The 71,141-nt window shown below is 46.5% G+C and overlaps 2 protein-coding genes, 1 non-coding gene and 1 pseudogene across 4 annotated transcripts; all 4 read left to right on the top strand.

Annotated features, from left to right (window-relative positions):
* The first annotated feature begins 4,275 nt into the window (after positions 1 to 4,275).
* On the top strand, positions 4,276 to 10,496 carry LOC129147781 (carcinoembryonic antigen-related cell adhesion molecule 21-like). The gene is made up of 4 exons (XM_054711129.1): positions 4,276 to 4,339; positions 5,241 to 5,370; positions 5,458 to 5,594; positions 10,216 to 10,496. Exons 1-4 carry the CDS (start codon positions 4,276 to 4,278, stop codon positions 10,494 to 10,496), a joined length of 612 nt encoding a protein of 203 aa, XP_054567104.1.
* A 34,206-nt stretch (positions 10,497 to 44,702) lies between these two features.
* Positions 44,703 to 44,781, top strand: MIR9253 (microRNA mir-9253). Its single transcript, NR_128951.2, has one exon. It is a non-coding gene; the product is annotated as a microRNA mir-9253 (primary transcript).
* Positions 44,782 to 48,271: 3,490 nt separating this feature from the next.
* Positions 48,272 to 49,709, top strand: LOC103303233 (E3 ubiquitin-protein ligase RNF14-like; annotated as a pseudogene).
* A 6,868-nt stretch (positions 49,710 to 56,577) lies between these two features.
* Positions 56,578 to 67,620, top strand: LOC103303232 (carcinoembryonic antigen-related cell adhesion molecule 6-like). Of its 2 annotated transcripts, XM_054710027.1 has the most exons (10): positions 56,578 to 56,728; positions 57,879 to 58,238; positions 61,729 to 62,007; positions 62,415 to 62,669; positions 64,008 to 64,286; positions 65,249 to 65,369; positions 66,312 to 66,364; positions 66,697 to 66,728; positions 67,101 to 67,142; positions 67,384 to 67,620. In XM_054710027.1, exons 1-10 carry the CDS (start codon positions 56,665 to 56,667, stop codon positions 67,447 to 67,449), a joined length of 1,551 nt encoding a protein of 516 aa, XP_054566002.1. In that variant the 5' UTR covers positions 56,578 to 56,664; the 3' UTR covers positions 67,450 to 67,620. The 2 variants fall into 2 exon arrangements, with proteins under 2 accessions (XP_054566002.1, XP_027993181.2); XM_028137380.2 differs by lacking the exons at positions 65,249 to 65,369; positions 66,312 to 66,364; positions 66,697 to 66,728; positions 67,101 to 67,142; positions 67,384 to 67,620 and having other exon boundaries at positions 64,133 to 64,276.
* The last annotated feature ends 3,521 nt before the right edge of the window (positions 67,621 to 71,141 follow it).

The following is a 71,141-nucleotide window of genomic DNA, read 5'->3' as shown; positions in this document are numbered from 1 at the left end:
TCCACAGCCCACAAAACCCCACATTAGCGCTCCTCAAAGGGCTGGTCTGCACAAGACAGGGAGATTCTACCAGAAGGTCAAGCAACTCAGTGCTTTGGTTGAGAAAGACTTGCAATAAGAACATGTCAACAGAAATAAACAGGACACTGAGCTATGCGGTTGGTTTACTTTCTGTCCCAGGCTCTTTAGTGCCTTTCAGACCACCCTTTGATAGCAGATGCTCAGTAAACACTCATTAAATGGATGAGGGAAACCACACAATGGAAGCCTATCATCTGTGTGACACTTGCAATGGGAGCATGTTCCTTATCAACACGAAGGCATTGCTGTCAGCCTGGGAGAAGGCCAGCAAGTGCCTGGGGATGTCCCAGGTTTGGGTCTTTTTAAAAATATATATATTTTAATTTATTTCAGAGCGGGAGAGAGAGATAGAAACATCAATGATGAAAGAGAATCATTGATCGGCTGCCTCCTGCACACTCCTCACTGGGGATCAAGCCCGCAACCTGGGTATGTGCCCTGACCAGGATTCGAACCCAGGACCCTTCAGTCCAAAGGCTGATGCTCTATCCACTGAGCCAAACCGGCTAGGACCAGGGTTGGGTCTTTATCCTACTTACAACCAGGAGGGAGGACAGACCCTTGGGTAGATTACGGGTCACTCACAAGGTGGATATAGGGAACATTGTGATTTTAAGGGACTAAAGGAAGTCCAACCTCTCACTGTTAGCAGATCCCTGACCTGGCAGACACCTGGATCCTCCACCCCAGTAGAGTTACTACTAGGGGAGGAGGGTGCCCACCCTGAACTCAAAGGAATTAGGGGATAACTCCCTACACCCAAGGTCCCTGGATTGTGGTACACCTGCCTGTCATCTCTAAAGACATCTCATCAGCCCATGGTGTCCTGGGAGACTTCCTGTACAGGATGGGACAGGAAAACCCAGGATCTGTGGTTGCTTCCATCTCAGAGGGGCTGAGGGTTTCATGGGGGCCTCCCATTCCCTAACAAGAACCCACAGGCTTCCCTGATGAAGTCTCCACCTGAGCTACTCCACCTCCTAGCCATGCAGGGAGGCCTACAGCAGATGACGGACAGGGTCACAGATGACTTGGATGCAACACCCCAATGCTACGATGGATACACACAGGGAATTTGGGGGATCAGCCCTCCAAGTTCGAGACACTCTACTAAAAGCCTCAGAAGAGACCACACCAGGCTCTTCCTTTGAAATTTTTGGGGCAGAGAGGTCCTCCTGAAACAGCACATCCACCAGAGGGGACAGTTCTCATGACACTGGACTCATAATACTCTGGACAATGCCTGTCCTCTCACTGGGCTCACCCTGCTCTGGGATGGAGTCAGGAGACATGAAACCTACAGTGACTGGGCCCCGAATGACTGACCTTTCAGCTTGAAGGCCAGAGCCCACTTCTGCCCAGGTGTCAGGGTCATCTCCTACCCTCTGGTCAGCATCCCTGGTGCAGCACCTGACATTGGCTGCAGGTCTCCTTTTGCTCTCCAGAGGGCGACATTTAGACACACAGACAACACAGGGAATTCACACATGAACCTGGCTTTGCCTAAGGAGCTGGAGAAGGAGCCTGATTTCCATCCCTTGCCCCCACAGGCCCTTTTGGACCCCACCCTCATGCCTGCTCCATCCCACCTGCCACTTCTAGGGCCTGTGAATAAAAAGGGGAGCTATAAAATAAGCCTGACAAGCCCAGTGGGTGACATGGCAGGTCTGACAAGATCAGTGACCAAAAGTAACTGCACAGTGTGGTCTGATCACAAATGCCTAACTGGGCAGGTGATGGCAGGTCATCATGTCCCAGGCCTACAGCTTCTTTAGCAAAGGTCAGACTTTATTTACCTTAAGTGAGCCCTGTTCCCCATTCTATGCATCTTGGATGACATAGCGTTGACACATCAGAGTAATTTTTTCTTTGCAAGACAATTTGAAGGCACCAACTCTGGGACCAGCATACAAGACCACAGACTCCTTATGTTACCTGGTTCCTTGCATAACCTCTCTACATGCTGTAAATGTTAATTATCCTGGACCCACCAATGTAAAAAACAATATGTTCTCCCTTTTGCCTTTTGTGAATTCTAGGGATTTCCTCACTATACTTTCTCTAACCTCCTAATGGATTTCATGCAATTATTTTCACCTTCTCCTTTTATTATAATCCTATCTAATAAAGGTGAACTATGCAAATTGACTGTCTCATCGCAACTAAGATGGTGGCGCCCACAGCCAATAAGGAGGGAATATGCAAATCAATGCAACAAAGATGGCATCAGACAGGGCAGGATGCTTGTGTTCCGCCCTGCCCTGGCCACTCCTGGCCTCTGGGCAGCATGTGAAGATGGAATGCGGCAGCCAGGGCGAAGGTCCAGGTCTTGGTTGCCAGCAGCCAGGGGAAGGAAGGCCTATTCTTGCACAAATCTTCATGCATCAGGCCTCTAGTGTATAAAATAAGTTGCAAAATGGCCATTCTCTGCAGGATTTGAGACCCTGTTAACAAGCCTATGATCTCAGTGTGGCTCAAATGAATTCATAAAAATTCTCCACGGGTTTGGATGTTTCCTATTTTGACGGGGTCTAGGAGCTCCTGCTCTCTCAGCGGCTTTGTGCTGCTCCCCACCCCATGCCTGGCACCACCAATGGGCAAGGAGAGGGGACCACAAGTAAGTCTCCCAGGCAGAGGCCAGAGGCTGCCCCAACAATCATAGAGCACATGGACAGGCTCAGCCAACAGAAATAGAGAAGGAAGGTCTCCTTGAAACCATTCCCCACGTACCTGGGCGCCCACAGCACATGAACTCCCACCACGTACCTGGGCACCCACAGCACATGAACTCCCACCACCATCTTCTTCTCCCAAGACAAACAGGACACCATCCCCTTCACACTCAGGAACAGCAGGTCCTTCTGAGACATCCAGTCCTGAGTCTCTGTCCCTGGAAGCAAAGGCCAGGCTGGTGACAGCCTGAGATGAAGGAGGGATCCCTCTGCCATCACCACCCAGCTTGACACCCCCAGAGTCACCTCTGTGGCCTTTCTGCTGGGAGGAAAGCCAACCTTCCTGGCGCATTTGAGAACGCGGGGAAGACCTGGTGCCCAGCTGGGTTTCTGCGTCACAACCAGAAATAATCCCCAGTTTGGGGCCCGTGGGGCTCTCTGTGTGGTGCTGACAGACCCAAGGCCAAGACACAGCACAGGCCAATTCTGGGGTGAGGTGGTCTTCCTCCCAGGAGGACATGTGCCCCCATCAGCTTTGCTGTTGCAAGTGGGCTCCACAGGCCAGTAAGATCCACCTCCCCTGAGAGCTTGTCAGATGCAGAGTCTCTGGTCCACTGCACACCTGCTGAGTCAGAATCTGCATTTTAACAGGATGTGGAGATCCTCCCTATGCACAGGAGCGGGGGAGGGGAGTCCCACACCACATCATAGGGTCTCCCTCTGGCAGGGCATCCATGTTAGCTGAACAGCTGCTGAACAGCATTTATTGATTTTAGACTGAGAGGAGAGAGAGAGAGAGAGAGAGAGAGAGAGAGAGAGAGAGAGAGAGAGAGATTTGTTGCCCCAACCAGGGATCAAACTTGCAACCTAAGTATGTGTTGTGACCAGGAATCGAACCCACAACCTTTTTGGTGAATGGGACCATGTCAAGGCTGATGCAGCCTTTTTAAGATGTTAATTGGGCATCGCAGTCTTTACAAAGTTTCACAGGAGATCCAATGCACAGCAATGGTGACACCCCTGTGACAATTTTCCTGAGGTGGCCCCAGAACTCCTTCTCTGAGGAGAAAAGTCAAATGTAAAAGAGAGAGGGCTGTGGGGGAGGCTACTGTGCACCTGCCAGGGAGCCAGGGAGAGTGACCAGGAACACGGCATCAACTGGTGCTTTTCTGGATGCCATGTGCCTGTGTGTGCGAGTGTGTGTGTGTGTGTGTGTGTGTGTGTGTGTGTGTGTGTGTGTGTTCAAAGGCCTCAGCAATTCCCAGGGAACTGAAATATAGAGTAAAGGTAAACTGCAAGGAGGAGACGGGGTGACAGGAAAGAGGGGAGGGAGAGTGAGCTTCCTAAGCACAGACCCCACCCTGGCCCACGTGAGGAGGGAAGTAATCTCGCCCCAGGAGGAGGCTCAGCACATGGGGAGGAAAGACAGCAGATCCCACCCGTCCGGAGAGCAGTGCTTGTGAGCCTTACTGGAGCCCAAGCTCTTCCCACAGAGGGAGGGACAGAGAAGGCAGCAGTCACCATGGAGTCCCCTTCAGCCTCTGCTCACAGAGGGCTTGTCCCCTGGCAGGGGCTCCTGCTGGCCAGTAAGGAGGGGACAATTTCTGGGGGTGGGCGGGAGGATGGGGGACAGACTGGTTAAGATACCCTGGGGAGGACAGCCTCTGGGAGTCAAGGGAGGCTGATATTTGGACCTGAAGGGAAAGGGCAGGGGCGCAGAGTAGGATGGGGGAGGGAGTTCAACAACAACAACATCTCAGGATCTGGAAGCAGTGGAGGGCAGGAAAACCTCGATTGCTGTCCATTTCTTAAGTTGTTCCTTACTGAGGGTTGAATTTTGTAAACTGATTATAATAATAACAATTTATGTGAGGAGACACCAGAAAAACTTCACCAGGGGCGCTAAGCATTGTCTTTACCACCAACCTCAGGAATGGGCACATGCACACAAGGGGGTGCAGGACCCAAGGACCCATTCATTCACCCACAGGCACTTCAGCCTGCTGCAGGCCCTGGGGGTACAGCAGAGCAGACCAGCCCTTTCCCCCATGGAGCTCACCTTCTAGGGAGAGGATACACCAAGGAAAGATCTAGATGTGATGTCAGGTACCCACAAGTGCCATAAGGAGAACAGAACAGGGACAGGTCAGAAAGTGGAGACACCGGGCTTTTAGAGGAGGTGGTCACCACAGGTGTCTCCCAGGGACATTCTGAGGTCATCAGGGGTCTTAGGGCAGTGAGAAGGTGAGCCAGGCAGACACCTGGGGAAGAGTATTCAAAACAAACCTATAAAAATAACAGGTTCAGAGGTGCTGACGTATTGGTGGCCATGCTGCTGACCTTGGCCATGGGCGCCACACACACACTCACACACAGACAAAGGCAAAGAGATGAAGAGATGAAGAGACTTGCTCAGTATAAAGGGCCTCATCTTCCCATCCCAATACATAGATCCAAATATTGAATCACTTCTCTTTTCTCTTCTAGTCTCACTCTTAACCTTCTGGAGCCCGCCCACCACTGCACAGCTCTCTATTGTGCCGACCAATGCTGCCGAAGGGAAGGACGTGGTTCTGCGTATCCGCAACAAGCCTCCGGATGCTGTGGGCTTTCGGTGGTACAGGGGGGAAGGGGTGAGGTCCCATCGGAATATTGCATCTATTGTAAGGGAGTTAACAGTACAAGCATTGGGGCCTGCCTACAGCGGTCGAGAGAAAGTAAACAGTGATGGATCCATGCTGTTAAAGAGGGCCACACGGAGGGACACAGGATACTACACCGTAGTAGCCTTCCTTCGAAATTCAAAAAAAGAAATAGGATTTGGATGGCTCCGTGTATACCGTGAGTGATTGCTCTCTGACTTCTGGGTGTTTTGTGGGTGAATTTTACCTCACACACAGGACTGGAAGCACTGGACTCTCCTCCATCCCCCTCTGCCTCACATTCCAGGTTGGGTTTGGGCATTTGGTGCAGGACACACACAGTGGAGACAAACTTCCTAAGATCAGAGTTCCCTTCCAGGATTCCAGCCCTGCAGACATTGTCCACAGAGAGAAGGGCCAGTCTGATGGGAGAGACTCAGCAGAGGGAGACCAGTCTCAGTCTGGATCCCTGGGCCCCTCCCCATGACCATGACCCTGAGAAAGACCCTGCAGGACTCGGTCAGAGCCTGGCCTGAGGAGCTTCTTGGAATCCTCATAGAGAAACAGCTCAGGAAGCCCCTTCACAGGCCCTTCTCCTAGAGCTCCTGACTCCAAGGACCCTGGGGAGTGTGTGTCAGGTTGGGTTTGGGTTTGAGCTCCTGGGAAGGGCTGACTTGAGATCAATGGGTTCCTGAGTGTCCGAAGCACAAGGCTTCTGAGCTGGTCATCAGCCAGGGCTCAGCCCAAAAAGCTACATCTGGGCAGAAATGGAGTCTGGTCCTTTGCCTGAGGCTATGTGTGAAGAGCACAGCTAGATAAGGTCCCCGGGTCATTAGACGACTACTCTGGGGGACTTAGGAGAGCGAAGCGAAAGGTACGAAAGGTACGTATCCCCAAGGAGGAACAGAGGAGAAAAGATGATCCTGGCAGCTCCTCACCCACCAGGGACCAGCCCAGGGGATTCTCTCTTAGAGTTGATCAAGAAGAGATACCTCTTACTAGAGCATCTTTAGTTAGATACTGTGAATATTTCATGATTAATACACTGACAACCGGGCAGTCAAATATCTATCCTCCTTCACTGAAAAGAAACCGAGGCACAGGTAGACACAGTCACTAAAACAGAATCCCACAGACCATGAGCAGCTGATCAGAGTCAGCTGAGGTCTGTCTGCAGCCAGATCCCCGTCCTCTCCTCCTCCCCGGGGCCTATTAGGTGTCTGTGGATCGCTAGACCAACCATTGGTTCAGATCCTTTCTTCTTAGGCCAGGACTCCTAGCTCAAAGGGAGAGATTCTGGTCTGGGGAAGGAAAGGAAATGGAGAATAAATCTGTTTTTATGCTAAAACTGAATTACTTGCAGTAACAGTCAGAGTCAGTGCTGGGAACGCCCAGGCCTTCCCCTCAGGTGGCTGATCCACCCCTCCCTGCACTTCCTCCCTGCACTGAACTTGAAACCACTTATTTGTTTCCTGTGTGAAGGTGTCACTCCCACTGGATAGAAAGGAAAGGACTTTGCCGGCTCTCTCCTCACTCTACACCAGTTCAGGGACCATCATGTAACACTCTGTTTCTTTTGATGAATTAGGAAGAAATACCAGGGGTCCTCAAACTTTTTAAACAGGGGGCCAGTTCACTGTCCCTCAGACCGTTGGAGGGCCGGACTATAGTTTAAAAAAAACTATGAACAAATTCCTATGCAAACTGCACATATCTCATTTTGAAGTAAAAAAAAAAAAAAACGGCAAAAACACCCGCGTGTGGCCCGCGGGCCGTAGTTTGAGGACGCCTGAAATAAATGGTGATTGAATCAATGAATAAATAAATGATCCAAAATCTCTTCAGAAACTGGAACCTGGATGCAGAGTCCTTAAAATTCTGGCCACGAAGGACAAACCCCCTGTCCCTGCCCCATGTCTCGGATCCTTTGCTGCCCTTTAGAGGGATAGTCCTTCCAACAATTGGAGTATTAATAATAATTTTCACATATGGAAGATTTTAAATTATTTCCAAATTTATATTTCATAACCACCAAACACAAATGGTTCACAAGGGTCAGAATATCAGCAAGTCCATGCTACTCTATTGCCGTCCCTCACCCCTACTGTATCTGCCCTCAGCAGAGGGAGAATGACTTTAATGACCAAGCTTTGGCCTGTGCTCACTCTTTTCTACCTCATTCCTCGGACTCTGCTCGGTATGACTTACTGGCTCACTGGCTCATGTCATTCACTCTTACCTGGGAAGGCCTGCTCAACCTCTTGGCCCAGGGGCCTGAGTAGTCAACTGACCATGGGGTTGCTCCTGATCCCCATGTGTTATTTCTCCTCAAAGCCCAGGCTGTAGAATGTCCTGAAAATGGTGTTTCATAGAAACACACGTCAGCTGGACCGTGGAGGTATGTGCAGCTGGAAGGAATGGTCTCCTGTCAGCCAGGCAGTCAGCTGGTCTGTGAAAATCCAGAAGAAATCTGGGGTGGTCTCTGGCTCCCAGTCTTATGTCTTTCCATGACCAAACCCTGATACTTAACTGTCACCTGAGAAAGTCTGTGCTTTCTCCCATCCACAGAGCTGGAGGCCTTACATTCCCTGAGCACTCAGACCCTCGTGCATTTGTCTTGTAATACACAGATCTGCCATATTCTTTTAAGGACTCATGTAGGCTGAGAGGTGAGAGGTCTAGCTCTGATTGAAGAAGCCTTTGGGGGACTCAAAGGTACCACACATGGCCGTGTTCTCTCTGTCACCTGCACAGTCAGGTACCCACACCCAACATCACAGGCAACAACTCCAACCCTGAGAGTTTTATTTGCATTTTTGTGTGATAGTGATGTTGAGCATCTTTTCCTGTGTTTTGGTGGCCATTTGTGTATCTTCTCTGGAGAAATGTCTATTCAAGTGCTTTGCCTATTTTTAAATCAGGTTATTTGGTTCTGTTGTTGTTTTATTGTATGAGTTCTTTGTATATTCTAGATATTAACCCCTCATCTTACATATGATTTTCAAAATATTTTATCTCATTCCATAGGTCACCTTTCACTGTTTATTTTGTCCCTTGATGAACAAATGTTTTCATTTTGACAAAATCTAATTTATCTAATTTTTTTTGCCTGTGTTATTAGTGTCATGTTTAAGAAATCATTGCCAAATCCAATGTCATAATGCTTCCCCCTAAGAGTTTTATAATTTTAGATCTCACATTTAGGATTCCATCCATTTTGACTGAATTTTTGTGTCTGGTATAAGCAACAGTCCACTGCATTTGTTTTGCATGTGGATATGGCTATTCAACACCATTTGTTGAAAAGACTGTCCTCTCTTCATCCAAACCATTTGCTTGTGTCTTTTGGTGAATAGAAGTTTTTGTGCCACTGGCACACTATTTTAGTTACTTTAGCTCTGTAGTAAGCTTTCAAAGTAGAAAGTATGAAACCTCCAATTTCATTCTTCTTCTGTAAAATTGTTGCAACCACTTGGGGTCCACTGAAATTCCACTTGTATTCTAGGATGTATTTTTCTATTTCTACAAAAAAGTCAGTGGAGTTTTTATAAAGATTGTGTCAAATATGTAGATAAGTGGGAGTCTTCCAATCCATGGACATGGATGTCTTTTAATATATTTGTTTCTTCTTTACTTTCTTCCAGAAACATTTGGTAATGTTCAGTATATACATTTTCCTTTTTATTAAGTTTAATCCTAAGTATTCTATTCTTTCTGATGCTATTGTAAAGGGAACTGTTTTCTTAATCCGTTTTGGGATTGTACATTTTTGTTGCAAACAAGTAGAAATGATGCTGAGTGTTGATTTTTGTCTCCTGTAACTTTGCCTTATTTATTCTTTCTAACAAATTGTGTGTGCGCGCGCGTGTGTGTGTGCGCGCGCACGCATGCGTGTGCCTTAATCTTCAAGGTTTTCTACATGTAAGGTTATGTTGTCTTTCTTAAAAGATTATTTTCTTTTTTTTTTTTCAATTTGGATACCTCTTATTTTATCTTCCTGCCTATTTTTTCTGGCCAGGACTTCCATTACTATGTTGAAAATTGGGGAAAGTAGCATCTTGTCTTGTTCATGATCTTAGTAACATTTTCTAAGTATCTCCATGGAGTATTGTGTAAGCTGTGGGCTTTCATGCGTGGCCTTGACAATATCGAGAAGTTTCTTTATATTTCGACCATCTCTTGTTAATTTAATAACCACTTCTCTAGCAATTTTGTTCATGGTGCTATTCAATGTGCTGGCCAGGAAATAAAGTCCTGTTCAGACTGAGGAATCCTTTAGATGGAACTTCTTCCAATCCAAGGTCATGAAGACTTGGGCGGGCCATCTTTATTGCCTAATGAATTATTTAACAAGGGGTAAATGCTTTTTTTTAAAACTTTCTGTAAAGTTCCCTTGGCCCCAGAGATGGACAGATATGGTAAACCCACATTCTCCAACATACATGGAAGTTTACATGAAAAGTGGGACCTGATCATATTTAAAGTCAAAGTTTTAGGAAAAAAATCAATAAAAGCTCATGAAAGTTTTATCTTGATGATGAGGTTATTGGGCTGGAAAGGGTTTCATGTGCTGATACTAACAGAGATGTCTGTGGGAACAGGTCAGGGGTCACCCTGGTGTGATCTGGGGTCAGAGAGGAGGTGCAGTCTTCCTTTTAACACATTGTCACCTGATCAAAGACAGTGGTCCTTCTGCAGAGGCCAGGACTATCCTCTGGTGACCTTACACTGGGCAGTGAGAGCCTGAGAGGTCTGATTTATTTGCGTGGCTCCAGGCCCCTAGCTCACTCTCAATAGTCATATCCTCTGTGTCTCTACAGAGCCTGTCAGAGTGCCCACCCTCCTAGCCAGCAACACCACAGTCACGGAGCATAAGGATTCCGTGGTCCTGACCTGCTACACAAATGCAGTCTCCACCCAGTGGTTCTTCAATGGCATGAATCTGCGGCTGACGGAACGGATGAATCTGTCCTGGAAGAACAGAACCCTCACCATAGGCCCCGTCAGGAGGGAGGATGCTGGGAACTACCAGTGTGAAGTGTCCAACCCCATCAGTTCCGCTGAAAGTGCGCCGGTTGAGCTGGAAGTAAAATATAAGTGACCCTCCTCCTCTCCTATAAGTTACTAAACTCTGAATAATTTTTTGCACTCTTTAAATAGATTTGTTGTGAGGGTGGAAAGTCCTTATAAGACTTACATTGAGTCAATAAATACACAAAAATCAGAGCTGACTTTGTCATTATTTTTTATTAAGGTCACCTTCCACACCGGATCACACCTCTGATTTGTTTTAGTTGCACCATCTCCACAGTGGAAGTGACACTGAGTCCCTCAGAGGATGGTCAGTGGCTGTGTGATGACTGGTGGGAGTATGTGATGAGGTCACAGGAAGTTGAGCTCTGTCCCTCTTTCAGGGGGGCCAGTTGAGGGTCTGGAAACTGTTGTGGACAACAGAAATACACAGAAGGACACCCATGTTGGTAGCAACACTGATCTTTTTTTCTCCCTGTTTGACTTCTCCCCCCAAAATTTCTTAAGTTTTCTTGGGTATTTTTGTTTTAATGACAATAGACTTATTTGCATATGTTAAATGCGACTCTATTTTCCTTGTTAATAGTATATAATTGGAAATGTTGCTAATACAACCAAGGCTTTGGCTCAAATGTCCTAGTTCAGTGAGATAGACACAGAATTAGAAATGACCTCACCCTTTATGGAGCTAAGTTTGAAATGAAGAGAATTTTGGAATCTCTTGGAGAAAAGGGCTTCCCCCAATGCTAGAGAGTCTGCAAGTGAAGCATGAGGGTGAGGATTCCTAACCTCAAGAGGCTGTTAAAATTCCCATCTTAGGTTTCATAGAAACACCTGCATCAGAGCAAACTATTAGGTAAATGTCAGTTCCTCTGCACTTAGGTCACTAATCAGGCCAAATCCAGTGACATCAGCCATGATATAGGATCAAGAGTACTCTTCTTCCTTGGAGATGTCATTTCCTCAAAGGGAAGGTGACTGTAGAGAGAAATGTAAAGTCTTCATGGAAAGCACAGCCTTCTGGGAGATCAGATACTGACTGTGTTCAGGGTCTGTCAGCTGTTTTGCATCTGTTTATAAATGACTGGGAATTGCACCCCTTTATAAATTGCAGTAGCTGGTGGAGATGCAAACCAGGTCTTGTCTGAATGAAATTTAGTTGTGTTTCCTTCAACTCTGCAGAAAGCAGTTTTGTTATGACCCTGAGGCCTTAGTGTTCCCTCAGACAGGCTCTTCCTGACTACAGGTCTCTGATCTCTATTTTTTTTTAGAGCACTTCCTTTATAAATGTAAATTGCAACTTGCAGTTGCAGATTTTTTTCTGTGCCCCTTTTGAAATATACATAAGTCTCCTTAAAAACTTTTTGCCAGTGTCATGACCCAGAGAATATCTGTCTCAAGGGCCTGGCCTCATCCATTAAAATGTAATTCTCCTGGCGTCCCTGTGTCCCAGTCTCTGAGAAAGGTAAGAGTCTAACTTGGGTGAGGACCTTTACAACCTAGAGGTAACCTCCTGTCAGGATTTCATAAGAAGTTTTCTTTTTTGTGTGTGTAAAGCCAGTTAGCAAACACAGATGCCTATGATCCTGCTTTTGTTCTTAATTTTTTCCCCAGCATTTTGTTTCTGGGGTGATGAGTTCAGTCTCACAACCCTATTGCATGGTCTTTAATAGAGTCTGTCTTGCTTCTTTCAATTTGCCCAGTGCATGTTTTACTTTGAAATCACCTAATTAGCTGAATCAGTGTCCATCCTTCCCATATTTTCAAATTTCTTTATTTTTTTTTAATATATTTTAATGATTTTTTTTTTTTTTTTACAGAGAGGCAGGGAGAGGGATAGAGAGTTAGAAACATCGATGAGAGAGAAACATTAACCAGCTGCCTCCTGCACACCTCCTACTGGGGATGTGCCTGCAACCAAGGTACATGCCCTTGACCGGAATCGAACCTGGAACCTTTCAGTCTTCAGGCCAACGCTTTCTATCCACTGAGCCAAACCGGCTAGGGCCCAATTTCTTTAAAATACATATTCCCAGTTTTCCTGCCTTCCTCCTGACTGGGCATCCACAGCAGGAGACAACCTGACTGCCCAGATCCTTCTGGTGCCTCAGAGGGGCCATTATTTGAGAGGACGTGGCAGTGTGAACAGTGTTCTCATTCTACATGTGTTTTCACTGCGTGTTCAAAGAATAAGATCACAGAGGTTTTAAAAGATACTCTGTCGTGAAACTCAACAACTCCAGTAAACATGCAGTTCCCCAGTCACGTCCTCCACCCACAGGCCTGCACCGGCCGACCCTGTGTCCGGCCCTCTGTGACCTGGAGCTCAAGCCAGACATTTGTGTCCTCATTCTTTGATTTCTTTGTTGATTTTACAAACTCCACGTGCCTGTCCTTAGAGAGTCAACAACCAGAACCTGGGAAATGGAAACAAATCTCTCCTCTGGTTCTGTTTTCTTTCCTACTCCATGTGGCCTCTGGGGTATTTGGCTAAAATCCTTGGAGACCCAACCAGGGGTGAGTTGTAGGTAAGCAGAGCTGGGCAAGGAGGGGGGTTATGAAGGAATGGGTCTTCTCAGAATTAAAATAAGAAATTGTAAGGCCTGTGGCTTTGGGGGCTATTAGGCGTTATATGGGTTCAGTGGGACCTAGGGTACCATGCAAGAGGGCTCTTTTGTGGGGTCTCAGAACGGGGCTAAGAAATATGAGTGAGGGGCAGACCTACTTGTTGAGGTAGGAACCACTGGAGCTGGTGTGGTGGAGTGGGGTGCCATTCTCCAAGCCTTGGGTGGGCATCAGGAGTGAGACACAGGGTGGAGGGGAAAGGACAAAGTTTTTAAACACTCTGATTCGTGCTCTGACATTGGGACACGAGGGAACAACAGGTGTGTACAAGCTGGCAGGAAACATGGAACAGGAGACATGAAACAGGGAACACAGGGGAGAAGGGGATGAGCATCTTGTAGGGAGCAAGGAGTCTGGAGAGCGATGAGGGATTGTAGGAAGGGGACACCATGAATGCAGAACATGAGGACAGGGAGGTGAAAGATCTGAGTGAGGAAGGGAGTTAGACTAGAAAAGGGGCAGAAACGAAACAGAGCCTGGAGAAGGTGGGGAATGCAAGGCAGGCTTGGGGGTGAGTGTGGAAGGGGGGCATTGAGGGCTGGGATAAAGGTCAAATGAGTGGACCCTTTTCCTTCTTTGATGACTAGTCAGAGTGAACTTTCTGTGATTCAGGTGGGAGCTATGTGGCAGATCACAGGGCTGGAGTGCTAGGTGCCCATGGTCTTGGCCACCTGTCCTTGTCTAATCCAGGATATGTTACTTCCATATGTGATGGATGCTGCCCTCTCCGCCTGACCTTCTGTTGGTGGGTGTGATAGCACCCAAGTCATGATGAGCAGTTCTGCCTACTTGGTCACCTTACAGCCCACGTTCAGACTCTCCATCTCTCCTCAGGCCCAGAAGCCAGTCAGGAGCTCTTGTTCCATTGCTATAAGATATGGCCTTGCTCTAAACCCTACAAGTTTGCATGTGGTTTTCTTATTAGGTCTCACCAGAGGCTTCACAAAGCACCTTTCATTCTTCTAACATGGGTTAGATGGAGGTACAAGTGCAGTAACTTGTCCTTTACTCTGGAGGTACGTCCAGCGTGGCCCAGACTATTGGAGCCATAGAAGCCTCATAGATGTGGCAGATCCCTGAATGGTCGCAGATGTGGTGCCCCTACAGCTCATGCTTTACTTACACTGCTGATCACTGGAGCTGATCCTGGCCCTGCCGCCACTGTCATCACTGACGTCATTGTGTTAGAGCATCAACATCAGCGGGCATCCACTTCCACCCTTCAGAGCACACGTGTCTTACGGAGGCGTTTAGAAAACTTGCAGTTTTGTTCATCTTTAGCGGGAAAGCCTCTAGTTTTCACCCCTAAGAATGACATTAACTAGGTCTATTTTTTTTATGACTTGAGCTTGGCGTGGAATTGACTTGGTGAATGAACACATCCATTTGCCCTGGTAGTGAGGGACGGCTTCATGGTCTCCCAATCTATGCAAGTCACTTAGAAGGGACTGCAGTAAGTTTAATAATCTGCTTTCACCATCCTGAAATTTATAATGATTTTTGAACAAAGAGCCCTGCATTTTCACTTGACATTGACTTTTCCTGGTTCTGCTGGTAAGAGCAGCTGTGGGTGGAGAAGGACTTGACCCTATTGGGAGGTGCAATTTGTAATGTGACCACCAGAGGGCAGCACCACCCCAAGGTGACCTGGAGGGACTGAAGGGATGTGGAAGACTTTTTGGCTTTTTCTACTCTGTTTTTGTAATTAAGCGAGTCTATTGAGTAGGACCTCCCACCCCCACAGAAGGAAGTTCCTCCGTTTCTGATGTACCTGAGAGATTCAAATGTAAAGAAATCGGTTAGTTGGCTCAAATGTGAAAAGCATTAAACAGACACAATAAAGTCTACACTAAATATTGGTCTTCAGAAAAACACTGGAGAAACAGGATGGGAAGTGTGTGTGTGTGTGTGTGTGTGTGTGTGTGTGTGTGTGTGTGTGTGTGTTGAGGATGAGAAGGAAAGCAGCTGAGTCCTCATCTTCTAAGAGGGATGACCTTAGATTAGGCAATGCCTGAAAGGGAAAAACCAGTAAGTAACTTATTTAGAGAAAACTTTCGTTTCATTTGGGGAAGCCGTCATTTAGGGTCGATGTCCTCAGCATGCCCCAGACAGAGAAGCCAGACCTCCCTGTGATCACTTTAAACAGCGCACAGAGACACAGAGCTTATCACAGCAACGTCCAGTGCTGTCACAAATACAAGAAAGAACATCCAACAGCAGGGAGCCAGGAATTGGCTTTGCTCCCAGTACAAATATAAGACAAAGAATAACATTTTCATGTTCCAGCCCCAGTAGGAGTCAAAATCCCGTTGGGGTTGTACGTGATCACATCAAAACAAGCTGCCTCCTTTGGGCCTTGCACACTGATGGCGTTTTGAGAAGCCCAAAGTTCTTGGTTCTTGGTCCAAATGAAATGTGATGGGCACTGACATGTTCACCGGGTTTGTTTTGCTTTGTTTGTTTGTTTTATATCAGGAACATAGAATTTAAAAATTACAATCCCCGGTTCACGTATTTGGAAGCAGACTGAAGTTACAGCTTCCAGAATGATCTCCAAGGGCAGGACTGGGCATGTGCCTCCCTAAGAAAGCTGCTGCTAATTCCCTGAGGAAAACCTGGTACGTGGACACATTGTATTGGTCTCTGGTCACAGCCCCTCTGCAGTCTCAGTAGCAACAGCCCAGGACCGCCAGCTCCATGGCCCTGAGGGCTGAGAGAGGCACAACATGCACCTCACAAAACCACTTCCCTCTACCAGACTCACACACTGAATCTGCTGCCAGAGATTCCGGGAATTGCTGTCTTCAGCTGCTCAGTTTTTTGTGTTTCCAAGGGGTTTAGGACAAAGTGAGTTAACGCAATCTGGGGCATCTATCCTAGACATCATTGGGGCACCTCTGTTGTAACATGTACACAACTGAGATCTTTCGTTGTTGTTAATTCTCACCCGAGAATATATTTTCCATTCATTTTTTTTTCCAGAGAGAATGGAAAGGAAGGAGTGGGGGAGAGAGACCCATCAGTGTGAGAGAGACACATCAATTGGTTGCCTCCCACACATGCCCCGACCAGAGCCAGGCCTGGGATGGAACCTACAATTCAGGTATATGCCCTTGACCAGGAATTGACCTTCAGTGCTTGGGCCGATGCTCCAACCACAGGGCCACAAGCAAGATCGTTTTTCTCCTCACCTCCCAACCTGATCCTCCAGAGCCTTCCTCTTCTCAGTCAAGTTCATCTGTCACCTTCCAGGTGCTCAGGTTGAAAATATTGGCATTATTCTTTTTAAAAATGTTTTTATTGATTTTAGAGAGAGGGAGGGACAGAGAAACATCAATGTGAGAGACAGAAACTTTGATTGGTTGCCTCCCGCACACACTCAGACCGGAGAACAAACCCACAACCTATACATGTGCCCTGACCAAGAATTGAACCGGTGACCTATTGGTGCACAGAATGACACTCAGCCAACTGAGCTACACTGGCCAGGCCTATTATTCTTGATGCCTCTCTTACTCCCCCAGTATTCGCTAATCCATCAGCACACCTGCAGTCAGTCTACACAGTATAGATAGAACCCAGACACTCATATCCAAGCCACCATCACTCCTAAGTGGAATTATTATGTCTCCTATCTGATCTTCCTGCTGCCTCCTTGACCCACCTGATATCAATCTCCCCTGAGTAGGATCTATGAATTCCCGGAGATGAATTTTTTAAAACCCAAGTCAGGTCACTCTTTTTCTTCCCAAAGCCCTCCTGTCACTCATGCCTCAATCACACCAAAATCCAAAGTCATCACTGTAGGAAGAGGTTATAGGGTTAAGCCTCGGACTGACCTGCTGGCAAAGCCACAAACAAGTCCCAGCTTGGAGGGCACAGCCCTCTAAGCATAATTAAGCTTGATCCTGTAACTGCTCCCTAGCTCTTTCCTGGGTAGCTAGTGGGCTGTGGGAGGGGCAGCAAGTGCTGCCAAAATAAGTGAAACTTACAACAACATTGTAGATTACCTTGTTTGTCCCTGATTATAAATAAAGCACCAGCTTTGCAGTCTGAATCTGTTCTGCGGCCTCAGCCAGGCACAGAAGATCCACCTAGACCCAGCTTTTTCTCTTTGTCTATCATTTCTCCATCCTTCGCCACCTCCCTCAGGCTCGCTGAACCCTTGGCTGTGCTGGCGCGGCACACATCACCACAGCCCACAAGGTCCCACATTAGCGCTGCTCAAAGGGCTGGTCTGCACAAGACAGGGAGTTTCCTCCCGAAGGTCAAGCAACTCAGTGCTTTGGTTGAGAAAGTCTTGCAATGAAGAACATGCCAGCAGAAATAAATAGGACACTGAATGACGTGGTTGGTCTACTTTCTGTCCCAGGCTCTTTAGCTCCTTTTAGATCACCCTTTGATGTCAGAGCCCTAAAAATGTCTGGTCCCTGTCTACACTTCTCATGCCATTCTCTTCATCCCTGCTATTCTGGCCACAGTGGCTTCCTGACCTTTGAACATGGCAAGCATCCTCCGGCCCCAGGGTCTTTGCACTGGTCATTCCCTCTCTCTAAAATAATCTTTCTTTAAAGACCTACATGACCCCTTCCTCTCTCCAAGGTTTCACTCAGATGTCACATAGTCATGGAGGATTTCCCAGACCCATCTTAGAAGGTAACCCCCAACCCACCCACTCCCTCTCTCCTTCACCCCACTTTATAATCCTTTTAGAGGACTTATTGCCATCTGAAATACTGTTCATTTATTTTTTTTTTTATTGTTTCTCCCTCATCACTAGACTATCAGCTCCGTGAGGCCAGTGACTATCTGGTTCACTTTTGTGTCCTTACAACCATTATAATCCTGCGAAGAACATGTGCTCATTGTTCAAAAAAGGAATTAACTCTCCTGTGAATAATTGCATGCTGGGTAATGAGTAACATCCCTTCAGTTTCACTGACTATAAAATGTGAATAATTCCAGCCCTATCAACATGTAGGAATCATATAAGGATGAGTATCCTTCCTGATACCTATTGCTATGTAACAAAAGACCCCAAACTTAAAATCACTGCATGTCTGACATGATGAGGAACCTGAGAATGACAAACTCCAATCATAATGATAAATGGTCGATTTTTGCACAAGGTACTAAAAATCCAAAATCTTAGGTGAAATTCCCCAGAGAAGGGACACTGGGGTCCTTTTGGAAGGTCAGCCCTCCTGGCTTTTCATGCCTCTCTTCTCTCCATCTCTGGAATGACCCTAAGGGATATGCACTGTCCTCACTCTGGATTTCAGAGAGAAAACGGGCTTGTACTGGGGTTGTCACTTCACAAGGCACAGGTCTCGGTGGGACTATTCTGTCGTCCTCTGTACTTACCTACACACACCATGTAGATCAGACACATGGATCAGGGCTGCTTCTCTGAGACATGTGTTGTCTTATTCCTCTTGTGTCGTCACTGCAAGATTTTTACACTTCCCCAGGAAAGGACACTTTTATTAAAGTCAGGATCATTGACTGTACCTGGGACATGATCTGGGCATTTTGAAAGGCAAAGGTTTAAAGGCATATCGCACTCTTCAAAGGGCAATGTCTTTACAATTAATAAGTAGGCATGATCATTTCATTTCCTATAAGGACAAGCTCATTACTCTTAAAAAACTAAGCATTGCATTTTTCTTTTTGGTGTTTTTTTTTGTTTTGTTTTGTTTTGTTTGTTTGTTTGTTTTGTTTTGTTAATCCTCACCCAAGGATATTTTTTCATTCATTATTTAGGGAGAGAGGTATAGAGAGGGAAAGACAGAAGAGAGAGAGAAACATCGATGTGAGAGAAACACTATCGGTTGCCTCCTGTGAGCCCTGACCAGGGCTCTAGGGGCCTGCAACCAAGGTACATGTCCTTGACTGGAATCGAACCAAGGACCCTTCGGTCCCCAGGCCAACGCTCTATCCACTGAGCCAAACCAGCTAGGGCAGCATTGCATTATTCAATAGACATGATTATTTTATTATTTGAAAAAACATGTCATCTTACTTTAATATATGACTTTTTTAATTTTAAAGAGCAAAAGTATCATTTATCAGATATGGTTGACTATATTTTATAAAAATATTGTTTATATTAAAGATAACTCAATTGTGTTTAAAGCCAAGATGATTATGAAACAAAACCATGAACATTGCTTTATAATTTAGGAAGCATGAGAAACTTCATACCATGTACACATGAATGAACAAAGTGTAGTCAAGCTGACACCTGGGTGACCACCCAGCCAGGACACGGTGCATTGCCAGCATTCAGAAGCACCTCTGTGCACAGTCCTAGCCACAAACTCCTCCCCTGAACCCAGAAGGGACAATTTTCTGAATTTATGGTCATTTCCATTATTTGTTTATTTCAGTTTTCCCAACTACACTAAATCTAGAGACAGGGATTTAGGCTTTATCTTCTCAACTCCCAATAAGGCATATCATACTCCAAGAGCCAACTTATCTTGCATCTTTTACTCTCTATTAAGTTGTGTCAAACTCATTATAGCAATGGGCTTTTTTTTTCTTAACTTTATATTTTTAAATTTTTTATTTAACTTTCCCCCCTCCCTCCAAATGGCTGAGGAGTCTTCTGGCCTAACTCTAGGACTTTTGAGACTATAGACTTCCGAGAAGTCAGTGAGAGAGAGTGAGCAGAAGACTCCAGATGAGGGAAATTGTGAAACATGACTCACCTAGAGAAGATTGGCTGGTGTGGGATGGGGGGTCAGCAATGGAGAAAGAGAGATTCCCAATCCGGCATCCTCTTTGGCTGGTTCAGGAGGGCCCATAAGGGAGGAGGCCTAATTGAGGCTCGCTATCAAGTCACCAGTGTAGGATTTGGAGGTAAGCCCAGGTCCAGCTGCTGCTGTCTACTGGTCTCTGAGTAGCAAACTCAAGGTGACCGAAGCTGGGGCAATGGCTCCCCACCCCGTGGAACCACCTCGGGTTTCAGCACTAAATGTTAGGGTTGTTGAAGGAGGAAAGCACAAGGTAAGGGATTATAAATTTACTAGAGGCCTGGTGCACGAAATTCGTGCATGGGATGGGGGAGTCCCTCAGCCCAGCCTGCACCCTCTCACAATCTGGGACCCCTCAGGGGTCTGACTGCCACTTTAGGCCCGATCTTTGCAAGTGGACATCTGGCAATCAGACATCCCTCTTGTAATCTGGGACCCCTCACCACTAACTTCTCGCCTGCCTGCTTGCCCCTAACCACTCGCCTGCCTTCCTGCCTGCTCACTCCTAACCGCTCACCTGCCTGTCTGCTCACCCCTAATCACTCTACTGCCTACCTGCTCAGTACCCATCATAGCGACTGGTTGTTCCAGTCATTCCAGTTGTTCTACTGTAATGATTGCTTAGGCATATATATAGACTAGGGGCCCAGCACATGAAATTCATGTGTGGGTATGGTCCCTAGGCCTGGCCTGGATTCAGGGCCACCTTTCCCAGCTGCTGGCAGCTGGCCCATCCTCCCCCCATTGCCACCCACCCCCTGTTTCCCATTCACCATTGGGTGATTGGAGCCTGCCAGCTGGGGGAGGGACCAAGAGGTCAGCTGTTCCTGCCTGCTTGCTGGCTCCACCCCCACCACAGGTCACCCTCTGTGTGGGGGGCAACCAGCAAGGTGGGGGCCTTGGCCTGGCACCACCTGCATCCCCTTCCACCCACCCCTGGTTCCCCGTTTGTGATCAGGTGATGGGAGCCTGCCAGCCAGGGGAATGAACTGAGAGGTGGTAGTGCACCTCATAGTGACTGGTCGAGGGGTCATTTTGGTTGTTCCACCGTTAGGGTCAATTTGCATATCACCCTTTTATTTATAGGAATAGAGGCCTGATGCATGAAACTCATGCGCTGGTGGGGGTCCCTCAGTTCAGCCTGCACCCTCTCCAATCTGGGACCCCTAGGGGGAGGTCCGACTGCTGGTTTAGGCCCAATCCCCTCTCACAATCCGGGACTGCTGGCTCCTAACTGCTTGCCTGCCCGCCTGCCTGCCTGATCGCCACCTAACCCACTCTCCTGCCAGCCTGATTGATGCCTAACTGCTCCCCTGCTGGCCCAATCATCCTCAACTGCCCCCCCACCCCAACCACCAGCCTGATCTCTCCCCAAAATGCAGGGAATGCTCAGAGAGTTTGGACTCACACTTTATTCACCGCAGTGGTCTTAGAGAAAATGAATTGAAATTCTAAGCAGAGCTACAAGCAGAACTTACCTTTTTATCAAAGATCCAGCCCTATGTGTGTTTAGTGGCTATCTCACTGGTGGCCTTGAAAACAACACAGTTCTATCCAATTAAAAAAATGCACCTGGCATGGCATTTAGAGTATGGGCATATCTAGTCTCTGGCCTGCAAGGTCAGGCAGCTAAGTTTATCTTCCTCATTATTCAAACAGGCTAAAGCAGGCTAGAAAGCAAAGTAATTTTTTAGAATATGAAGCCATTTAAAAAGTAGCAGAGAATTCCAAACGGTAGTTTTACAAAATAGGGGTTAGCCTTCTCACTTGGAGATGAAAAAAAGCAGTTGGAAACAGGAAATGAACCCCAAAACCACACACACATTACACCGATCACACCCAGACAGAACTTCCCCTGGCCGCAAGGTTTTTAACCCCATAGTTTTCCCTTAAAAATCTTTATACATCTGTATTTTAAAGCACATAACATTAAATTTACCATCATGAACCAAGAGCCAGTGTACAGTTCAGTGGGGGTATATGTATTCTCATGGTTGTAAAACAGATCTCTGGCACTTTATCTAATCAGTGAAACTGAAAGTCTATACCCATTGAATAACAACCCCCTGTCTCCTCCTCCCCCATAACTTGCAATGACCAATTTTCTTTGTTTCTGTAAATTTGAATACTTGAGGTACCGGATATAAAGAGGAATCATGCCATTTCTGTATTCTTGGGACTGGCTTGTTTCACATAGCATAATATCCAGAATTACCTTTTGTTCTAAGACTGGGTGATATTCCATTGAATATGCATATACTACATTTTCTTTTCCATTAATCTGTCCATGGACAATTGGATTTCTTCTACCTCTTGGCTTTTGTGCATAATGTTGCAATGAAAATGGATATCTTTTCAAAATTCTGCTTTTAATTCTTTTGGGATTGCTGGACCACATGGTAAGTGTATTTCTTATTTCTAGAGGAACCTCCAAACTATTTTCTGTAGTAGCTGCACTATTTTGCATTTCCACAAACAATGGGCCAGACTCTAATTTCTCCAAATTGTACCAAGACAAGTTACTTTCTGTGTTTCTGATAGTGACCATCCTAATGGGTGTGCTGTGATATTCCACTGTTGTTTGGATTGGATTTCTCTAGTAATTAATAATATGGGGCATTTTTTTCACAAGCTTGCTGGCCATTTGTACGTCTACTTTGGGGAAATGTCTTTTTTTTTTTTTAATCAGGTCATTTGGGCTCTATTTGTTGTTGTTGAATTATAAGGTTTCTTTATGTACCCTAGATGTTAAACATTAACGGACATATATGATTTTCTCATTCTTTTGTTTCACTTTTCACTCACTTAATGGTTCCTTTTGATGACCAGTAGATTTTAATCTTGATCTGGGCCCATTTTCTATTTTCCTTGGTTCCCTGAGCTTTTAGTTTCCTATCCAAGAAACCATAGCCAAATCAGTAGGGAAGCTTTGCATGTGGCTATCCTCATGTGAGTGTTACAGTTTTGGGTCATACATTTAGATCTTTAGTGTATTTTGTGTTGCTTTTTTTATGTGGTGTAAGATTCGTTTACATGTAAATATCCAGTTTGTTGAAGTCGGTCTTTTTCCCATTGACCTGTCTTGGCACCCTTGTTGAAGATCACTTGACCATACATATATAGGAGGGTTTATTTCTGGGCTCTCTATTTGGTTCCATTGGTCTATATGTCTGGGTTTATGCCAATACCACTGTATTTTACTTTAGCTTTGTAATGTGTTTTGAAATCAGAATATGCAAGCCTCTAACTTTGCTCTTTTTGAAGATTCTTTGGCTCCTAGGGGGTACCTTGAGGTCTCATATAAATTGAGAATTAGATTTTCTATTTCTTTAATAAAATGCCATTGGGATTATAATACATTACATTGAAACCCTAGATTGCTTTGGATATCATGGACAGCTTAACAATATTAAATCTTCCCATCATAGTTTTATTGCTAATGAGGATGGGTTTTCCAAGAAGCTGTTGCTCTGGTCCCTTCCCTGGAATCTCTTTGCACTCAACCCTCGGAGGGGGTTCATGCAAATCTCCCACCTTACTCGCTGACGCCCTGAGGTGAGGACAGGGACAGGGTTCCAAGGCTTCTCAGGTCCACAGGCTGTGTGAGGAGATTAAGCAAGCTGGACTCTCACCCTGCTTTTTCCATTTTTTTCCTCTCTGGTTTAACTATCTGTTAATGCTATGGATGACGCTATTCTGTAATCCATCTTCATTTTTTCTGCCAATGCAAGCTCAAATGGAACAATATTCTCTGTTAAAAATATGATCCTTATTCATCTGGATGATAAAAGACTTTCCTTGGGGCAATGGACACACAATGCAGATCACAGATGGTGTTTTATTGAATTGTATACTTGAAACCAACCAGTATGGTTTTGCAAAGCAATTTTACCAAAATAAATTTAATCAGAAATAAATAAAAATAGACAACTTCTAATTTTAACAGGTTGGTGACTGGTTCAGTGAACACATCATTAATTTGTCAGAAATACTTGAAATTCATTCATGAGAAATGTAGTCAAATTGTCCACTAGACATCCTAAACCTTTGCCTTTCATAAAGGAAGTTAATGAATCTTTGGAAGACATCATGAGCATGTCTGTGCCCTTCAGTCCCAGAAATGATTTCAGACCTGGAAGGCTGGCTTCTTACCGAGTCACAGATCTGACATGAACCAACCCCACACCCTTAGGGAGTGCCCCAGGCAAAGGAGCCTGAGCACCAGTGTCCGGCCCCCTTTTCGTTCCAATGGAACCAGATTGTCTGGAAGGATGTCTGACAACACACATGTCCAAGGGGGTGGGAAGCCACGGTACCCTCCTGCAGAGCTGGTACCATGAAGAGCTTCAACTGCGGGGACAACACTTAGCCCATTCAAGAACACAGGAATGAAACAGGTCGTTTTAAAAAGCTTTTAATAATATGAAGAAAGGCCATTTTGAAGTTCTATGAATACAGTGGTAGGGACAATCATTGTCCCATAAAGATATGCTGAGCTTTGTCCCTGGAACCTTTGATTTTACATTTCCTTACAGAAGGCACTTTGCACGTGTGATGAGGTTATAGGTGATCTGATGGAAAGACTACTCTGGATTTTTGGGTGGCCTCCCTCCATGGATTCTCAAGTTTGCTTATGAGATAGAGATAGAGATAGAGATAGAGATAGAGATAGAGATAGAGATAGAGATAGAGATAGAGATAGAGGTAGAGGTAGAGATAGAGATAGAGATAGAGGTAGAGGTAGAGGTAGAGGTAGAGGTAAAGGTAGACGTAGAGGTAGACGTAGAGGTAGACGTAGAGAGAGAGAGAGAGAGAGAGAGAGAGAGAGAGATGTTAGATAAATGTCAGATAGATAGATAGATAGATAGATAGATAGATAGATAGATAGATAGATAGATAGATAGATAGATAGATAGATAGATAGATATGAAACATCAAAAGAAAAAGCAGATATGAACATGGGAGCAAGGGAGGGAAGGCATGTTATATAGGGACATGAGTTAAGAATGAGAAAAGGCTCCAGAAGCTTAAAAAGACAAAAATAGATTCTCCCAGTTTGGGAGTCTGGGAAGGAAGCAGTGTCCTGCGGACACACACAAGATTTCAGCACAGTGACACCAATTGAGTTCTGATCTCCAGGACTATTAAGACTGTGAAAATGGGATGTTGGCAAATCAGGACAAAGGAAATGTTTAACGTCTCCTCAATAATATTGGCAGAAACACTGAGCAAATTGCATGTATCATACATGACCAACAACTTGCTAGAAGCTGGAAGGGTCATAACCACACATATTGTTGCAATTCCACATGTAATTTCACCTCACAAGTAAGGGAACAGATCTCAGAGATTTTTGAAAGATATTCTGTTATGCAACCTTGATGGTATATGAGGTGTAAAAACTCCTTAAAAAGGCAATGGGATGGAGCCCCAATGCTGGTAGATGAACAGATGCCAACCTGGACATGCGTCCCCCTCCTCAGCGGCAGGTAATGGGGTAATATGGACACATATGTAACACATTATCAATAAAGAAATTTAAATAAGATCAATGGTAAGACAACAAACCAAAAGAAAGCATCAGATAAAACACAATGAACACGATAAAACAAAAGACATAAAAAGAACATGTGCCCAATGAAAAAACAAAATAAAAATTTTAGGTGAAGATGGATATGACACATGACAAGGAGAAGGCATAAGAAAACAATATATAAGAACATGCTAAAACATAAGACGGAAACAAAAAACATGACATAAGAAAACTCTGAAATTAAAGCATTGGATAAAGACAAGTAACAACAACTAAGGGAGAACGCACCAGGGAAAATATAAAAGAACACACTGTCCATTTCTTCTTGCACCAACTTTGGTATTTTATATGTTCTACAGAACATATAAACATACCAGTTTGGTCCTGGCTGAGCATGTATTTAAGCAGTACAGTCTTCTGTTGTCCTGCTAACTGTCCCTGAGTCTAACTGTGTCCTCCTCCTCTTACATGCATTTTGTTTGTCTTCCGCTGCTTCCTTTTTTCTTGTACCACGGCCTGGCAATGTTCTTGATCTTTTCAGGATATCAGGTGTTCGATATGTTATTTTCATATCCATGTTTTGTTGCTCTAATTTGTATGTTTTAATCTTCTAACTTTTTCTCCTTTAACCTTATCACTAAAGGAGTTGCCATGTTTTCTTTTTATCTAGGTTTCTGTTTTCAGTTTCAAATCTGTCTGTTAGTCTGACAATCAGACTCAGTAAAATTATGAAGTCCAAAGGCTGACAAAAGGTGCTGCAGAAATATTTTCAATAAGAGATATTTTTATTTTGTGATTACATGTAAGTCAATAAATTGAGTTGTGATTCATCCAGGAAGGCAAGTGGATGTTCATTCAATAGTGATAATTTTTTTCCATCATCATTTATTGATAGATCCTCCCTTCCAACTGATGGACGGAGTATGACTTAACCTGCACCTGCGGCCTGGACATTCCTGAGCACCTAACCAGGCACCTTATATGGATTATACATTGAACCACCAATCAGCACCTGCCAAATACCCTAAAGCCCCCGATTCCTAAGTACCTAAGTGCCTAATCATGTGCCTTATACAAAATCACCAATCAGCGCGTGCTGAGTAACCTAAGTCCCATCCCTTCCAATGCCTTCCCTCAAAAGGCGTGTTCACCTCTGCACTTGTTGCTACTCTCCCCTTTCGAGACAGCCCGGCAGAGCTCCTTCTCCTTTAATAAAGCCTGTAGTCCTGGTTTTAGGCACTCTGTCTCATCTTTCGTTCATTGTTTTTTCGTAAACCACGTTGGTGCACATTGGTTCATGAAGATTCTTCTTCTTAAAGAAATAAGTGATGTTTTCCATACGTTCAACAGACTGGCTTCCAGTAACAGCAGCAATCTCCCTCATTACAAACTTAAGAATAGTCTCAATTGCCAATCAGATACTTGTTTTAAGACACCCCCCCCCTTAACATGTTGTTCTGATACTTTATCAATTTCTCTGGTAAAAATAGCATCATCTTATCCATTATAAACGGACTGGATATGTCGACCAGATAGTTCCTGAGTAGGCTTTGAATAAATGAAATTGTCATGCCTTTGGAAAACATGATGACTAGGTACTTCAGTCTTGGCTGTGACTTCAAATGTGGTGCCACTTGTTCTGTGTCTGGGCCTTAAATAATCGAGGTGGCTGGAAACAGGGAAGTCAATGCCATGAATATAAAAGCCACTGGGTTCTCAGTAACCCTGAACAGGAGCCCAACTGCTCACCCAGCTGAAACACAGCAGAGACTGCCAAGATTTACGGAAGTGAGCTCAAAGATAAATGCCAGGGGCGGGGCTGAGGAGGAGCTGTGACTGGGGGATTTCCCAGGAAGGGCTCCTGAAGCACAGGGTTTAGCCTAAAATATCAAGAAACACGACGTTAAAAAATTGAAGTGCAGCAAATGACACTGTGTAGTGGAAATTCTCGATGAAGATGGGTGAAATGACAAGGAACGCATAAGGGAAAATGTAAGAAAAAAATGAAAAAATTCATACATATTAATTACATCCAATGAACAACCCCAAATAAACATTCTTGTAAAGATCAATGATAAGAAAAAAAACAATGGAAGTAAAAAAAAACAAAAAACACACGTATTGGATGAAGATGAGTAACAACAACTAAGGGAGAACGACCAGGGAAACTATAAAGGAACACTCTGTCCATTTCTGTTTCACCAACTTTGGTATTTTGTATGTTCTACAGAAACATACCAATTTGGTCCTGGCTGAGCATGTATTTAAGCAGTACAGTCTTCTGTTGTCCTGCTAACTGTCCCTGAGTCTAACTGTGTCCTCCTCCTCTTAAATACATTTTGTCTGCCTGCCACTTCTTCCTTGTTTCTTGTACCACGGCCTGGCAACGTTCTTGATCTTTTCAGTGAATCGGGTGCTCACTATGTTATTTTTATACCCATGTTTTGTTGCTCTAATTTGTGTGTTTTGATCTTCTAAATTTTTCTCCTTTAAGCTTGTCACTAAAGGAGTTGCCACATTTTCTTTTTCTCTAGGTTTTGGTTTTCAGTTTCTAATCAGTCTCCTTAGTCTGGCAATCAGACTCAGTAAAATTATGAAGGCAGAAGGCTGACAAAAAACATTGCTACAGACATATTTTCGATAAGAGATATTTTTATTTTGTGATTACATGTAAGTCAATAAGTTGAGTTGTGATTCATCCAGGAAGGCAAGATGATGTTCATGCAATAGTGATAATTTTTTCCACCATCATTTAATGTCTTTTCTTATACCACATTGGTGCACATTGGTTCAAGAAGATTCTTCTTCTTTAAGAAATAAGGGATGTTTTTCATAAGTCTAACAGGCTGGATCTCAGTAACAGCCGCAATCTTCCTCATTACAAACTTAAGAGTACGCTCAATTGCCAACTTAAGTACTTGTTTTAAGACCTCCATTAACATGTTGTTTTGATACGTTATTAATGTCTCTGGTAAAAATAGCATCATTTTATCCATTATAAATAGACTGGATATGTCGGCCAGATATTTCATGAGTAGGCCTTGAATAAATGTAATTATCATGCCTTTGGAAAACACGATGACTAGGAACTTCAGTCTCAGCTGTGACTTCAAACCTGGTGTCACTGGTTTTGTGCTGGGAGGTAAATAATCCAGGCGACTGAAAACAGGGTAGTCAATGCCAGGAATGTAAAAGCGACTGGGTTCTAGGTTCCCCAGGACAGGAGCCCAGCTGCTCACCCAGCTGAAACACAGCAGGACTGCCAAGATTTGGGGAAGGTCGCTCAAAGATAAATACACGGGGCAGGGCTCAGCCTGAGCTGGGACTGTGTGATTTCCCACAAAGGGCTCCGGAAGCAAAGGGTTTCACCTAAAATATAAAGAAACACAATGTTTAAAAATTAAAATGCAGCACATGAAAATGGGTAATAGAAATTCTTGATGACGATGGGTCTAATGACTAGGAACACAGGAGGTAAAATATAAGAAAAGAAGAAAAATACATAAATATAATTACATCCCACGAAAAACCCGAAATAAACATTCTTGCAAAGAAGAACGATAACACAACGAACCAAAAGTATACAGCCCAAAACCACACGATAAAAAAAAAAGACATAAAATGAACACATGTCCAACGGAAAAAAAAAAAAAAAGATAATTTTAGCTAGGTGAAGATGGCTATGAAAAAGGAGAAGCAGAAAGCATAAGGAAGAAATATATAGGAACATGCTGAATCATAAGACGGAAACATAAATCATGCCAAATGAAAACTCTGAAATTAAAGTGTAGAGTAACAACAACTAAGAGAAAAAGCATCAGGGAAAATAAAAAGGAACACGCTGTCTATTTCTTCAAGCACCACTTTCGTAATTTATATGTTCTACAGAATACATAAACATACCAATTTGGTCCTGGCTGAGCATGTATTCAAGCAGTACAGTCTTCTGTTGTCCAGGTAGCTTCTCCTGAACCTAACTGTGTCCTCCTCCTCTTACATACATTTTGTTTGAATGAAATTCTTCCTTTTTTCCTGTACCAGGGTCTGGCAATGTTTTTCATTGAATCAGGTGTTCAATATGTTATGTGATCAAACACCTGATTCAATGTTTTGTTGCTCTAATTTGTATGTTTTGAGTGCTCAACACCTGACTCAATGCTTTTTGCTCTAACTGGTATGTTTTGAGTGTTCAACAGCTGATTCAATGTCCTGTGGCTCTAATTTGTAGGTTTTGATCTTCTCAATTTTTCTCCTTTAACCTTGTCACTAAAGGAGTTGCCACATTTTCTTTTTATCTAGGTTTTTGCTTTCAGTTTCAAATCTGTCTCGTTAGACTGGCAATGACACTCAGTAAAATTTAAGGAGAAAGGCTGACAAAAAAATTGCTGCAGAAATATTTTCAGTAAGAGATATTTTCATTTTGTGATTACATGTAAGTCAATAAATTGAGTTGTGATTCATCCAGGAAGGCAAGATGATGTTTATTCAGTAGTGATAATTTTTCCCATCATCTTTTAATGAGTTTTCTTAAACCACGTTGGTGCACATTGGTTCATGAAGATTCTTCTTCTTAAAGAAATAAGTGATGTTTTCCATACGTTCAACAGACTGGCTTCCAGTAACAGCAGCAATCTCCCTCATTACAAACTTAAGAATAGTCTCAATTGCCAATCAGATACTTGTTTTAAGACCCCCCCCCCCTTAACATGTTGTTCTGATACTTTATCAATTTCTCTGGTAAAAATAGCATCACCTTATCCATTATAAATGGACTGGATATGTTGACCAGATAGTTCCTGAGTAGGCTTTGAATAAATGAAATTGTCATGCCTTTGGAAAACATGATGACCAGGTACTTCAGTCTCAGCTGTGACTTCAAGTGTGGTGCCCCTTGTTCTGTGTCTGGGCCTTAAATAATCCAGGTGACTGAAAACAGTCAAGGCCATGCCATGAATATAAAAGCCACTGGGTTCTCAGTAACCCAAAACAGGAGCCCAACTGCTCACCCAGCTGAAACACAGCCCAGACTGCCAAGATTTACGGAAGTGAGCTCAGAGATAAATGCAAGGGGTGGGGCTAAGGAGGAGCTGTGACTGGGGGATTTCCCAGGAAGGGCTCCTGAAGCACAGGGTTTAGCCTAAAATATCAAGAAACACGACGTTAAAAAATTGAAGTGCAGCAAATGACACTGTGTAGTGGAAATTCTCGATGAAGATGGGTCAAATGACAAGGAACGCATAAGGGAAAATGTAAGAAAAAAAATGAAAAAATTCATACATATTAATTACATCCAATGAACAACCCCAAATAAACATTCTTGTAAAGATCAATGATAAGAAAAAAACCAATGGAAGAAAAGAAAAAAGAAAAAAAAAACCGTATTGGATGAAGATGAGTAACAACAACTAAGGGAGAACGACCAGGGAAACTATAAAGGAACACTGTCCATTTCTGTTTCACCAACTTTGATATTTTGTATGTTCTACAGAAACATACCAATTTGGTCCTGGCTGAGCATGTATTTAAGCAGTACAGTCTTCTGTTGTCCTGCTAACTGTCCCTGAGTCTAACTGTGTCCTCCTCCTCTTAAATACATTTTGTTTGTCTGCCACTTCTTCCTTGTTTCTTGTACCACGGCCTGGCAATGTTCTTGATCTTTTCAGTGAATCGGGTGTTCACTATGTTATTTTTATACCCATGTTTTGTTGCTCTAATTTGTGTGTTTTGATCTTCTAAATTTTTCTCCTTTAACCTTGTCACTAAAGGAGTTGCCACATTTTCTTTTTCTCTAGGTTTTGGTTTTCAGTTTGTAATCAGTCTCCTTAGTCTGGCAATCAGACTCAGTAAAATTATGAAGGCAGAAGGCTGACAAAAAACATTGCTACAGACATATTTTCAATAAGAGATATTTTTATTTTGTGATTACATGTAAGTCAATAAATTGAGTTGTGATTCATCCAGGAAGGCAAGATGATGTTCATTCAATAGTGATAATTTTTTTCCACCATCATTTAATGTCTTTCTTATACCACATTGGTGCACATTGGTTCAAGAAGATTCTTCTTCTTTAAGAAATAGGTGATGTTTTTCATAAGTCTAACAGGCTGGATCCCAGTAACAGCCTCAATCTTCCTCATTACAAACTTAAGAGTACGCTCAATTGCCAACTTAAGTACTTGTTCTAAGACCTCCATTAACATGTTGTTTTGATACGTTATTAATGTCTCTGTTAAAAATAGCATCATTTTATCCATTATAAATAGACTGGATATGTCGACCAGATATTTCATGAGTAGGCCTTGAATAAATGTAATTATCATGCCTTTGGAAAACATGACGACTAGGAACTTCAGTCTCAGCTGTGACTTCAAACCTGGTGTCACTGGTTTGTGCTGGGATGTAAATAATCCAGGCGACTGAAAACAGGGTAGTCAATGCCAGGAATGTAAAAGCGACTGGGTTCTAGGTTCCCCAGGACAGGAGCCCAGCTGCTCACCCAGCTGAAACACAGCAGGACTGCCAAGATTTGGGGAAGGTCGCTCAAAGATAAATACACGGGGCAGGGCTCAGCCTGAGCTGGGACTGTGTGATTTCCCACAAAGGGCTCCGGAAGCAAAGGGTTTCACCTAAAATATAAAGAAACACAATGTTTAAAAATTAAAATACAGCACATGAAAATGGGTACTAGAAATTCTTGAAGACGATGGGTCAAATGACTAGGAACACAGGAGGTAAAATATAAGAAAAGAATAAAAATACATAAATATAATTACATCCCACGAAAAACCCAAAATAAACATTCTTGCAAAGAAGAACGATAACACAACGAACCAAAAGTATACAGCCCAAAACCACACGATAAAAAAAAAAAGACATAAAATGAACATATGCCCAACGGAAGAAAAAAAATGAAAATTTTAGCTAGGTAAAGATGGATATGACAAATGAGAAGCAGAAAGCATAAGGAAAAAATATATAGGAACATGCTAAATCTTAAGACAGAAACATAAAACATGCCAAATGAAAACTCTGAAATTAAAGTGTAGAGTAACAACAACTAAGGGAAAAAGCATCAGGGAAAATAAAAAGGAACACGCTGTCTATTTCTTCAAGCACCACTTTCGTAATTTATATGTTCTACAGAATACATAAACATACCAATTTGATCCGGGCTGAGCATGTATTCAAGCAGTACAGTCTTCTGTTGTCCAGGTAGCTTCTCCTGAACCTAACTGTGTCCTCCTCCTCTTACATACATTTTGTTTGAATGAAATTCTTCCTTTTTTCCTGTACCAGGGTCTGGCAATGTTTTTCATTGAATCAGGTGTTCAATATGTTATGTGACCAAACACCTGATTCAATGTTTTGTTGCTCTAATTTGTATGTTTTGAGTGCTCAACACCTGATTCAATGCTTTTTGCTCTAACTGGTATGTTTTGAGTGTTCAACAGCCGATTCAATGTCCTGTGGCTCTAATTTGTAAGTTTTGATCTTCTCAATTTTTCTCCTTTAACCTTGTCACTAAAGGAATTGCCACATTTTCTTTTTATCTAGGTTTTTGCTTTCAGTTTCAAATCTGTCTCGTTAGACTGGCAATGATACTCAGTAAAATTTAAAGACAAAAGGCTGACAAATAAAACTTGCTAAAGACATATTTTCAATAAGAGATATTTTTATTTTGTGATTATATGTAAGTCAGTAAATTGAGTTGTGATTCATCCAGGAAGGCAAGATGATGTTCATTCAGTAGTGATAATTATTTTCCGTCATCTTTTCATGTTTTTTTCTTAAACCACGTTGGTGCACATTGGTTCATGAAGATTCTTCTTCTTCTTAAAGAAATAAGTGATGTTTTCCATACGTTTAACAGACTGGTTTCGAGTAACAGCAGCAATCTCCCTTTTTACAAACTTATAATAGTCTCAATTGCCAAGTCACACACTTATTTTAAGACGCCCGTTACCTGTCTTTCCGATACGTTATCAATTTCTCTGGTAAAAATAGCATCACCTTATCCATTATAAACGGACTGGATGTGTCGACCAGACATTTCCTGAGTAGGCTTTGAATAAATGAAATTGTCATGCCTTTGGAAAACATGATGACTAGGTACTTCAGTCTCAGCTGTGACTTCAAACGTGGTGCCACTTGTTCTGTGTCTGGGCCTTAAATAATCGAGGTGGCTGGAAACAGGGAAGTCAATGCCATGAATATAAAAGCCACTGGGTTCTCAGTAACCCAGAACAGGAGCCCAACTGCTCACCCAGCTGAAACACAGCCCAGACTGCCAAGATTTGCGGAAGTGAGCTCAAAGATAAATGCCAGGGGCGGGGCTAAGGAGGAGCTGTGACTGGGGGATTTCCCAGGAAGGGCTCCTGAAGCACAGGGGTTAGCCTGAAATATCAAGAAGCACGACTTTAAAAAATTGAAGTGCAGCAAATGACACTGTGTAGTGGAAATTCTCGGTGAAGGTGGGTCAAATGACAAGGAACGCATAAGGGAAAATGTAAGAAAAAAATGAAAAAATTCATACATATTAATTCCATCCAATGAACAACCCCAAATAAACATTCTTTTAACAGTTGCAATCTTCCTCATTACAATCTTAAGGATTGTCTCAATTACCAACTTATGTACTTGTTTTACGGCCATCAACTTGTTTTTGACAGTTTGTTAATTTCTCTTTCAAATATACCACTCTCTTATCCATTACAAATAGTCTAGATATGTCGACTAGATATTTCATGATCCGTCCTTGAGAGAATGAAATTGTTGTACCTTTGGAAAACATAATAAATAGGTACTTTAGTAGCAGCTGTGACTTCAAATATGGTGACACTTGTTTTCCCCTGGGTCTAAATTCATCAATGTGACTGTAAACAGAGAGGCCAATGCCATGAACATAAAAGTCATTGGGTTCTGGGTTCCCCTGGACAGGACCCAGCACTGCTCACCCAACTGAGGTAGTGCCAGATGTGGGGCAGGTCGCTCAAAGATAAATACAAGGGGAGGGGTTAAGCCTGAGCTGTGACTGTGATTTCCCAGGAAGGGCTCCGGAAGCAAAGGGTTTAACATTAGCTAATCTGACAGACACCCCGGTACCGGAAGCCAATCATTGTTTTAATAATAGAGAGCTGTGGACAGGGAATTCGGAGGGCTGGTCAACCTTAATTGCTCTAAAGGGTCAGAGCTAATTACTAGATATTGGCAGTTGAAGAAGCCCCCACCTATTAGTCCTAAATTCACTGATTGACTTTTATTAGAGTTTCCTGCCTAAGAGATATGGGTGTATCCTATAATTTTAATCATAATAAAAGGGATGGAAAAGCCAAAGCGTGTAGTAGTTCTCCCACTAGAGTTAGACTACCGCCTGGCCCCCATTTCCCAAATTAAATGTTTTCTAAGTCTCTTTTCATTTGTGTGCGGCCTTCTCCAGAACTCGAACCCTGAACTGGAACCCTGAATCACGCAGGACGTGAAAGGGGCTTCCATACCCTGGTGGGTAATATCCACTTGATGTGGGAGTTAGAGAATAAAGGAGTTGCACCTCAATAAAGTGGAGCACATAATAACATTTGTTTTTTCTACTTATAAAATATATAGATGTTCATTTTAGACAGTTGAGACTATAGCATATTATAAAAAACATTTTTTTAAGACAAGGAGCTAATTAGCTGGCATATGTGACCAGCTCCCAGGTACTGTCTGCAGGAACTGGCTGGCCAATTACATGAAAACATTTAAGACACAACTTTCTTTTGAAATTTCATATCGTACACAATGGAATACTATGCTGTAGTATTAAAGAAAGAACTCTTACCATTTGCAACAGCATTGGAATGGAGCAGGAGAGTATTATACCAAGCGAAATAAGCTGTGGTACATATATACTCCTTAGGGAGTGCTCCAGGCCGCACCAGTGTCCAGCCCCCTTTTCATTCCAATGGAACCAGATTGTCTGGAAGGATGTCTGACAACACACATGTCCAAGGGGGTGGGAAGCCACGGTACCCTCCTGCAGAGCTGGTACCATGAAGAGCTTCAACTGCGGGGACAACACTTAGCCCATTCAAGAACACAGGAATGAAACAGGTCGTTTTAAAAAGCTTTTAATAATATGAAGAAAGGCCATTTTGAAGTTCTGTGAATACTGTGGTAGGGACAATCATTGCCCCATAAAGATATGCTGAGCTTTGTCCCTGGAACCTTTGATTTTACATTTCCTCACAGAAGGCACTTTGCACGTGTGATGAAGTTATTGGGATTTGATGGAAAGACTACTCTGAATTTTTGGGTGGCCTCCCTCCATGGATTCTCAAGTTTTCTTATGAGATAGAGATAGAGATAGAGATAGAGATAGAGATAGAGATAGAGATAGAGATAGAGATAGAGATAGAGATAGAGATAGAGATAGAGATAGAGATAGAGATAGAGATAGAGATAGAGAGATAGACTGATGACAGACAGATATATTTTTATTGATTTCAGAGAGGAACGGAGGAGGAGAGAGAGATAGAAACATCAATGATGAGAGAGAATCATTTATCCGATTCCTCCTGCATGCCACTCCTCCCCATTGGGGATCCAGCCTGCAACTCGGGCATATGCACTTGACTGGAATCAGACCCTGGACCCTTCAGTTCACAGGCTGATGCTCTATCCACTTAGAAAAACTGGCCAGGGTGGTTTGGGGTTTTTTGTTTTTGTTGTTAATCCTCCCCTGAGGATATTTTTCCATTGCTTTTACATAGAATGGATGGAAAATAGGGAGGGAAAGAGGAAAGGAAGAAAGGAGGGAGAGAGAGAAACATTGATGTGAGAGAGATACATAGATTAGTAGCCTCCTACACTTGTCCCAAATGGGTCTGGGGATGAAACTTGTAGTTCAGGTAAGTGACCTTGACCAGGAATCAACACCAAAACCCTTTGGTGTGAATGTCAACGCTCTAACCACTGAGCCAAAATGGCCAGGGCAATATATATAATCATGAAACATTTCCTACATACACAAAGTCATCTGTTTGCTCACCTTCAAGACTTCACAGTTGTGAATATTTAAATGTGCTGGTGTCGCCAAAACCGGTTTGGCTCAGTGGCTAGAGCATCGGCCTGCAGACTGGAAGGTCCCAGGTTCGATTCCGGTCAAGGGCATGTACCTTGGTTTCGGGCACATCCCCAGTAGGGAGTGTGCAAGAGGCAGCTGATCGATGATTCTCTCTCATCGATGTTTCTACCTCTCTATCCCTCTCTCTTCCTCTCTGTAAAAATCAATAAAATATATTTTTAAAAAATTAAAAATAAAAATAAAAAATAAATGTGCTGGTGTCACTCCCACTGCATACAAAGGAAAGCACTTTGCCTTCTTACTCCCCACTCTACAACTGCATCCAGCTCAGAGACCAACATGCAATAAACACCAATTGCTTTTGATTAATTGGGAAAAAATAAATGGTGGGAATGAATGAATGATCTATTCAAATCTCTTCAGAGACTGGAACCTGGATTCAGAGTCCTTGAAATTCTGGCCACATGGGACAAACTCCCTGCCCCTCCAGGGGCTGAGAGCCATGTCTCAGAGAGACCCTTTGCTGGTCTCTAGAGCAGCAGTTCTCAACCTGTGGGTCGAGACCCATTTGGGGGTCAAACGGCCCTTTCACAGGGGTCGCCTAAGTCATCCTCCATATCAGATATTTACATTACGATTCATAACAGTAGCAAAATTACAGTTATGAAGTAGCAACGAATATAGTTTTATGGTTGGGGGTCACCACAACATGAGGAACTGTATTAAAGGGTCTCGGCATTAGGAAGGTTGAGAACCACTGTCCTAGGGGGTGCTGTCTCCCATCCTCTGGCCATGGACCCAAGCAAATCACAAATTCTTCCCCTGAGCCCGTCCACTACATCTCTGCAGACTCTCTTCTTCCTTGCTCCTGTGATTTCTCATGGAAGAGCTGGGGTCCAGCCTTCGAAAATGAGGAGAGGGTTCTTGTAGCCCCAGAAAGCCCCAGGTGGTGGAGGGAGCTTCTGAGAGTGGAAAAACAAGGATCCTCAAGGTCAAGTTGCTTCTTCTGTCACTAACACATTTCTTCCGTCACCTCTTTCTTTTCTGTTACCTGCTCCATGTGCTACAAGGAACATACAAGGCTTTGAACAAGCTCACCTCTTTTCCCCAAACTAAACGAGGACACCACCTCCGAGGAGGGGTGAGCAGGTCAGACCCCTGCTCCCTGCGCCGCTCCAGGCTCACCTGGTGACTGGCTGCTCTGCGCCCTCTGTGGTGGGACAGGGGTCCATGAAGAATTTTATTTTCAGTTCTGTGATTACAGATGAATAATATGTGTTTTTAAATATGCACATTGCCTCTTTTGAAGGGGATGAGCAGTAAGAAAAAGCCTATTTCAAATGTTACGATGTCTCTATTTAGATATGAGAAAAACGTCAGTCCATATGAAGAAGGGAAGGTGATGGTGTGGGCAACTTTTATTATGGGAGTTGAGGCTGGGAGAAGCAAAAGAAGGCAAACAAGAGAAAAGCTAGGAAGAGGAAAAGAGAAGAAACCAAAGCAGGGGGAAAGAGAAAAAAAAATGAATTGCTCTGCATTTGTCCCAGGTGTCTTGCCTGGGAGACAGGCTAGTAGGTGATGGTGGAAATAGCCATGATCAGCTGACCCTGCACTCTGCCACTCATGTCCAGGCCAGGGGTTCTCAAACTGTGTGACCTCAGGATGCTGCACACTATTAAAATTTATTAAGGATCCCAAAACTTTTCTTTTTTATTCATTTGTTCTTTGTTGTTGTTAATCCTCACCTGCGAATATTTTTCCATTGATTTTTAGGGAGAGTGGAAGAGAGAGAGAAAGACAGAGAGAGAAACATCGATGTGAAAGACACACATCAGTTTGGTTGCCTCCAGCATGGGCCCTGACTAGGGGGGCTGGGGAGAAGCCTGCAACCCAGGTACATGCCCTTGGCCTAGGACCCTTTGTTTCATAGGCCAACGCTCTATCCACTGAGCCAAAGCGGCTAGGGCAAGAATCCCCAAACTTTTAGTGATGTAGGTCACATCTTCAGCATCCACTATATTAGAAACTAAAACAAAATCTGAAAATATTTACATAATATTTTTATGAAAAATATATTTAATTGACATTTATTCATTATAAAATATATAAAAAGAAAAAGAAAAATTTTCTGTAACCAGATGACCCAAAACTAGTTAAAACAAACCCTCCCTGCGTTTTGGCCTGTGTTTCTGTGAAATGGTTTTAACGTATTTTCTATTGCTGTAAGAAATATTTGCTGCTTCCTGATGGCGTCTCAGTTGAAGGACAGACGAGTGGAGGTTGACTGGTGCTGGGACACTGGAGTGAGGAGAAGTCAGTGGAGATTGCCGGTTGTCTTAATTCTACCAGCTCTGGAAAATACGAATTTCTCGGGGACCCCAAGCAGCAGGCCGAGGGCAGGGCTCCGAGGGGCTCTAGGCCCTCGCACCAGCCCCCTCCTCTGAGGCCCTGGGGCAGTCAGAAGCTCTCCATGAAGTCCCCATGATTTTGCATCTGTTCATTTCCCTCGGGAAATTGAAGGACGCCCTTCTGGGTGGGAAGAAATAAAGCCTCCGAGTCCCACCGTGTGTTCATGGGAACCTGGCTCCAGCTGCATCTCCTCCAGGTCTCAGTCAACAGCTTCCAGGGTCAGGAGGAGGGCCTGGCCTTTCTGAAGAGCTGCCTAAACGCTGCCCCAGGTAGCACTTGGGAAAGAAAATAGGCTACGTCATGGCTCCCACCTCCCCTCCTGGGACTCAGATGCATCTTCTAAGAAAGCAAGTTGGCAAGATGGAGAGGAGAGCGATGGGACTAGCCAACCATGAACCCACCCCACAAGTTTCCTCCCCAGGTGTCTCCATTGCCCTGCCCCTTGGGGTCTGAGCTGAGCCTCTGAGAAGCCAGTCTTACCTTTGCCCTGGTAGGGAGGGGGTGGGGAGCTCTAGGGAGACAGGGCTGCTGTCCCATGACCCCAAGGAGCTCGGTCATTGGTTTCCTTCCTTGGGTGGGCATTGCACAGCTCTCTCCATCGTCAGTTCTGTCTGAGATGCTGGTGCCAGGGGGACCACAGGTCGTGGAGATAAGGGAGGGGCTCAGAACTGGGGCTAGTTGGGGGTCCCAGATGTTTCCCAGAAAAGTTTCCAAACCAAAAAGGGTGCGTGTGGTCCAGGGTGGTGTTCATAAGAGAGGTCCACTTCTGTTGTCCTGAAAAGACTCTCTCAATGTACCCTCCAGGCTGCCCAGCTCACGGAGCCCACAGAGGTCCTGGCATCATACCACTGGCTCCAAAGTCATTCTTACAGTATCTTCTAGGCCACTGAGCAGGAGATCAAGGGCTTCTCAGCCCCAAAATACAAATGTCTGCAGGTCTCTGGTAGCGACAGCGGTGCAAATGTGTCCCTTTACTCCATCAAGAAGAGAGCGGCACCAGGAGAAGGGGTCCAGTGGCAAGTGTCTTCAGAGCATGACCACCCCACAGGAAGGCGGTGTCAAGGCTGAGACTTCTGCAGGGGCCAAAGGAAAGTAAGTCCTGGACCCTGAGCATCCCAGGCTGTGGTCAGAAAGGCCCACAGCTGTGCGGCTTGTGAGTTTTCAGTCAGCACTCCCAAGACTCACCTTTCGGAGGGGAAGAAGGGGACGTGATGCTGGTTTTCGGTGGTCCAATCTGGAGCTGGCTGGCCCAGCTGGGCAGACAGCAGAGTTTAAGTGTGGGTTCCCCCACTTTGGGCCAGTCCAGCCTTTCCTTGCTTCTGTCACAGGTGGGAATCGGGAGTAGCCCTGGCTGCCCTGGGGCCTGCATGGGGGGAGGGAAGTAGGGTGTGGAGGCCCCAAAGCCTCAGGTAAGCCCCTCCAGCTGCAACTTTCTCCCACACACCCCCAGAAGCCTACAGCTGTTCCCAGGGAGGCTGCAGAAATATGGTCCTGACCCAGCTACGCTGATGGCCAGCTACAACTGCAGAGCTCAGCAACTGCCCTTTGAGTGCCCAGTACCACAGTGGACAGGACGCTTTGCCCGAGAGGGGTCCCAGGCCTCCCCCAGCCTCGGGGCCCCCATACCTTACAGCAGGGATGCACCTCTCCTCCCACTGCCACTGTGCCCCACCCAGGCAGACTTTGCTTCGCCAGAGGGCCCCTAGTCATGGTCTCTTGGGAAGGCTGGTTGGGGGGTGGGGATGTACCAGGCACATGACACAGTCACTCCTTCTGAATGAGGGGACTATGCTTGGCCACGTGGCGGGGAAGGGCCTGCCGGGAAAGATGCCCTGAGCCCAAGCCCTGCCACCCCCTTCCAATGGCAGCTCTGAGAGCCTGGTGGGGCCCATGTGTGGACACCCAGGAGCTTGTTACGTTTTCTTTGGCCTGTGGACCAGTCCACAAGTGGGACATCCACCCGGAGACTCAGGCCGGACAGACTAGAGGGCTGAGAACTCTCTGTGGAGATGGCTTTTTCTGGAGTGCTGGAGGGCCCACCAGGATTACCTGTAGCTGCTGCCCACCATGTCTTGTTCCCTGTGCCCAGCAGGTGCCTGACTCCTGAAGCATGGAGACGTCTGGGTCTCCAGTGGCAGGGACTCCAGGTCCTGGGGAGAGTTTGCAGGATGGCCCAAGAGAGGGGAGATGGTGGGAGGAGGTGACTGGGAAGGAGGGGAATAGAGGCAGGTGAGTTGTCTGCTCAGCTGTCTAGAGGCCAGAGAAGGTCCAGAAGGGGGTTGTGGGGCAAAGGAAGAATGAAGAGCAGAGAGGGAGGCCAGCTTGACAGGGTGGAGGGAAGGAGAGGAAGGGGGACTGGCCGGGCAGTGGGAACAGGGGACCCCCGGGGACATGTGAAGGCTGCAGGCCTTTTGGGCCACCAAGTGCGGAGGGTGCCCATTGGTGAGAGATGGGAGCTTGGTTTGGTGAGGTGGGGGAACAGGGGGAGGGCCAGGCCGAGGGCCCTGAGTGGGGGCCTGCCAAAGGCAGTGTGGGAAACCGGGTGAGGAGGAAGTGGGAGGGGGCGAGGGTGGGCTGGGGACAGTAGGAAAACAGAAGGGCTTTTTCCTCATCGCTGCCAATGCACAGAGTGAGAGCTGGACCCAACCGCGGGATTCTGGAATCTGCCTGTCCTTGTGACCTCAGGAGCAGAGAATTCTAGAGAGAGACCTGGAAGCCCTGCATGAAGCACAGCTGTGTGCTCTGTAGAGACGAGCAAACCAAGGTCTTTCTTTCTCAATGCAGTTTACTTTCCACACTACTTTGTGTTAGTTTCAGGCGCACAGCACAGTGGTTAGATAATTGTGTGCTTTCAAAAGTGTTCCCCTGGATATTTTCATTTCCCTCCTAGCAACATGCATAGTTGTTACAATATTATTAACTATATTTCCTATGATGTACTTTACATCCCCGTGACTATTTCATAACTACCAAGGTGTACTTCTGAATGCCTTCCCCTTTTTCACCCGGTCCCCCAAACACCCTCCCATCTGGCAACCATCACTCTGTTCTCTGTATCTATGAGTCTCATTCTGTTCGGTTTGTTCGTTTATATTGTGCTTTAGATTCCACCTATAAGTGGAATCATATAGCATTTCCCTTTCTCTGACTGACTTGTTTCACTTAGCATAATACCCTCTATGTCCATCAAATCTGTTGCAAATGGTAAGATTTCATTCTTTCTTATGGCTGGGAAAGATTCCAGTGTATATATGTACCACAGCTTTTTTATCCACTCATCTAGTGATGGGACAGCATCCTGGCTGGCTTCCTGCCCAAGGAGACTGCCAGAGACCCTGGCTGTCTGTTGGTCTGAATGGCCCCGCCTTCCTGGGCACATCCACCTCTCCCAGTAGGCCGTCCTTGGGAGAGTCAAGAGGCTTGGGAGCCTGGGAGATGTCTGGGCTCAGGAATTCCTAGAATGAACAGAGGTAACCATGTTTGTCCCTGGGCATCCCTGGCCTACAAGGCCAGGGCAATAGAGGCAGCAATGAGTGTTGGTCAAGAAGCAAGAGCCTAGAGAGTTGGGTCCGCCCAGGCCTGTGTGCTAGGACACAGTGAGACAGCACACTAAGTGGGCCCGGGATTGCAATTGCTCATACCACACAGGTTACTTTCTGCTTTTGTAATAGTGACTTTGCCTGTGGATATAAAATGGTATCTCGTGGTTGTTTGGATTGGCACTCCTCTAAAATTTAGTGAGGTTGAGCATCTTGTTATAAGACTGGTGGCCATTGTATATCTGTGAAGAAATGTCTTTTTAAGTTTTTTGCTTATTTTTTAATTGGGTAGTTTGGCTTTGTTGTTTTTAAATTGCAGAGTTTCTTTATGCATTCAGCTCAGTGTTATGCTTTTAAAGTTATCTGAAACCTTCATTTTAGAGTACTTGTCAGTGATTTCTTTGTTTGCTTTTATATAAATGTTGCTGAAGATGAAACATACCAGGTGAGGCAAAAGTTGGTTCACAGTTGTTCATATGAAACATAATTCAATAATTAATAAATCATAATACAAAAATAAACTCTGTTTTTATGTAGTCATAAATGAAAACCTACTTTTGCCCCACCCTGTATTTGTAGGAACATTTTTTCCCCAAAGTATTAGAGTATAACAATAACTGTCAGTAAATGACAAAAGACTTAAAAATGGCCATTGCTAAAGATCTAGTGAGAGTTCATATACATATACACACAAATAACTTCATTGACTTAATTATTCATTCCAATATTAGTTAGCTTGACTATATATATATATATATATATATATATATATATATATATACAATTCTTTTCTCAAGATCCCTCTTTCAATAATGTTTGTCAACTTTCATGTACCTTTCAGTCTTTGTCCTATCTTTTCCTTTTTTATTTTGAAACAATCATTTTATTTTAGGACAAATTCCCTTTCTTTTTCTTCCTTTACTAAAATAACAGCCATCTCCTTTATATCTTTCCTTATCCAAAACCACATTCTATTTTCCTTTTTCTCAACAAAAATGTATCTCCATGCTTCGTTTTCCCTATTTTCCATATACAGTCCATATTCTGTTTTATTATTATAGTAGAGGCCCAGTGCACGATATTCATACACAGGTAGGGTCCCTAGGCCTGGCCGGTGATCTGTGGAGCTACCAGCAGGGCAACTGGGGCCCCACTCACACCAGCCTTGGCTGGCCTGGCACTGCCCGCTTGCCGGCCCCGCCTCCCACCACCACTGCCTGTCAGGGCCTGCTGGCTGGGGGCAGCTTCTGCGTTGAGCACCTGCTCCCTGGTTGTCAGTGCATGTCATAGCGACCAGTCGTTCCGCCAGTTGTTTCGCCTTTTGGTCAATTTGCATACTATGGTTTTATTATATAGGACTAATGGCCCAGTGCACAGATTCGTGCACATTGAAAGGAAATTAATTAGAAGGTGGCCAGCAGGGCAAGACTGGGCAAGATGGGCTGGACACGCCCTGGAGCCAACCGCCTGCTGTCCCTCCCAGGCCGGCTGTCCCTGGGGCTGTGCTGCAACTCAAAGGGTGGCTGCAGTCACCACAGCTGGACAGTAAACCAGATTCGGGGCCAACAGTGCCCCAGCAACAACGTAACTCATGGCCGAAGGTGAAATCACATGGACCCCCAAGGAATCAGGCTCCCCTCTCTCTAGTTCCAGGGTGAGTAACCTGAGAACCGCTGCTGCCAAGTCACCGCAGCTCAGCAGCTCCTGCATTGAGCATCTGCCTCCTGATGGTCAGTGCACATCATACCTAGCAGCCGGTTGGATGGTCAGATGGTCACTTAGCCTTTTATATATATAGATTCTAGTAGTTTTATAGGAAAAAATAGCTTTTTTATAAAGAAATTTTGGCAAGGGAACTTATAAAACAATCTGTATTTTAAAAGGGCCTCTTTTTTCCCTGCATTCTCTGTGGGCAATATTTTAGTTAGTTCCTGGGTGTTTACATTTCAAAGACAGGACAAATATTACACCTTTCAGAGACAGAGGAAGACTCAGGGATGTTTTTTTCCCAGATACAGTGGACATACAATATTATTTTATATTACTTTCAGGTGAACAGCATAGTGGTTAGACATGTATATGATTTATAAAATGATTCCCCTGGTAAGTCTAGTACCTATCTAGAACTATACATAGTTATCACATTATTATCCCCTATGCCAGCGGTTCTCAACCTGTGGGTCACGACCCCTTTGGGGGTCGAACGACCCTTTCACAGGGGTCAGGTAAGACCATCGGAAAACACATATTTCCGATGGTCTTAGTAATCGAGACACTGCTCCTCTATCCGTCTCCAGGCGGGTCCGCCCACATGCAGATACGCCCACATACGAGTACCCGGAGTGATGACATCATCGCGCCAACCCCATCATATACATCCTGTACAAATACAGGTGTATGTGACGGGGTTGGCGCCATAATGTACTTATGCAGACCAGTCACACATGTGTAGAGAGCAGCTACTGCGTAGAGAGCAGCTACTGTGTAGAAGGCAGCTGCTGTGTTGAAAGCAGCTACTCCGTTAAAAGCAGCTACTGTGTTGAAAGCAGCGGTATTGGAGGTAAAACACTTCATGAATTGGGCTCACAGTGGGCCCAAACAGAAGCTGGGCAGTCAGTGTGAGGTTGCAGAGTGCCCTTTGCAGCCCTGAGACTGGGCAAGCAGAAAGAGTGTTTCCTGAGTAACAGGTACACACTGTGACTAATCCCAGTGGCAAGGGGTGGAAATACAGAGGTGTGGCCGCTGAGATCTGGCTGGGAGGAGAATAAAACCATGAGCCCGCCTCTCCCAGCCACGGGCCCCCCACCCACTGCAGTGGAACCCAGGGGAGGCATCTAGGACACCTCCACAGGAGAGCAAGGCTGGCAGCATCTAGTTGCAAGAGGCAGTGCTGGCATTTCCTGGGCCTGGAACCCTATCGCCACCACATTCCCCCACAGGGGTGGTGCCGAGTCCAAGGATACCTTGTCAAGGGGAGGATGCCAACATTCCCAGCGAATACAGGACGTTTTCCAGGCTGAGGCCACACGAAAGAAAATAAAAACTGGCTCTTCACTACCACCTACTGGAAAACAAAAGAAAGACCTCTTCTTATCAACCTGCTTAATACTGAAATCTAAACACTTGTAAAAAGCAGGTTTTCCATTCCCACAATGGTCCAGGCAGAGAAATAATTCATCAAGTATCATGAATAACCAAAGCCCATGTGCACAGGTGCTAAGTGGCAGGGCCTTCAGAGCGACAGCTCACGACCATTGTCCCCTGTGACCACCCCTCATGCAGGAACATCTGTGGCCCTGGGTGTCTATCCTATACTACCCACTGTCCCTGAACCATCATCTCCCTCTACAATGACTTAGGCCCTGGGGATAGTTCCAGGTCCCCAGTCCATGCTGCCACACCCCTATGTGAGGTGCTCCCCTGGGGACCCTGATGTCTGAAGCAGGAGCTACACCCTGAACAAATCTAAAGAGTATTTGAAGGGTGGGGCTGTTGCAGTAAAAACACGCATTTATTTGTCTCAGATGATGGAAAAGGTCCCCAGGAGCTCAAGGAGGAGTGTGGGTGCCCTCTAGTGGCTTGTTCTTGCTAGAAGAGGAGAGAAAGGGGCAGGAGAGTTGAGTGATTGGGGCTGACTTTGGACAGAGGGAACATTCAGGTTCAGATGGAGGCATAGTTAGAGGTGGTGACTGATGGCTGCCTGTTGCTAACTAACTGAAGACTGGGTTGTGAAAGGGTGTGACCACAAATCAGAATGACACCAGCGGGTTGTACTGCAAAGTCGGGTGAGGAAAATTCTGTAGACACTGGGAAGAGAAAATACCTCCTAACAAATCTATATGTCATGCCATTAGACAACCTACTCTGATGTTCTTACCATCTCAAGCATCTTAGCAGTAACTGCAGTCATTTCTATCATTAGGAAGAAACATCTTGTTAAGAAGAAAATTAGGAGTTTATCTATATTTTCAGACTCATACACTGTGACATCATAACTTAAAAATGAATTTATGGCCCTAGCTAGTTTGGCTCAGTGGATAGAGCGTTGGCCTGTGAACTGAAGGGTTCCAGGTTCGATTCCGTCAGGGCACATGCTCGGGTTGCAGGCTCAATCCCCAGTAGGGGGCATGCAGGAGGCAGCCAATCAATGATTCTCATCATTGATTTTTCTATCTCCCTCTCCCTTTGTCTCTGAAATCAATAAAAATATATTTTAAAAAATAATAAAAATGGCTTTGTGCCCCCAAAATGGACAGTGTCAGTCTCCTTCCCAGCACCTGTGGGCTGACAACCCCTGTCCCCATCCCTGGGCCCCTCTCTGAACTACAAGACCTTTAATGTTCCCTCATTAAGGGGTTGGGTGGGGGTCTTTGTAGTGTCCTCACCATTCGTCCCTCCACCTCTCAGACTCTGGGCAGAATCTGTTGTCCATTCTTGAGTGTGATACTTAAACTACTGGTTTCTATTTCTGTCCTTCATCCATCCCAAGTTGTGACAAGGGCCTTCTGCATGTGATTTTTTATGGAAAACTTTCCAAAAAGTATTGCCTTGGCTCACCCTGAACAGACCTCTACCTTCAGCACCATCATCATCAACCAGAAGCATTTTGACACTTTCTTTTCAATGGTGGTCTGCCGGGATTCTTGTCCCAGCATTACGAAGGGTTTTCAGCAATCTGGAGAAAAGAGTTGCGCATAGATTCAATAAGGAATCCAAAGATGAAAGATAGTTTTGAAAGGCATTGGGGGGTCAGAGGAGCTTCAGCTAAAGGAGCTAAAGACTTCCCTCCTTGACTCAGTTCCCCTGCTTTTATTAACACAATTTTTCCTAAGGCAAGGTGGAGATAATACACTTCAAAGGATAAGGTTTCAAAGGGTAGGGTTTACAGAAGCATTGTCAGATTGGGGAATAGCCTACAGCTGTTCAGGTGTTTGGCCAACAGAAGGCAATAACATGTAGATTAAGATGCCCTGAGCTGTCTGTCTGTCAGTAGACAATCCTCTTCAGGTTTGGGGGAGATGCTTTTCCAGCCATTCCAACAGGTAAACTACATATGTGGCTCAGCCCTTGTTGAGCCCCTCAAGCTTTACCAACTTTTTGATGAAACTCTTGTAATTATGACATGCTGGATTGGCTCCTGGCAGTGGTCAGATGCTTTCTAGGGAAGATATGACTCTCTCTGTATAGGGATGAGTAACAAATGGACAGAGGGAAATGGCATTAGTGTTCACAGAAGGTGACCTATATGAACTCTTAAAATCACAGGAGAGTCCACATAAAGGCCACATTCTTGAACTAAAACATGGATCATGGGCGGCTTTCAGCATTTCCTAAGAGCTAAACTACAAAAAGTGATAATAATGAGCTAGAGTGAAGAGGCGCTGCACAGGTTGAGCAGGAGAGAGGCTTGGAGGGGCTTCGGGGCTAGGGCAGAGGGCAGAACCTTTGGGCGGGGCACGGTGGCATCACCGGAAGGAACAGTGAGACTGGAAGGAACAGTGGGGCCAGCGCTCTGTGCACATGAGACCAAGAAGTGTGGTTGGGCCAGGCCAGCTCAGTGGGCTTCAGCCCCCCAGACACCGGACAGGGTGCCCCCAGTCTGTCTCAGCTAAGACTGCACCCTGCCCCAGTCCAGGCCCTGCTTCTTCGGGACCTCACAAGGCCGCACAGTGCCGTGTCCCAGCGCTGGGGCAGGTAGCGAGGCGTGGGCCTGCTCCCGGGTGTAGATGGCAGGATTTCTATAGTATGTCTAGTATGACTTCCACATCTTGGCCTTATCCAACTTCAGCAGTCTCATCTCCACCGTCTGGAGAATAAATGGGATATTTGCATGAATTCCAGACTCTGAACTGAAATGGACTCCAGTGTTCATATTCTTTTCTTCTTGTTATTATTAACAGCTCCTCGGAAAATTAAATGTCGGTAGAAGACCGAGAAGCTCAGGAGGATACATTGCTGGGCCTGGCGAGTATTTATGAAGGAGATGAATTTAGAAAAGCAGAGTCTGGCCAAAACCGGTTTGGCTCAGTGGATAGAGCGTCGGCCTGCGGACTGGAGGGTCCCGGGTTCGATTCCGGTCAAGGGCATGTGCCTTGGTTGCGGGCACATCCCTAGTAGGGGGTTGTGCAGGAGGCAGCTGATCGATGATTCTCTCTCATCGATGTTTCTAACTCTCTATCCCTCTCTCTTCCTCTCTGTAAAAAATCAGTAAAATATATTTAAAAAAAAAAAAAGATAATAGAAAAGCAGAGTCTGTCCAAGGTGGAGAAACCAGGACCTACTTGGAGTTGCCACAAAATTTCAAGATGTTTGTGAGCGCTGTCTGCTCTCTGCAAGCACCTGGACAACTTGTGGGAAGAACACCGTGGCAATGTGGTCCTGTTTGCCTGGATGCAGTTTCTTAAGGAAGAGACCCTAGGGTACCTGAATATTGTCTCTCCTTTTGAACTCAGAATTGGTTATCAGAAAAAAAATTGCAGAGAAGGACGGCTCAAGCCTCTGGCAACACAGAGCAATTGTAGAGGAGCAGCTGGCTCTGCTGTAGACCAAGAGAAAGTTGTGGATGAGAGAGCCGTACAGGATGTGGAATCATTGTCAAATCTGATCCAGGAAATCTTGGACTTTGATCAAGTTCAGCAGATAAAATGCTTTAATAGTAAATTGTTCCTGTGCAATATCTGTTGCTGTGAGAAGCTGAGTAGTGAATGCATGCACTTCCTGGAGTGCAGGCATGTGTGCTGCAAGGCCTGTCTGAAGGACTACTTTGAAATCCAGATCAAAGATGGCCAAGTTCAATGCCTCCACTGCCCAGAACCCAAGTGCCCTTCAGTGGTCAGGTCAACGAGCTAGTAGAAGCGGAGTTATTTGCCCGTTATGATCGGCTTCTTCTCCGGTCTACCTTGGACCTGATGGCAGATGTGGTGTACTGTCCCCCTCCCCCACCCCCCGCGCTCCCCCATGCTGCCAATTGCCTGTGATGCAGGAGCCTGGCTCTACCATTGGGCACCTGCTCCCACTTCAATTTTGCCTTCTGTACCTTATGCAGATTGACCTACCCTGGCGTCTCTCCATGTAAGCTCACTGCAGAAATTAGATGGATGTAACAAGATGGCATGTACTGGTTGTATGCCGTATTTCTGCTGGATTTGCATGGGTTCTCTCCACCGCTAAAGCAAACCCTTATAAACATCTCACGGATCCTGCTTCCCCGTACTTTAACTGGTTGTTCTATGCTGCAGATGTTGATGAATATATTTGGGAAGCTGAGATTGAAGAAGACTAGTTCATTCCTCCTGCTCAAGACGTGGAAGTGAAATGGTTTGCCCTAATCTTTTGCTGAATATACAAAGTAACTTTTGCAGGTATTTAGGGTTACCATTCATTCACTCTTCCAATGTAGAAGATGAGGAGAACGAGGTTTACATTTTCATGTGGCACTACTGACTAAGGCACATTCATACATTTTTCAATGTAACGTAATTGAGAAAATTATAAGCCAAAGGTTCAGAAAATGAAAACTAAAGAATATTAAATATTACTATGTTCCCAAAACTCTGAATAGTTAAAAATTTAAATATTTATTTTCTTCCCCAAGCATTCAGTAAGGAGAGAGGTCAAGAGTTCAACTTGTAGACCTTGTTATCTTTGAGAAGCATCCCTCTAAACTTCTGTGGGAGTCTCCTTACGGCTGGGGTGGTTAGAAGCCTTATTAAAATTGTACCGAGAGCCTGATCTCACCTACTCCATGTTACATCCCTTCCAACCTAAATTTCTGCTAAGTTCTTTTTGGAGGAAGCCCTTTATAGCTGATTGGATGGTCCAGTATCTTTTTTGGTCTACTGATTTTCAGAATAGAAATTTATAATTTAAAAAAATATTCATTAATACCACAAACAATGTAGGTCACAGATATACCAGGTGGTAAGTAGTTCACTGAAATTTGTGCATGGGGGATAGGAGGGGAGGGGTCCCTCAGCCTGGCCTGCACCCTCTTGCAATCCGGAACATCCTTCATGCAATCTGGGACTGCTGGCTCCTAACCACTCGCCTGCCTGCCTGATCGTGCCTAACTGCTCGCCTGCCTGCCTAATCACTCCTAACCACCTCTGCCTCAGACCCAGCACCCGAGACACAGACTTTCCTCCTCCGGCTAGCCACAGGCAACCGGGACCAAGGTTTTCCTCCCTCCGGGCTGGCCACAGGCACCCAGGACCTTGACTTTGTCCGGTCTATCCGGTCTAATTAGCATATTACCCTTTTATTAGTATAGATACTAGCTCAGAATTTTAGCCCTGAATTTTAGCCCTAGATTCAAAACAGTTGTTTTTGACACCTTTCATTCTACATTCTCTTTTACCCTCGCCCAGCCTTCTGTTGGTAAGGACAATTTTAATATCAACACCATCAGCTCATATTTTTATTTCTATTGCTGGAGTAAGAGAAAGCCTAATATATTCCCAAGCTGCACAAGCTGAGCTTCCAATTATGTGCTTTATGAACTCCACACTACTGTAGTTTAGTCCTAACTTTCTAAGCTCTTTTTATAGATCTCCTCTAGTATGCTTTGGGAATTTGGTTTCCTGCCTATTTTTTTTGCAACAGTAGTTTTAGAGGATAATTTTGGCTTGCCTAGATCCCTATTTCAGGGTTTTGTTGGCTTTTTGAAAAATTGTCTTTCCTTTTGATTTGAGTGGTTTGGTAGCAAAATAACATTTTTTTTAAAAAAAAGGGCAGAACTCAACTGCAGCTATGAAAATGTTCTTTTTTCCTACCTTGTCACTAAAAATTAGGGAATTATTTTTGTCCATGTTATGTATGTGTGTCCAAAGAGTCAGCAGTGACTGTTTCTGGATTGTCAATGAGGGTGCTTAATATTAAAAATAAAAATAAATTTAAAATTGCTTTATAAAAAAAAATAATGAACTAGAAAAATAAAACCTGCATCACAGTTACTGATAAACTGAAAATGGTTGTTTTCCTTTAAAGAATATTTCAGTGCATTATTTTCATTTTATGATGATGTAAGAGTCCCCTTCTATCAAGAGGCTAGCTACAACTTTTAAAACAATTTTTATTGTTGACAGTACTACAGATGTCCCCCACCCCATGCCTCCCCGCTTCCAACCAGCCCCACCCCACCCCAGGCCTTCACCCCATGATTGCCTGTGTCCATGGGCTATGCGTATATGTTTTTTTGGTTAACCTGTTCTGGTCACCCCCACTCCCACCCCTCTAAAGATCTGGTCCATGTATCCATGCCTTGGCACCTATTTTGTTTGTCAGTAGGAATTATTCCTTTTATCCCTTTAAATCTGAAAAGAAAAACTAGAGGAGGCTTCCAGGCACTCACGCAGATCCCACGGCCTCCCACCAGCAGAAGGATGAGCTAACTGCTAAGCTCTCCTGGCCCTCAAGACAGAGGTGTGCGCCCTGCATGCTGTCCCTGAGCCCTGATGTCCCTGCATCCACCGCCACTGATTGGTGGGTCTGGCCCAAGGCTGGGTGAGTCCAGCCCCTCTTTATGGTCCAATCCGGGCTTTTGGGCCAGTCCACAGACAGCAGGAAGCTCTGGAAACCAAATCACTGCATGAAAGCACCCACAGGACTCTCAGCTCTCAGGGCAGCTCCTGGTGTACCCTGAGACCACTTGCCACCCCCCATGATAGGACCTGCCAGTCCCCACAGGTGGTGGTTACTCAGACCTGGAGGCTCTTCCCCATGAGGTGGCCCTGATCCCAGCACCTGCCTCCAACGTCCAGAGGGTTACTGAGGCGTATGGTTTGGTCACTGGGTACTTTGAGCACCCAGACCTTGTGCCACAGCTGAGGCCATGCTGAGCAAGGAGGGAATCAGGAGTCTGAGGATGAGGGAACTTGCAGTGAGAGCGGGAGCAGAGCCAGGGCACTGACATCTAAGAGAACACCTGATGACAGATGGGAAGGTCCAGTCCTTGTGCCAGGTAGAGACTCTGAACAGAAGCCTCATTCCAGCGACAATGTCAGTGAGGATGAGACAGAAGCCAGATCGATACCCAGCTCTGCCTGTCTGCACCCTCACATGGCTTCGCAGGCACCTTTAAGTAAATGATGGAAACCACACAATTAAAGCCTGGCACCTGCCCTCTTATCCTACCACCTGTGACATCTGTGGTCAGAGCATGTTCCCTGGAGACCAGGGCCTGGTGTCAGCATAGGAGGGGGCCAGCAAGCGCCCTTGTTTGTCCCAAAAAGGGAGGACAGGGCTCTCCTAACAGTGAGTGATCAGACCCCCATCCATTCCTCCCAAATCACAGCCCTCCCCACCTCTGCCTGGTGAGTGACATCTCATCTCCCCAGGTGGGTCTTGGTGACAGCCTTTGTCCTTCCTCTTCTCAGTGACACCTGACCTGGCACAAACTCTGGACTCTGGACTCTGGACCCAGGTGGAGTTACTACCACAGGAGGAAGGAGCCCACCTTTACCTCAAAGGAAGTCAGGGGGCAAATCCCTGCGCCCAAAAGCCCTGATCTGTGGGGCACCTGGCTGTGTCTCTGAAAACATCTCGCCAGCCCATGATGTCCTGGGGAACTTCCCGAGCAGGATGGGTCAGGAGAACCCAGGATCCGGGGGCTTCTACCTCAGAGGAGCTGAGGGTCCCAGGGAGGCCTCCTCTCAGAGTCCCCTGCTGAGTCTCCAGGTGGAGCTGCTCCAGATCCTGGGCCCGGTGGGGAGGCTTAGAGCAGATGACAGTCAGGGACACAGGTGACTTGCATGCAGTGCCCCAATGCTGTGATGGGGACCCACAGGGCATGCTGGGCATCAGAGCCCCAGGCCAGCACCCTCTCCTGGAAACTCCACAAGGGCCCTCACCAGGCCTTTCCTTGAAACCTCAGGGACAGCGAGCTCCTCCTGGGTGGGTAGTTCTCCTGGCACTGGATCCAAGTCCTCTGGACAACCACCTCCCTCTCCCTGCGCTCACCCTGTCCTGGGATGAAGTTGGGCAACCTGGGACACACAGTGATTGGCCATTCCTGGAGGTCAGAGCCCAACTCTGCCCAGGGCTCAGGGTCAGCTCCCTGGTCAGCATCCCTGATGCAGCCACCAGTCATCTTATGCCCTCCAGGGGGCGACATTGGGACACATAGACAACAGGAAATTAACATAGGAACCTGGCTTTGATGTAGGAGATGGGAAAGGAGCCTGATGTCCATATCAGAGACCCTTCTGGGCCCCTCCCATGTGTCTACTTTGTCCCACAGGCTCCTAGGGGGCTAGGAGCACCTGCTCTCTCAGGGATAGTGGGGACCTTGTGCAGCTCCCCACTTCCTGCCGCATACCACCATGGGGAAGGCAGGGTGACCACAAGCAAGTTCCTCATGCAGAGGACAGAGGCTGCCCCAAGGATCAGGGAGCACATGCACTGGCTTAGCCAACAGACCCGGAAGGGGAAAATTTCCCTAAAATCATGGCCCTCAAGAGCCAGGAGCTCACAGCCACATGACCTCCCACCACAGACCCCTCTTCCCAGGATACGCAGGACCCTCTCCCAACCCTCACCTCCCCCCTCACTGAAGGTCCTACCTGGACTCTGTCCCTGGAAGCAGAAACCAGGCTGGTGACACCCGAAGACAGAGGTGGATCCCCTCACCAGTCATCACTCAGACAACCCCTTCTCACCCCCAGAGTCACCTCTGTGCCCATCCTGCTGGGAGGAAATGCAACCTTCCCAGCAGTTTGAGAACACAGGGAAGGCGTGGTGCCAGCTGGGTTTCTGAGTCACACAAATAAATAATCCCCTGGGTTTGGGGATCCCTGGGGCTCTCTGTGTGGTGCTGACAGACCAATGGCCAGGACACAGCACAGGCCAAGGGTGAGATCAGTGGGTAGGTTGTCCTTTTAGGGAGCAGGGATCCCCATCAACCTTGCCATTGAAAGTGCTTTGCAGGCCAGTATGAGCAGCATCTCCTGACAGCTTGTTAGATGGAGACTGTCGGGTCCACCAAACACCTTTTGAGTCACAATTTTAATAGGAACTGCAGACCCTCCCTGTGCACAGAGACGGGGAGGGGCTTCCCCATCCCCACATCACAGGGTCTCATTCTGGCTAGGCATCCACCTTAGCTGGGCAGCTGCCAAAGCAGCATTTCTAAGGGGTCACCTGGGCATTGAAACCTTTAGAAAGTTCCATAGATGATACGAGACACAAAGGGGTGGCATCCCTGTGACTAGAATTCCTGATGTCCCCCCAGGCTTCCGCTCTGAAGATAAGAGCCAAATGGGGATGAGAGAAGGCAGTGAGAAGGCTACTGTGCACTCCACACAGAGCTGTGGGAGACGCCCCGGATACATACACCCCAAGCTTCTGCTTGTCCAATTGTGAGCAGTGGCATGGCACCAGGTGTTAACCTACGGAGTTAGGCCCTCAGTTCAGCAACCTCGGTACTTGAGTTCAGCTAAGAGAAGAATTCAGAGTCAAGAACTCAAATCATAAGAGAGAGTTTATTTAGAAAGTCATAGAGGTAGAAGTGAGCTGTAGAAGAAATGGGCTCAGGAAACTAGTTACAGAAGCTAAAGAAGGACTCTTGAAGCGAGAAAGAGAACAAAGTTAAGCACCTTGATAAAAGAAGGGGGTAGGTAGGGAAAGGAACGGGTGTGCTCTAGACAGAAAGAGCCGCACTGTGTCCTACTTCTTTTTTGGGGGGGTTAGGGGCGAGGCGGGGCTTTCTTTCACTCTATTAGTACCTATAAAATAAAATAAATTTATGAAAATATTTCCCTTTTCAAGATAGAGAAACTACAATCTTTGCAAAAAATACACACCCATAATTGTTACAATACATCTTTATATATACCTTGGACATTATAAAAGTATTTAAGAATCACACCCTATAAAAGTTGGGAGAAGAAACATCTTCTCCAACCTTGGTCATATATTGTGACATTCAAGTCCTTAAACTACATTGTTGAAATAAAATGTCTCTAGCTTCCAGGGCCAAAGGGATTTAACTTTCAAGGACCCATAGGTTCTTTTATATGTGCAAGGTCAAGAACCAGGAGAAGGTTCCCTGAGCGTTAATTTACCTTAGGTAGGTCAAGCAGTGGTTTACTTTCCATACTTTATGATGAAACTAATGGGGTCAGGGGGGAATAGGCCATGGAAACCCATCTCGGGCAGGTCCCCTCCCTGTATTCCTATTTATGTAGTATGGCTCCTTCAAGAGGATTTTTAACCCTTGACCTCTAAAATGCTGATTCTATACTAGTGATTATTTAAGATACTTATAAAACGATCCTATATTGTGAATTAAGATAAAGTTATGAAAGTGTGACACCCCTAAATAGACTTCATTAGGATTTGGAACCATCAGTAAACTAAAAATTCCCTCTTGGAACTATTGGAGAAGATCCTTTCTTACTAAGGCATAAACCTCAGAAGCCAAGTTCCTTCTTACTTTGGAAGAAGGTCCTACTTCTTGAGGGCAGTTATCTGGAGGTCTCAGGGGAGGATCCCAATAAAATATTTATCAGCTTTCCAGGTGTGTCCTTTCAGTGTCAAAGGTCAATGCAGTAGATCCTGATATCAGCGATGTTCTCACTCATCTGGTTTTGCTGCTTTTCTGGGCCCAGAGCTGAAACACCACTGAGGCCTAGATATATTTGATGTCAGGCGGAACCTCATTGTTCTGGGAGCTTAATCCTGAAGAGCTATTCTTAGGTCTCTGGTTTCTTCCTTCTAACGGCGTCTAACACACATGACTAAGAATATGCCCGGGGAGGAAAGGTCAGGGAGGGCCTGAACCACATGACCAGTGATATGAAAGGTCAGAGCATCTAAACTACAAAACCAGGATATGCTCTAGGATGAAAGGTTACCCAGGGGGCAAGGTCCCAGTCCAGTTTTGCATGTTGAAAGTACCTAGGGCTTTCCATTCTGGTGACCTTCCCTAAGGCCTATTGTCCTCCTCTGCTCAGGCCTAACTGCCTACTACACAAACAAGGTGTGTGTGTGTGTGTGTGTGTGTGTGTGTGTGTGTGTGTGTGTACATGGCGAGGAGTCACTGCCGAAGAAGAGAGAAGCCTCAGCAGTTACAGGGAATGAAAATGTAGAGGAAAGAAAAGGGGAGGCAGGAATAACAGGAGGGCAGGGAGGAACCTGGGTACACACCCCGCCCCTGGACCATGTGACCAGGGAAGTGATCTTGGCCCAGGAGGAGCCTCAGTGCACAGGGAGGAGGAACAGCACATCCCACCACCAGGACAGCCGTGCTTGTGAGCATTTCTGGAATCCAAGCTCTTCCCACAGAGGGAGGGACAGAGCAGGCAGCAGACACCATGGAGTCCCCCTCAGCCCCTGCCCACAGAGGACTTCTCCCCTGGCAGGGGCTCCTGCTGGCTGGTGAGAGGGGACAACTACCTGGTGGTGGATGAAAGGAGGACAGGCACAGGCTAGCTGGAGACTCCTGGGGAGAACAGGGCTCTCAGAGAAAACAAGGGGGAGGGGGCTTCTGTTTGGACTTGAGGGGAGAAGACAGGGGAGCAGAGTAGGATGGGGGAGGGGACTCAGCAACAGGAAAATGATGTGGAAACAATGAGGGACAGGAAAATCTCAATGGCTGCTCATTTCCAAAGTTACTCATCACTGAGAGTTGAATGCTGAAAACTTTTTTTTTAATATATTTGTATTGATTTCAGAGAGGAAGGGAAAGGGAAAGAGAGAGAGAGAAAGAAACATCAATGATGAGAGAGAATCACTGATAGGCTGCCTCTGCTCACCCGCCACTGGGGATTGAGGCCACAACCTCAGCATGTGTCCTTGACTGGAACCGAGCCCAAGACCCTTCAGTCCACAAGCCAATGCTCTATCCACTGAGCCAAACTGGCTAGGGCTAAAAACTTCAGATAATAACAATTTATGTGAGGACAGAGGAAATTTAACCAGGGGCACTAAACATTGTCCTCACCACCAAGCTCAGAAATGGGCAGATACCTCCCAGGAGGTGCAGGACCCTGCAACCCTCACTCATTCACCCACAGGTGCTCACAGCCTGCTGCAGGCACTGGGGGTGCAACAAGATCAGACAAGCCCCTGCCCCCATGAAGCTCATGTTCTATGGGAGGAGGCAGACAAGGGAAGATCTAGATGATATGACAGGTCCCCCCTAGTGTCATGCAGATCTAGATGAGATGACAGGTCCCCCCTAGCTCAGGGACAGGTCAGAAAGTGAAGACAGAGGTCTCTAGAGGAGGTGATCAGAGAAGGGGTCTCCCAAGGACACCCCTGAGTGTCAGCAGGGGTCTGAGGGCAGACATTTGGGTAACAGTATTCAAAACAGAGGAAATAAAAGGTTCAGAGGTGCTGAAGTCATGGTGGCCATGCTGCTGAACTTGACCACAGGAGACACCACACACACACACACACACACACACACACACACACACACACACGCCAAGATTGAGATGAAGAGCCCTGCTCAGGACCCAAAGCCTCATCTCTCCATCCCAATACAAAGCTCCAGATATTGATCAATTTCTCTCTTCCCTCCTAGCCTCACTCCTCACCCTCTGGAGCCTGCCCACCACTGCCCAGCTCACTATTGAATCAGTGCCGCCCGATGCTGCCGAAGGGAAGGATGTGCTTCTCCGTGTCCACAACCTGCCTGGGAATCTAGTGGGCTATGCTTGGTACAAAGGGGAAACAGTGGACAGCAACCATAAAATTCTATCCTATATAATAGACACTCAAAAAATTACCTTTGGGCCTGCATACAGTGATCGAGAGAAAATATACCATAATGGATCCCTGCTGTTCCAGAACGTCACCCTGAAGGACACAGGATACTACACCCTAGTAGCCACAGACAAAGATTTTAAGGACAAACAAGTAACTGGACAGCTCCGTGTACACCGTGAGTGATTGCTCTCTGACCTCTGGGTGTTGGGTGGGTGAACTCTAATTCACACACAGGACTGCCAGCCCTGGACTCTCCTCCATCCCCCTCTGCATCATGTTCTAGGTTTGGTTTGGGCATTTAGTGCAGGACTCACACAATGGAGACAAACTTCCCAAGATTAGAGTTGCCTTCCCAGATTCCAGCCCTGCAGACATTGTCCACAGAGAGAAGCCTGATGGGAATCACTCAGGAGAAGGAGACTCAGCAGAGTCTCAGTCCATCCCCTGGCCCCCTCCCCATGACCATGACACTGAGAAAACCCTGCAGAGCTTGCTCACACCCTGGCCTGAGGGGACCCTGGAATCCTCACAGAGAAGCTCAGCCTGGGAACCCCTCCCAGACCCCTGTCCCAGGGCTCCTGACTCCAGGGAACCTGGGGAGCCTGTGTCAGGTTGGGTTTCACCTCCTAGAAGGGATGGGTGGGAGCAGTGCCTCTACTCCTGCTCACCAGCCAGGACTCAGCCCCAAGAGCCACATCAGGACAGGGACAGAGCCTAGTCCTTCAGCTAAGGCGGTGTCAGGAGAGCACAGATAAACAAAATACCCCGTATCATAAGCTGACTCATCTGAGGGACTTAGGACACTCCGGAGGGAGGTCAGACCTCCAGGAAGGAACAGACGAGAGAAGATGCTCCTGACAGGTCCTCTTCTAGCAGCGGTCAGCCCAGGAATTCTCTCTCATGGAAGCAAATAATGGTAGTGGCCATTTAAGTCAGTGTCTCCTCTATACTGGGCTTGAGGTCAAGTACTCAGGGACGTTTTAAGGTCAATTCACAGACAACATGGTAATCCAGAGTCCATTTAGCATTTGCTCTGTTTTTATTCAGGGGAAACGGAGGCACAGTGTGATACAGTCATTGCATCAGGCTCACACACAAACAGCAAGGTCCTGGCACAGCCACAGCCCACCCTCTCCTGCACCACGAGGGTCTTAGGTGCCTGTGGACCCTGAGACCAGCCATTGGTTCCATGCCTTTTCTTAGCAGTCCCCAGCTCAAGGTAGATTTTCTGGTCTGGTGATTAAGCAAGTGGAGAATTAATTTTCACTCTAGAATCAAATTACCTACAATAACATTCAGAGTCAGTGCTGGGAATGCCCAGGCCTTCCCCTCAGGTTACCCATCCACCCCTCCCTGCACTGGACTTGAAACCACTTATTTGTTTCCTGATGTGTTGGCGTCACTTCCACTAGCTGTGAAGGAAAGGACTTTGCCTTCTCACTCTCCACCCTACAGCTGCTACCAGCTCAGGGACCAGCACTCACTTGCTCTCTCAGGAAGGAAGGAAGGTATGATGTTGAATGATGACAGAATAAATGAATGATACATAATTGCCTCAGAGACTGGAACATGGATGCAGAGTCCTAAAAGGTTTTAGCCACACCAGTTCCCTGTCCCTACAGGTGCTGAGAGCCGTGTCCATCCCTCAGACCACCTGTCCCTGAAGCCCCCTCAGGAGCCAAGTCCCTTGGTGACTGGGGGGCTGTTCCACTGTGAGAAGGTTTTCCAGGCTGCATTGCTTCTGCCCTGGGGCAGCTGTGGGCTCTTTGAAGTCACCTGTGACCCCCACTGCTCACCAAGGACATTCTGCCTCTCTCTGCTCCTTCCATGTCCCTTATCTGCCTCCTCCTTTATGCCAGACACACTGACCTGCTCTGCTCTGCTTCCTCCACCATGCAGTCTCCCCAGATTGTCCTGCTAACACCTGTGTCCAGGCCCACCCTCCCGGGCAATAGGAGAGGACACAGAAATCAGTGGGAGCAGCAGCCTCGGCTCCATCATGAGCCAGTTTCCCAGGTCACCAGGACAAAGAGCTTCTGCGGGGCCCCATCAGGGCTCCTTTACTCCATGAGGCCAACAAGAGGGACAGGCCACATGACAGGGGCATGTAATCCACTGACCTACTCTCTATATGACTCAACCAGGGAGTCAAAGGCAGAAGGACAGGTCTCAGTCCCCAAAAGCTCACGGGTTCACTTCACCCCTGACTGGAGACTCACACCCTTGTACTGGTATGAGGCTCCCATTCCTCCCAGTGGCTCCAGAGACCTTTCCAAGGTGGGCCTGGTGACCCTGCACCATCTGACTGGTTCACTGCCTGTTTCACACACGTGTGTCCTTATGAAGACACCCTGACCACAGGGTGGGATCCTCTCAGACAGTGAGATCCACCAGCCACTCTCCTTTCTCTTAGATGCTGCCCATTTGAATGAATTTGATTCAACTCCAGTTGTTTCCTGAGTTAGAAAGACAAGGAAGAGCACATGCCACATGCCCATGTGAGGGCTCCTCCCCCTCTGCCTGACTGTCCATAGAAACAGGGAGGGACCTTCTCCCTAACTTTACTAACATGGCACAAGTCCTTCTACCAATTTGGTGTCATCCCTCCCTGTATACAGCAGAGACAGCTGGACTCGTCCCCGGGTCACTTCTGTTCTCTTAGCAGGACTCACCTTCTCTCTATCCCAGGGAGTCCCTGATTTCAAACCCACTGTGGATCTTCCTTTGGTCACAGTGTGACCTGATTGGATGACAGAACTTGGTCTATGACCTTCGTGCTCTCAGACAGAAATTCCTCCAAAAACTGGCATTAGAACTTTGGGGCATGAATGATTTTCATATATTCTTTCACAGTTTAATTCAAAATCTATCTCATAACTGACAAACATAAATGGTCCATGAGGGCCAGCAAGTTCATGCTCCCTGACCTTCCACAAGTCCCCCTTCTGTACATGCTATTGCCTGGGTGTTCAGGAAGGATCCCTGCCCTCTGCAGTGGCAGAAAGGACATTAAAGAACAAGGGCAGAGAGCATGGCTCTGCTGTCACTGCCAGCCAGCTCCGCCGTCCCTCACTCTTTACTAAATCATGGCCCTGCAGCCTGTGTAATAAACTGACCGCAAGACTTGCTTCTGGTCTCCCGTGTACTGTTTCTGCTCAGACACCCAGTTCAGGGCCGCACTGCCCTGTCCTCTCGGGGTCTAAGGACTAAGGGGTGGTCCATCATTACTCATCTCTAGGTAAGGGTCTCACCTGGAATGTGAGGCTTCAGTGGAAACACATCTCGACCCGGCAATGTAGGTCTGTGTAGCTGGAAGGGACTCAGCACCTGCACATTCCAGGTGAGACCCAAGGTCAGCCAGGCAGTCAGCTGGTCAGTGAGGATGCAGGATAGATGCCTGGTGATCTCTGACTCCGAGTCCTGTGTCTCTCTGTGATCAAACCCGATAGTTGTCTGACACCTGAGAAAGCCTGTGCTTTTTCTTCCAGACATAGAGCAGGCGGCCTTACATCCTCTGAGCGCTCAGCTCCTCATGCATTTCTTTGTCTTGTGATGCACAGACCTGCCTTATTTCTTTAAAAACTCTAGTTAGCTGAGAGGCACCAATTCTGATTGAAAAAGCCTTTGGAGGACTCAATGGGCAATGTTCTCTGTTTTCTCCACAGCGGAGTTACCCAAACCCAGCATCACAAGCAACAACTCCAACCCTGAGGAGCACAAGGACCCTGTCGTGTTAACGTGTGAACTTCAGACTGAGAACACCACCTACCTGTGGTTGATCAACAGTCAGAGTCTCCCAGTCAGTGCCAGGCTGCAGTTGTCCAAGGACAACAGGACTCTCACACTACTCCCTGTCACAAGGAATGACACAGGACCCTATGAGTGTGAAACCCGGAACCCCGTGAGTGCCGCCCGCAGTGACCCATTCACCCTGAATGTTCTCTGTGAGTAACCTCTGTCCCTGCCCGGGCCAGACTGCCCACCCGAATCCACACTGCCAGAGGCCAGGCTACATCTGACCCTCTCAGGTCCACATACACACACCCGCACTCTGAACACCCAGGGTGGCCATCTGTTCCTGTACGAGACACATCTGGGCAGGCTCAACCTTGAGCCAAGACTGGGAGGGGATGGGATGCTCCTGTCTGGAGAGGCTCAGGGTTAACAAGCTTTCCTGGGACAAACAGGTTAATGTCTCAGACTCAGACTCAGTGAACACAGGGGCTATGGTTGGGACTTTTTGAAACAAGGCTGTGACCCAGCTCAGAGGGAGAGTGTGGCCCTTACACAGACCAGGACCTTCCCCTTCCCTCTGATTACATCATGTGTGGCCGTGTTCTCTCTGCTCCAGATGGCCCGGACGCCCCCACCATTTCCCCCTCCGACTCCGATTACCTACGTGGGACAAACCTCGGCCTCTCCTGCCATGCAGCCTCTAACCCGCCTGCACAGTATTCTTGGCTTATCAATGGGAGTTACCAGAACACCACACAGGAGCTCTTTATCCCCAACATCACTTTCAATAATAGTGGATCCTATACCTGCCTCGCCCATAACTCTGCCACTAGACTCAATAGGACCACGGTCAAGATAATTACAGTCCATGGTAAGTGCCTCCTGGACCATCGACACCAGGCTGTGGGGTGCAGGTCTGTCTGGTTTTCAGAACAGAGCCTGGAGGGTGCTGTCTCCTATCCTGTGGCCATGGACACAAGCAAATCACAAAGTCTTCCCCTGAGCCCTCCCACTCCATCTCTGTAGACTCCCCTCCCTTGCTCTTCTGATCTCTCATGGCAGAGCTGGGGTCCAGCCTTGGAAAGTGAGGAGGGGTTTCTCTCAGCCCAAAAGAGTCAAGAGGTGGAGGGAGGGGGCTTCCCAGAGTGGAAAACAAAGGGCCTCAAGGCCAAGTTGCTTCTTCTGTCACTAACGCTTTCCTTCTGTCACCTCTTGTCTGTTACCTGCTCCATGTGCAACAAGGAAAATAAAAAGCTTTGAGCAAGCTCACCTCTTTTCCCCAAACTAAAGGAGGACACCACCTCTGAGGAGGGTGAGCAGGGCAGACTCCTGCTCCCTGCGCTGCTCCAGGCTCACCTGGTGACTGGCTGCTCTGTGCCCTCTGTGGTGGGACAGGGGTCCGTGGTGATGAGCATGGGTGACTGTCCTCTGACTGGCCAAATCATGTCAACAATCAACATCATGGCCTCCCTCAGACCAGAGAGTGAGAGGGTAGACCCTTCTGAGCTGTGTCCTGACTCTGAAGTCACCTGCTGTACAACACTGTGTGACACCAGTGTATGTGACATTCCTACTGAGAGCAGTGAACGGTGGTGCTAACTTGACAAGTAGGTAGATTCATGGGACAGAAGGAGCAGTGCCACAAAGTGTGTCGTTTACAGAGGAAGCTAAGAGTACCAGCTGTTGTTAAAACTGACTACTTCTCTCTAGGGACTTCCTTCTCCCTGATATTCATTCCACAGGCCAAGAAGTGAAAGCCCTATTCAGACAGAGAAATCCTTTAGACTGAAACTTCTCCAAGTCCTAAGGTTATGGCTGGTCCATTCTCTTCTCTAATAAATTTTTTAACAAAAGGGAAATGCCTTTCCATTTCTGTGTGTAGCCCACCGTACCAGAGAGGGGGGATGAGTGTTTGGAAAGTCATAGAAAAGTCTGGGAAAGAGTCACCCAAAACTCAATAGGTGGAAAATGCCACCTGAAGATGAAGATGCTGCACACACGATATAAGGCTAATACCTCAGATCTCCAGGGAGACAGGTCAGAGGTCACCCTGAGTTGATCTAGTCTATCACCTAAACAAAAATCATCACCCTGCAGAGGTCAGATTCCTCCTCTGGTGACCTTAGCAGAGATCACTGTGGCCTGTGAGTGGTTGACACTCTGAGGAAGGAGCCCACTCTCAGTCAGTCACCTCCTCTGTTCTCCACAGAGCCAGTGGGGAAGCCCACCCTCCGAGCCAGCAATGCCACAGTCACAGAGCAGAAGGATGCCGTGGTCCTGACCTGCCTCACAAATGACACTGGGATCTCCAGCCGGTGGCTCTTCAAGAACCAGAGTCTCCTGCTCACAGACAGGATGAAGCTGTCCCGGGACAACAGCACCCTCACCATCGACCCCGTCAGGAGGGAGGACGCTGGGGGTTATCAGTGTGAAGTCTTCAACCCCGTCAGTTCCAGGAAAAGTGACCCCTTCAGGCTGGATGTGCAATGTGAGTGACCCTCGACCTCTCCCACTTGCCTTTGTATATGTCACGGGCAGGGGATGAGATGGATGAAAGCCTTGAGTAGACGGGAGCCTCCTTCAGAGCCTATAGAGCACATGGATAAGGACCCCAGGATTAAACTAATCTCGTCACTGTCTCGGTTCCATGAGTATTAGCTGTCTGACCACGGGGAAGGCTCTCACCCGCCTGAGCCTCAGTTTCCTCTTCTCTAAACTGGAATAACACACCTGGACCTAAACACCGTTCTTAGGATATTTATTGTGAGGTTAATGAGTTAAAGCCCTCCGCCAGTGTCATGCTCAGTCAGGACTCAGTCAATGTACCTATTATTATTGTTATTTTTTTAACGCTGTTGTCAGTAGCTATAAAGTCAAGCAGAACTCAGTGAAAATGTCATTTATCACTCACCAGTTCTGTGACTGCCAGGCATTTATTAAGCACCTCCCATCCCTGATTCTGTTTGTGCTCATGGGGGTGACACCCCCCATTCCTCGTGGGGGTGGAAGGATCAGATGACATGAAGGTAGAGTATTTCCCACCCTACTAGGACCTTCAAAAACACTCAGCACATTCTTATTACTCATCAGCCCTGAGTTGGGCAGGTAAGGTGCCCGCTAAGACTGTCCATAGTGATGGAAAAGAAGAAACAGGGGTAAGAGACAGAATATGTGAGGGAAAGAGGAGTTAAGAGGAAAATTACCAGGACATGGGAATGGTGGGTGGGAGAGTACATGCAAAGGTAGAGCCAATGGAAGGTTTCAAATGTGCAAACCAGAGAATGATGCAACCGCTGGGAGTGGGGTGTCAGGAGGACGGACACTCCCAAACCGCACAGACTAGGTGGCAATTCCCTCCTCCCTCATCAGGCCTCCCCCTGTAAGGCCCCTCCTCGTTTCCCCTGAATGGACTTGGGCCTTCACCCCTCCCCCTTTCCCTTCTCCTTTCAGCAGAACAAACCTACACTGGCTACTCTGTGGGGACCATCATTGGCAGCGTGATCGGGGTCCTCGTTGTGGTGGCTCTGGGGGCCTCCCTGGGCTATTTCCTGTACCTCAGGAGGACTAGGAGGTACCATGGCATTGCCTTCACCCTCACCCTAATCCTGTCCCCTAACCCAGGCTGAACCCCAGCAGAGCCCAGGCCAGGAGGACAAAGACCCCATTCTCAGAAGGTTCTGGACCGGCTCCCTGTGGCCTCCCAGCTTCCCCATGGATGTCCTTAACTCTCTCCATCCAGCTCCTCCCTCACCAGATGCTGACCAGGGTATTTCCTCAACAGCTTCCCCACCTATCAATGAGGCATGATTAAGGAACTGTCCCCTCAGGACTGCCCTGGTTCTCTCCACACACCTACTGCGGTGCCGGCAGGTACTAAGTGCTCAGTAAGGCAACTCCTGTTGTTTATCTAAGTCCACCCTCCCAGGTGAGGGGATGGGCTGCCTCAGGGTCTCAAAGTCATCCTGACCAAGGCCACACAGCTGAGAGTGGAAACGTCTGGACAGGCAGGGTTGGGTCAAATGCCCCACAGGAGTGTTTGGTAACCACGACCCTGATGTGTGAGACAGGACGACAGCAGAGCCTGTGGTGTAGTTTTTGCCTCTAGGTCAGGTGGATGGAGGCAGACAGGCCACTGTCACAGTGGAGCTCTGTAGGCCTGAGGGGTGGGTCTGGCCATAGCAGGGCGCCAAGCTCATCCGGATGCTACATGAGGCTGGCACTGCTGTCCCCTTGACCTTTCCACTAAGTCAGACCCTCTGGATGGATTCCTGTCCTGGTTCCTCAGTCCCCTCCCTGTTACTCCTCCCAGACCCCCATTTGCCTGTGGGTCCTTCCCCTGTGGGCCCAGCCGTGGGTCCTTAAGGCCTTGCCTCAGTTCCCCTCTCCTGGGCCCATCCCCCCTAAACAGTGGAGAGAGGCCTCCACCTCTGCTGGGAAAGGAGACCCTCCCTGCCCCCTGTTGTGACACCAAAGCTCCCCTGCACCTCTCACAAGTAAGTCTGACCTTTCCCAGGGCCAGTGACCCCCGTGGCCTCCAAGAGCACCCATCCCCAGCGGCCACCCCTGGTGAGTGTCTGTTCAGCCTGGAGCCCCTGGGCCTGCCCCACAGTGTCCACCCTGCCCTTATCCCTCAGGCTCTGACCCTTCCCTGGGCTTCAAGGGGGGTTCTCATCACCACTCTGCACAGGGGACCCCTACTCGCCAGTCACCCTGACCTGTAGGCTGTGTCATGTGTCACCACCTCTCCCTCACTGGACCCAAAAATGGCAAGAGGGTCTTGCCCTGGGAGATGAACTTCCACCCTTGGCTCTTGGGAGTTAAAGAACCACCCCCTCCTGGGAGAACAGGCTAAAGCTTCCTCCCCTCTGGGTGCTAACACTTCCTGTCTCTGCTCCCAGGCCAGGGTCCCACTGGAACCTCTGCCTTTCGGGTAAGTCCATCCCCTCCTTGTTCCTGCACCCAGGGCCTCAGCGACCCACATTCAGGGCAGGGACACCATCCAACCTCGCAACGCAGCACAGACCCCTTCCCCAGAACAGCCAGCACAAGGGGAGCCCCGCCCTGGCCTAGTGGGGGCCCCAGTCAGGAGTGGACAGGGCAGGGCCGGAGTCTGAGGGAAACACTGGAGTCCAGCATGGAGCAGAATGTGCTCTGGGAACACCATTCAGAGGTCCCAGGCTAACAAGGGTGAAGGGGTGCTGTGTGGGCTGAGATGCTGGGCTACAGGTGTGAAGATAGCTGCTCAAGAGGCAAAGTGTCCCTCCCTCCCTGTCATCTAATGCCCTCTCTCCCCCCTGCACAGGGTCCCCTACCCGACCCCAAGACAGCAGGCCACATCTATGAGGTAAGTGTGGGTTATGAACGTTCTGTCCTGCAGGTCCCAGCGGCCCCAGGACCTGCCCCCAGCCCAGCCTGGCTGTGCTTCCAGCTCAGGAAAGGGCAGTGAAAAGTGACAACAGAGGATGGGAGGAGGGAGGTGCCTGGGGACAGACACCCCAGCACAGTCAGCCCCCATGGCGCCTGTGAATCATGGCACTTGTTCTGAGAAGGCTGCAGGGCTCAGAGATCTCTTCTTTCTTTGACAGGAATTACTCAACCCAAATACAGAGGTATACTGCCGGGTCATCCCCAGAGCAGACGTGGCTTCTTAGTTCCTCCAGGACCTGAGACCCCAGACCCTGTGGATGTGGCCTGCGCCAGAGAACCAGCTCTGAGCATCATGCTAAGCGAAATAAGCCAATGGGAGAAAGATAAATATCACATGATCTCACTCATTTGTGGAATATAATGAACAACATAAAGTGATGAACAAAATAGAGCCAGAGGGGGGAAAATATTTTAGAATATAATAGTAGTAATCCTGTTAGTGGCAGATTTTTAATATTTTCTACAATGTTTGTGATATCATACTATGTTATACAGTTTTGATAATATTATTATACTTAAAATCTTATTTTCTTGAAAAATTAATGTTTATTGCATGTAATATTATATTAAGATTGTTTTTCTTGAATAATTTATATTTATTGCATTTAACATTATTTTATTTAAAATAGTTTCCCTTGAGATAAAAATAAAATGCTGTAAGAGATTGCTGAGAAGAAGAAACAGAGAGAGAAACCTAGCCATGCAGGATTAAAATGGCTATAAATAAGTACCTCTCAATAATAACCCTAAATATGAATGGATTAAATACTCCAATCAAAAGGCATAGGATACCTGAATGGATACAAAAATATGACCCAACTATATGCTGTCTACAAGAGACCCATCTCAAAACAAAAGACACACACAGGATGAAAGTGAAGGGATGGAAAAAAATTTTCCATGCAAATGGAAAAGAAAAAAGCTGGAGGAACAGTACTCATATCTGACAAAATAGACTTCAAAATGAAGGCCATCACAAGAGACAACAAAGGTCACTACATAAAACTAAAGCGATCGATCCAACAAGAGTATGTAACTCTGTTGAGCATATATGTACCCAATATAGGTGCACCTAAATATATAACAAAACTTCTAGAAGACTTTAACGGAGACATCAACAACAATACCGTCATAATAGGGGACTTTAACTCCCCTCTGACTTAACTGGACAGATTTCCAGACAAAAACTTAACAAGGAAACAGAGACTCTAAAGGACTCACAGGATAAGATGGATTTAACAAACATTTATAGAACATTTTACCCCAACGAAGCAGAATATACATTCTTCTCAAGTGCCCATGGATCATTCACAAAGATAGACCACATGTTAGGACACAAAACAAGTCTCTACAAGTTCAAGAAGACTGAAATAAGATCAAGCATCTTCTCAGATCACAGTAGAATGAAACTAGAAATCAATTACAGTAAAAACACCCCAAAACATTCAAACAACTGGAATTAAATAGCATGTTATTAAACACTGAATGGGTTACCAACAAGATCAAGAAAGAAATCAAAAACTTCCTGGAAACAAATGAAAATGAACACACAACAACCAAAAATCTTTGGGACACAGCAAAAACAGTCCTGAAAGGGAAGTTTATAGCACTACAGGCATACCTCAAAAAATAAGTAAGTAGCCCTAACTGGTTTGGCTCAGTGGATAGAGCATCGGCCTGCGGACTGAAGGGTCCCAGGTTCGATTCCGGTCAAGGGCATGTACCTTGGTTGCAGGCACATCCCCAGTGGGGGGTGTGCAGGAGACGGCTGATCGATGTTTCTCTCTCATCAATATTTCTAACTCTCTATCCCTCTCCCTTCCTCTCTGTAAAAAATCAATAGAACATATTAAAAAAAACTTTTAAAAAAAAAAGTAAGTAAATTAATTAATTAATTAATTAATTTTTAAAAACCACAAGAAAAATCAGCAATAGACTATTTAACCCTACAACTTAAAGAACTAGAAAGAGAACAATAAGAAAAACCCAGAGTAAGAAGAAGGAAGGAAATAATAAACAGTAGAGCAGAAATAAATACCATACAGACTAAAAATCAATACAAAAAGTCAATGAAACGAAGAGCTGGTTCTATGAAAGGATAAACAAAATTGATAAATCATTAGCTATACTCATCAAGAAACAAAGAGAGAGGACCCAAATATGAGTTACAACTACCTTCGTATCTGTCTCCAAGAAAATATTCATGAACTCTCTGTTAAATCCCCAAGGCACACACTACCAGCATCTAAATTAGCAGGAAATTCCACCATTTCCTTGGTGTTCCCACCACCCCCTACCCTCCAGCACCTTCCCCCACATGTCCACTTGGAGACTCACAGGGTGCTAACAATTGTCCCTGCATCTCTCCTTTGTTCAGTTGCTGCCACGTCCTGGCAGGTGATGGTGATCAGGACATGGAGCCTGAGAGCCTGGTCCCATGGCTGACCAGGAAGGCAGGATTGGGCCTCCACACTGGTGAGGTCATGAGCAGCAATGACCATTCTGCAGCCCTGGGGGGACTGGGTAGCTGGGCAGACAGTGCTTCCCGAGTGTGAGGAGGACAAAGAGTTGATGCAGGACTGAGTGGGGAAGGACTGAGGCCTCAGCTGGGAGCACTGAGGGGGAGGTAATGGAATGTTCACAGGGAAAGGGCTGGATTCTGCAGAGGAAACGCTCTGGCGCACTGACTTAGCTGCAGCCGCTGAGCAGGCTGTGTGCCTCCTGCTGGCCCTCATCTCACAGCTCCCACCTCCTCACGTTCACCTGCCCTCCCTCACCTGTGCTCCTTCATGGTCCACTCTACATGAAGGGGCTCTGGGTCCCTGTCCTGCACTGCAAGGAAGGGGAGGGGAGGTTGAGTTCCCCACAGTCAGCCCAGCAGTGGTGTCCTGAGGAGGGTGGGGAGGGTCAGGTAGGACCTCACCCTCCCACTTCCTGGGTCCTGATCTGAAGTTGATGGCAAAGCCCGACACCACCTGCTCCCTCAGGTCCTGAGAGAACCTCCCTCGCCCACCCTGAGCAGGCCTCCACCTTGACTGCCATCATCATCAACCAATAGCATTTGGATACTTTCTTTTTAATGGCAGTCAGATGCTTTCCAGCTCTAGGGGAAAATGTGACTCTCTAAGGCCAATAACACATCTCTTCTCATTCTTCAATAGGAAGGTTCTTGAAATACCCAGGAGGACCCGCCGCCCACTGAGGAAGGCCCAGTCTGAAATATTTCACAACAGCCCAGCCAAGGCCCATGTGCACAGATGCTAAGTGGCAGGGCCTTCAGAGCGACAGGCTCACGACCATTGTCCCCTGTGACCACCCCTTGTGCAGGAACATCTGGGCCCTGGGTGTCTATCCTATACTACCCACTGTCCCTGAACCATTTCCCTCTACAATGACTTAGGCCCTGGGGATGGTTCCAGGTCCCCAGTCCATGCTGCCACACCCCAATGTGAGGTGCTCCCCTGGAGACCCTGATGTCTGAAGCAGGAGCTACACCCTGAACAAATCGAAAGAGTACTTGAAGGGTGGGGCTGTTGAGTAAAAACACTTGTATTTATTTGTCTCGGGTGATGGAAAAGGTCCCCAGGAGCTCAAGGAGGAGTGTGGGTGCCCTCTAGTGGCTTGTTCTTGCTAGAAGAGGAGAGAAAGGGGCAGGAGAGTTGAGTGATTGGGGCTGACTTTGGACAGAGGGAACATTCAGGTTCAAAAGGAGGCATAGTTATCATCAACCAGAAGCATCTGGACACTTTCTTTTCATTGGTGGTATGGAAAGAATGTGACTCTTCCTGTACAGGGATGAGTAACAAACGGACAGAGGAAAATGGCATTAGTGGTCACAGAAGGTGACCTATGTGAACGCTTAAAATCACAGGAGAATCTACATAAAGTCCACATTCTTGAACTAAAACATGGGTCG

Source organism: Eptesicus fuscus, chromosome 21 (genome assembly GCF_027574615.1).
Source record: "Eptesicus fuscus isolate TK198812 chromosome 21, DD_ASM_mEF_20220401, whole genome shotgun sequence".
In the NCBI taxonomy this organism is placed as follows: domain Eukaryota; kingdom Metazoa; phylum Chordata; class Mammalia; order Chiroptera; family Vespertilionidae; genus Eptesicus; species Eptesicus fuscus.
This window is presented reverse-complemented; position numbering and strand designations above follow the sequence as displayed.

What these genes read in the sequence shown, in the direction of transcription:
- LOC103303232 (XM_054710027.1), top strand. Translation starts at nt 56,665, where the DNA reads ATGGAGTCCCCCTCAGCCCCTGCCCACAGAGGACTTCTCCCCTGGCAG. An exon ending in CAAGATAATTACAGTCCATG is followed by an intron (nt 62,670 to 64,007) that starts GTAAGTGCCTCC and finishes TGTTCTCCACAG; the next exon opens with AGCCAGTGGGGAAGCCCACC. An exon ending in CTTCAGGCTGGATGTGCAAT is followed by an intron (nt 64,287 to 65,248) that starts GTGAGTGACCCT and finishes TTCTCCTTTCAG; the next exon opens with CAGAACAAACCTACACTGGC.
- LOC129147781 (XM_054711129.1), top strand. Translation starts at nt 4,276, where the DNA reads ATGGAGTCCCCTTCAGCCTCTGCTCACAGAGGGCTTGTCCCCTGGCAG. An exon ending in GCAGGGGCTCCTGCTGGCCA is followed by an intron (nt 4,340 to 5,240) that starts GTAAGGAGGGGA and finishes TTTCTCTTCTAG; the next exon opens with TCTCACTCTTAACCTTCTGG. An exon ending in GATGCTGTGGGCTTTCGGTG is followed by an intron (nt 5,371 to 5,457) that starts GTACAGGGGGGA and finishes GCCTGCCTACAG; the next exon opens with CGGTCGAGAGAAAGTAAACA.